Here is a 71,421-nt window from a genome sequence, read left to right as displayed (position 1 = left end):
GGATGGTGTTTTCAGACTAAACATTACTGACTCAGTTCCAGGTTGGATGGTGTTTTCAGACTAAACATTACTCACCCAGTTCCAGGTTGGATGGTGTTTTCAGACTAAACATTACTCACCCAGTTCCAGGTTGGATGGTGTTTTCAGACTAAACATTACTCACCCAGTTCCAGGTTGGATGGTGTTTTCAGACTAAACATTACTGACTCAGTTCCAGGTTGGATGGTGTTTTCAGACTAAACATTACTCACCCAGTTCCAGGTTGGATGGTGTTTTCAGACTAAACATTACTCACCCAGTTCCAGGTTGGATGGTGTTTTCAGACTAAACATTACTCACCCAGTTCCAGGTTGGATGGTGTTTTCAGACTAAACGTTACTCACTCAGTTCCAGGTTGGATGGTGTTTTCAGACTAAACATTACTCACTCAGAGCCAGGTTGGATGGTGTTTTCAGACTAAACATTACTCACCCAGTTCCAGGTTGGATGGTGTTTTCAGACTAAACATTACTCACCCAGTTCCAGGTTGGATGGTGTTTTCAGACTAAACGTTACTCACTCAGTTCCAGGTTGGATGGTGTTTTCAGACTAAACATTACTCACCCAGTTCCAGGTTGGATGGTGTTTTCAGACTAAACATTACTCACCCAGTTCCAGGTTGGATGGTGTTTTCAGACTAAACATTACTCACTCAGTTCCAGGTTGGATGGTGTTTTCAGACTAAACATTACTCACTCAGTTCCAGGTTGGATGGTGTTTTCAGACTAAACATTACTGACTCAGTTCCAGGTTGGATGGTGTTTTCAGACTAAACATTACTCACCCAGTTCCAGGTTGGATGGTGTTTTCAGACTAAACATTACTCACCCAGTTCCAGGTTGGATGGTGTTTTCAGACTAAACATTACTCACCCAGTTCCAGGTTGGATGGTGTTTTCAGACTAAACATTACTCACTCAGTTCCAGGTTGGATGGTGTTTTCAGACTAAACATTACTCACCCAGTTCCAGGTTGGATGGTGTTTTCAGACTAAACATTACTCACTCAGTTCCAGGTTGGATGGTGTTTTCAGACTAAACATTACTCACTCAGTTCCAGGTTGGATGGTGTTTTCAGACTAAACATTACTCACTCAGTTCCAGGTTGGATGGTGTTTTCAGACTAAACATTACTCACCCTGTTCCAGGTTGGATGGTGTTTTTAGACTAAACATTACTCACCCTGTTCCAGGTTGGATGGTGTTTTCAGACTAAACATTACTCACCCAGTTCCAGGTTGGATGGTGTTTTCAGACTAAACATTACTCACCCAGTTCCAGGTTGGATGGTGTTTTCAGACTAAACATTACTGACTCAGTTCCAGGTTGGATGGTGTTTTCAGACTAAACATTACTCACCCAGTTCCAGGTTGGATGGTGTTTTCAGACTAAACATTACTCACCCAGTTCCAGGTTGGATGGTGTTTTCAGACTAAACATTACTCACCCAGTTCCAGGTTGGATGGTGTTTTCAGACTAAACATTACTGACTCAGTTCCAGGTTGGATGGTGTTTTCAGACTAAACATTACTCACCCAGTTCCAGGTTGGATGGTGTTTTCAGACTAAACATTACTCACCCAGTTCCAGGTTGGATGGTGTTTTCAGACTAAACATTACTCACCCAGTTCCAGGTTGGATGGTGTTTTCAGACTAAACGTTACTCACTCAGTTCCAGGTTGGATGGTGTTTTCAGACTAAACATTACTCACTCAGAGCCAGGTTGGATGGTGTTTTCAGACTAAACATTACTCACCCAGTTCCAGGTTGGATGGTGTTTTCAGACTAAACATTACTCACCCAGTTCCAGGTTGGATGGTGTTTTCAGACTAAACGTTACTCACTCAGTTCCAGGTTGGATGGTGTTTTCAGACTAAACGTTACTCACCCAGTTCCAGGTTGGATGGTGTTTTCAGACTAAACATTACTCACTCAGTTCCAGGTTGGATGGTGTTTTCAGACTAAACATGACTCACTCAGTTCCAGGTTGGATGGTGTTTTCAGACTAAACATTACTCACCCTGTTCCAGGTTGGATGGTGTTTTCAGACTAAACATTACTCACTCAGTTCCAGGTTGGATGGTGTTTTCAGACTAAACATTACTCACCCAGTTCCAGGTTGGATGGTGTTTTCAGACTAAACATGACTCACTCAGTTCCAGGTTGGATGGTGTTTACAGACTAAACATTACTCACCCTGTTCCAGGTTGGATGGTGTTTTCAGACTAAACATGACTCACTCAGTTCCAGGTTGGATGGTGTTTTCAGACTAAACATTACTCACCCTGTTCCAGGTTGGATGGTGTTTTCAGACTAAACGTTACTCACCCTGTTCCAGGTTGGATGGTGTTTTCAGACTAAACGTTACTCACCCTGTTCCAGGTTGGATGGTGTTTTCAGACTAAACATTACTCACCCAGTTCCAGGTTGGATGGTGTTTTCAGACTAAACATTACTCACTCAGTTCCAGGTTGGATGGTGTTTTCAGACTAAACATTACTCACTCAGTTCCAGGTTGGATGGTGTTTTCAGACTAAACATTACTCACTCAGTTCCAGGTTGGATGGTGTTTTCAGACTAAACATTACTCACCCTGTTCCAGGTTGGATGGTGTTTTTAGACTAAACATTACTCACCCTGTTCCAGGTTGGATGGTGTTTTCAGACTAAACATTACTCACCCAGTTCCAGGTTGGATGGTGTTTTCAGACTAAACATTACTCACCCAGTTCCAGGTTGGATGGTGTTTTCAGACTAAACATTACTGACTCAGTTCCAGGTTGGATGGTGTTTTCAGACTAAACATTACTCACCCAGTTCCAGGTTGGATGGTGTTTTCAGACTAAACATTACTCACCCAGTTCCAGGTTGGATGGTGTTTTCAGACTAAACATTACTCACCCAGTTCCAGGTTGGATGGTGTTTTCAGACTAAACATTACTGACTCAGTTCCAGGTTGGATGGTGTTTTCAGACTAAACATTACTCACCCAGTTCCAGGTTGGATGGTGTTTTCAGACTAAACATTACTCACCCAGTTCCAGGTTGGATGGTGTTTTCAGACTAAACATTACTCACCCAGTTCCAGGTTGGATGGTGTTTTCAGACTAAACGTTACTCACTCAGTTCCAGGTTGGATGGTGTTTTCAGACTAAACATTACTCACTCAGAGCCAGGTTGGATGGTGTTTTCAGACTAAACATTACTCACCCAGTTCCAGGTTGGATGGTGTTTTCAGACTAAACATTACTCACCCAGTTCCAGGTTGGATGGTGTTTTCAGACTAAACGTTACTCACTCAGTTCCAGGTTGGATGGTGTTTTCAGACTAAACGTTACTCACCCAGTTCCAGGTTGGATGGTGTTTTCAGACTAAACATTACTCACTCAGTTCCAGGTTGGATGGTGTTTTCAGACTAAACATGACTCACTCAGTTCCAGGTTGGATGGTGTTTTCAGACTAAACATTACTCACCCTGTTCCAGGTTGGATGGTGTTTTCAGACTAAACGTTACTCACTCAGTTCCAGGTTGGATGGTGTTTTCAGACTAAACATTACTCACCCAGTTCCAGGTTGGATGGTGTTTTCAGACTAAACATGACTCACTCAGTTCCAGGTTGGATGGTGTTTTCAGACTAAACATTACTCACCCTGTTCCAGGTTGGATGGTGTTTTCAGACTAAACATGACTCACTCAGTTCCAGGTTGGATGGTGTTTTCAGACTAAACATTACTCACCCTGTTCCAGGTTGGATGGTGTTTTCAGACTAAACGTTACTCACCCTGTTCCAGGTTGGATGGTGTTTTCAGACTAAACGTTACTCACCCTGTTCCAGGTTGGATGGTGTTTTCAGACTAAATGTTACTCACCCAGTTCCAGGTTGGATGGTGTTTTCAGACTAAACGTTACTCACCCAGTTCCAGGTTGGATGGTGTTTTCAGACTAAACATTACTCACTCAGTTCCAGGTTGGATGGTGTTTTCAGACTAAACATTACTCACTCAGAGCCAGGTTGGATGGTGTTTTCAGACTAAACATTACTCACCCAGTTCCAGGTTGGATGGTGTTTTCAGACTAAACATTACTCACTCAGTTCCAGGTTGGATGGTGTTTTCAGACTAAACATTACTCACCCAGTTCCAGGTTGGATGGTGTTTTCAGACTAAACATTACTCACCCAGTTCCAGGTTGGATGGTGTTTTCAGACTAAACATTACCCACCCAGTTCCAGGTTGGATGGTGTTTTCAGACTAAACATTACTCACTCAGTTCCAGGTTGGATGGTGTTTTCAGACTAAACATTACTCACCCTGTTCCAGGTTGGATGGTGTTTTCAGACTAAACATTACTCACCCAGTTCCAGGTTGGATGGTGTTTTCAGACTAAACATTACTCACTCAGTTCCAGGTTGGATGGTGTTTTCAGACTAAACATTACTCACTCAGTTCCAGGTTGGATGGTGTTTTCAGACTAAACATTACTCACCCAGTTCCAGGTTGGATGGTGTTTTCAGACTAAACATTACTCACCCAGTTCCAGGTTGGATGGTGTTTTCAGACTAAACATTACTCACTCAGTTCCAGGTTGGATGGTGTTTTCAGACTAAACATTACTCACCCAGTTCCAGGTTGGATGGTGTTTTCAGACTAAACATTACTCACTCAGTTCCAGGTTGGATGGTGTTTTCAGACTAAACATTACTCACTCAGTTCCAGGTTGGATGGTGTTTTCAGACTAAACATTACTCACTCAGTTCCAGGTTGGATGGTGTTTTCAGACTAAACATTACTCACCCTGTTCCAGGTTGGATGGTGTTTTTAGACTAAACATTACTCACCCTGTTCCAGGTTGGATGGTGTTTTCAGACTAAACATTACTCACCCAGTTCCAGGTTGGATGGTGTTTTCAGACTAAACATTACTCACCCAGTTCCAGGTTGGATGGTGTTTTCAGACTAAACATTACTGACTCAGTTCCAGGTTGGATGGTGTTTTCAGACTAAACATTACTCACCCAGTTCCAGGTTGGATGGTGTTTTCAGACTAAACATTACTCACCCAGTTCCAGGTTGGATGGTGTTTTCAGACTAAACATTACTCACCCAGTTCCAGGTTTGATGGTGTTTTCAGACTAAACATTACTGACTCAGTTCCAGGTTGGATGGTGTTTTCAGACTAAACATTACTCACCCAGTTCCAGGTTGGATGGTGTTTTCAGACTAAACATTACTCACCCAGTTCCAGGTTGGATGGTGTTTTCAGACTAAACATTACTCACCCAGTTCCAGGTTGGATGGTGTTTTTCAGACTAAACGTTACTCACTCAGTTCCAGGTTGGATGGTGTTTTCAGACTAAACATTACTCACTCAGAGCCAGGTTGGATGGTGTTTTCAGACTAAACATTACTCACCCAGTTCCAGGTTGGATGGTGTTTTCAGACTAAACATTACTCACCCAGTTCCAGGTTGGATGGTGTTTTCAGACTAAACGTTACTCACTCAGTTCCAGGTTGGATGGTGTTTTCAGACTAAACGTTACTCACCCAGTTCCAGGTTGGATGGTGTTTTCAGACTAAACATTACTCACTCAGTTCCAGGTTGGATGGTGTTTTCAGACTAAACATGACTCACTCAGTTCCAGGTTGGATGGTGTTTTCAGACTAAACATTACTCACCCTGTTCCAGGTTGGATGGTGTTTTCAGACTAAACATTACTCACTCAGTTCCAGGTTGGATGGTGTTTTCAGACTAAACATTACTCACCCAGTTCCAGGTTGGATGGTGTTTTCAGACTAAACATGACTCACTCAGTTCCAGGTTGGATGGTGTTTTCAGACTAAACATTACTCACCCTGTTCCAGGTTGGATGGTGTTTTCAGACTAAACATGACTCACTCAGTTCCAGGTTGGATGGTGTTTTCAGACTAAACATTACTCACCCTGTTCCAGGTTGGATGGTGTTTTCAGACTAAACGTTACTCACCCTGTTCCAGGTTGGATGGTGTTTTCAGACTAAACGTTACTCACCCTGTTCCAGGTTGGATGGTGTTTTCAGACTAAACATTACTCACCCAGTTCCAGGTTGGATGGTGTTTTCAGACTAAACATTACTCACTCAGTTCCAGGTTGGATGGTGTTTTCAGACTAAACATTACTCACTCAGTTCCAGGTTGGATGGTGTTTTCAGACTAAACATTACTCACCCTGTTCCAGGTTGGATGGTGTTTTTAGACTAAACATTACTCACCCTGTTCCAGGTTGGATGGTGTTTTCAGACTAAACATTACTCACCCAGTTCCAGGTTGGATGGTGTTTTCAGACTAAACATTACTGACTCAGTTCCAGGTTGGATGGTGTTTTCAGACTAAACATTACTCACCCAGTTCCAGGTTGGATGGTGTTTTCAGACTAAACATTACTCACCCAGTTCCAGGTTGGATGGTGTTTTCAGACTAAACATTACTCACCCAGTTCCAGGTTGGATGGTGTTTTCAGACTAAACATTACTGACTCAGTTCCAGGTTGGATGGTGTTTTCAGACTAAACATTACTCACCCAGTTCCAGGTTGGATGGTGTTTTCAGACTAAACATTACTCACCCAGTTCCAGGTTGGATGGTGTTTTCAGACTAAACATTACTCACCCAGTTCCAGGTTGGATGGTGTTTTCAGACTAAACGTTACTCACTCAGTTCCAGGTTGGATGGTGTTTTCAGACTAAACATTACTCACTCAGAGCCAGGTTGGATGGTGTTTTCAGACTAAACATTACTCACCCAGTTCCAGGTTGGATGGTGTTTTCAGACTAAACATTACTCACCCAGTTCCAGGTTGGATGGTGTTTTCAGACTAAACGTTACTCACTCAGTTCCAGGTTGGATGGTGTTTTCAGACTAAACGTTACTCACCCAGTTCCAGGTTGGATGGTGTTTTCAGACTAAACATTACTCACTCAGTTCCAGGTTGGATGGTGTTTTCAGACTAAACATGACTCACTCAGTTCCAGGTTGGATGGTGTTTTCAGACTAAACATTACTCACCCTGTTCCAGGTTGGATGGTGTTTTCAGACTAAACATTACTCACTCAGTTCCAGGTTGGATGGTGTTTTCAGACTAAACATTACTCACCCAGTTCCAGGTTGGATGGTGTTTTCAGACTAAACATGACTCACTCAGTTCCAGGTTGGATGGTGTTTTCAGACTAAACATTACTCACCCTGTTCCAGGTTGGATGGTGTTTTCAGACTAAACATGACTCACTCAGTTCCAGGTTGGATGGTGTTTTCAGACTAAACATTACTCACCCTGTTCCAGGTTGGATGGTGTTTTCAGACTAAACGTTACTCACCCTGTTCCAGGTTGGATGGTGTTTTCAGACTAAACGTTACTCACCCTGTTCCAGGTTGGATGGTGTTTTCAGACTAAACATTACTCACCCAGTTCCAGGTTGGATGGTGTTTTCAGACTAAACGTTACTCACCCAGTTCCAGGTTGGATGGTGTTTTCAGACTAAACATTACTCACTCAGAGCCAGGTTGGATGGTGTTTTCAGACTAAACATTACTCACCCAGTTCCAGGTTGGATGGTGTTTTCAGACTAAACATTACTCACTCAGTTCCAGGTTGGATGGTGTTTTCAGACTAAACATTACTCACCCAGTTCCAGGTTGGATGGTGTTTTCAGACTAAACATTACTCACCCAGTTCCAGGTTGGATGGTGTTTTCAGACTAAACATTACTCACCCAGTTCCAGGTTGGATGGTGTTTTCAGACTAAACATTACTCACTCAGTTCCAGGTTGGATGGTGTTTTCAGACTAAACATTACTCACCCTGTTCCAGGTTGGATGGTGTTTTCAGACTAAACATTACTCACCCAGTTCCAGGTTGGATGGTGTTTTCAGACTAAACATTACTCACTCAGTTCCAGGTTGGATGGTGTTTTCAGACTAAACATTACTCACTCAGTTCCAGGTTGGATGGTGTTTTCAGACTAAACATTACTCACTCAGTTCCAGGTTGGATGGTGTTTTCAGACTAAACATTACTCACCCAGTTCCAGGTTGGATGGTGTTTTCAGACTAAACATTACTCACCCAGTTCCAGGTTGGATGGTGTTTTCAGACTAAACATTACTCACCCAGTTCCAGGTTGGATGGTGTTTTCAGACTAAACATTACTCACTCAGAGCCAGGTTGGATGGTGTTTTCAGACTAAACATTACTCACTCAGTTCCAGGTTGGATGGTGTTTTCAGACTAAACATTACTCACTCAGTTCCAGGTTGGATGGTGTTTTCAGACTAAACATTACTCACTCAGAGCCAGGTTGGATGGTGTTTTCAGACTAAACATTACTCACTCAGTTCCAGGTTGGATGGTGTTTTCAGGTTTCTTGTGCTTCTTTTGCTGGTCGTTGGTTTGCCAGAGCATTTGCTGTATAGACCTTGGGAATAATAATCTTTGGTAGTAGGAATCCTTCCAGGTAATTTTATCCAAAATCAGGTTGTAGGTTTGGAGTTTTGATTTGGAGTGAAGGTAATGTTGTTGTGGAGGGTAGTATCCAAATACAGGTATGAAAATGTACGAAAAAATATATGAAAAATGTATGCACTCACTAACTGTAAGTCGCTCTGGATAAGAGCGTCTGCTAAATGACTAAAATGTAAAAATAAATACAGGTGTGCCAAGCTTGTAGCGTCATACCCAAGAAGACTCGAGGCTGTAATTGCTATATATAGCGCTTTTAAGGTCATAACTGGATTTTTGAAGTATAGCATATGGATCAGCAGCTCAGACATCTTTATAAAAGCTAGATGTTATCCAGGCCCAAGCCCTAAGAATACGTTGTGGAGCGCTCAGGACCTCCCCGGTGGCAGCGATGCAGGTAGAGTTGGGAGAGATGCTGTTAAAGCTAAGAAGTCAACAGCTAGCCGTGACATATTGGGTAAATCTACAGGGACATCAGGTTACACATCCTACAAAAAAACAGGTGCTCCTAGAGTGCTGGGAACATACAAGCTTTGGGTGGATAGGCAACGGCATGGCTATAGAGACGGGGTTGTTTTGGGAGGGAGTTTAGCCTCTCTGTGGTTCTTCCTGCTATCCCATCTTGGTTTCTCCCTCAACCTGTGATAGATCTAGGGTTGCTTGAGAGGGTAAGAGATGTTGAGGAAGGAGTAGATTCAGTTGTAAGTGAACATTTAAGAACACAATACTATGCTTTCTTGAATATATTCCCAGATGGCTCTAAGGACCCTAAAACAGGGAGGACAGGTGCAGCTTTTAGTGTTCCTGAGTTTAAGGTGGCTAGGGACAAAAAGGGCAATGGATCATTTATCTGTTTACACAATGGAGTTGTTGGCCATCCTATTGGCTGCTGTGGGTGGAGGAGGTGAGGCCTGTAGAAGATCCAGGAAAAGGTGGAGACAGGAAGGTCCTCAGGCCGAGAGAGAAGGGAGTACAGTGTAATCACAAGGCTGAGACTGGGAAACACAAGCCTCAATAATACATTGAAATTGGTGGGGAAACATCTGACTGGGAGGTGTGATCATTGTCAGGAGGAGACGGAGACAGTGGAACATGTTCTATTTCAGAGGCAGAAATATTTGAGGGAAAGGGAGCGATTGTTATTCGATTTGAGGAGTAATGGGGTTGAAGAGTCAGGATTAAGTGAACTGCTGGGGAAATCTTCAGGGGATGTAGTATTTAATTATGTATTTTGTTTCCTTAGGGAGATGGGATTATTGGGTAGGATTTAGACCTTCACTGTCTCTGGTCCAAACTCAGGTCCAGTTGGTGGCGATAATGCACCTTAAAGTTGGTTGCCAACTGCCATATAAAATCCACAGAAGAAGGAGACGATGAAGACAACATGGATTGTCCATTAAGAGGGTGAATGGGCAAAACAAAATATTTAACTGCCTTTGAACAGGGTATGGAAGCCTCTCGAACATAATCCAGGTAGAATCAGGAATTCCCCAGGGCAACTGTCTAGGCACGTTACTTTTTTCAATCTTTACTAATGACATGCCACTGGCTTTGAGTAAAGCCAGTGTGTCTATGTATGCGGATGACTCAACACTATACACGTCAGCTACTACAGCGAGTGAAATGACTGCAACACTTAACAAAGAGCTGCAGTTAGTTTCAGAGTGGGTGGCAAGGAATAAGTTAGTCCTAAATATTTCAAAACTAAAAGCATTGTATTTGGGACAAATCATTCACTAAACCATAAACCTCAACTAAATCTTGTGATAAATAATGTGGAAATTGAGCAAGTTGAGGAGACTAAACTGCTTGGAGTGACCCTGGATTGTAAACTGTCATGGTCAAAACATATTGATACAACAGTAGCTAAGAAGGGGAGAAGTCTGTCCATAATAAAGCGCTGCTCTACCTTCTTAACAGCACTATCAACAAGGCAGGTCCTACAGGCCCTAGTTTTGTCGCACCTAGACTACTGTTCAGTCGTGTGGTCAGGTGCCACAAAAAGGACTTAGAAAAATTGCAATTGGCTCAGAACAGGGCAGCACGGCTGGCCCTTAAATGTAGACGGAGAGCTAACATTAATAATATGCATGTCAATCTCTCCTGGATCAAAGTGGAGGAGAGATTGACTTCATCACTACTTGTATTTGTTAGAGGTATTGACATGTTGAATGCACCGAGCTGTCTGTTTAAACTACTGGCAACAGCTCGGACACCCATGCATTCCCCATAAGACATGCCACCAGAGGTCTCTTCACAGTCCCCAAGTCCAGAACAGACTATGGGAGGCGCACAGTACTACATAGAGCCATGGCTACTCCATTCCACATCAAGTAACTCGTGCAAGCAGTAGAATCCGATTTTTAAAAACAGATAAAAATACACCTTATGGAACAGCGGGGACTGTGAAGAGACACACACAGACACACACATAGACATGATAAGACACGCACGCTACACACACATGGATGTTGTATTGTAAATATGTGGTGGTGGAGTGGTGGCCTCAGGGAACACACTGAATGTGTTGGGTAAGGTGTTATGAAATATAATGTCATGTAGTATTTTAAACTGTATGTAACTGTCTTATGTTGCTGGACCCCAGGAAGAGTAGCTGCTGCCTTGGCAGGAACTAATGGGGATCCATAATAAACCCCAGGAAGAGTAGCTGCTGCTTTGACAGGAACTAATGGGGATCCATAATAAACCCCAGGAAGAGTAGCTGCTGCCTTGGCAGGAACTAATGGGGATCCATAATAAACCCCAGGAAGAGTAGCTGCTGCCTTGGCAGGAACTAATGGGGATCCATAATAAACCCCAGGAAGAGTAGCTGCTGCCTCGGCAGGAACTAATGGGGATCCATAATAAACCCCAGGAAGAGTAGCTGCTGCCTTGGCAGGAACTAATTGGGATCCATAATAAACCCCAGGAAGAGTAGCTGCTGCCTTGGCAGGAACTAATGGGGATCCATAATAAACCCCAGGAAGAGTAGCTGCTGCCTTGGCAGGAACTAATTGGGATCCTAATAAACCCCAGGAAGAGTAGCTGCTGCCTTGGCAGGAACTAATGGGGATCCTAATAAACCCCAGGAAGAGTAGCTGCTGCCTTGGCAGGAACTAATGGGGATCCATAATAAACCCCCAGGAAGAGTAGCTGCTGCCTTGGCAGGAACTAATGGGGATCCATAATAAACCCCAGGAAGAGTAGCTGTTGCCTTGGCAGGAACTAATGGGGATCCATAATAAACCCCAGGAAGAGTAGCTGCTGCCTTGGCAGGAACTAATGGGGATCCATAATAAACCCCAGGAAGAGTAGCTGCTGCCTTGGCAGGAACTAATGGGGATCCATAATAAACCCCAGGAAGAGTAGCTGCTGCCTTGGCAGGAACTAATGGGGATCCATAATAAACCCCAGGAAGAGTAGCTGCTGCCTTGGCAGGAACTAAGGGGGATCCATAATAAACCCCAGGAAGAGTAGCTGCTGCCTTGGCAGGAACTAATGGGGATCCATAATAAACCCCAGGAAGAGTAGCTGCTGCCTTGGCAGGAACTAATGGGGATCCATAATAAACCCCAGGAAGAGTAGCTGCTGCCTTGGCAGGAACTAAGGGGGATCCATAATAAACCCCAGGAAGAGTAGCTGTTGCCTTGGCAGTGGAGAAGGTAGAAAGCTTCAGGTTCCACGGCGTACGCATCACTGACAATCTGAAATGGTCCACCCACACAGACAGTGTGGTGAAGAAGGCACAAAATTCTGCTTGGTCCCTAAGACCCTCAGAAACGTTTACAGACGCACAATTGAGAGCATCCTGTCGGCCTGTATCACCGCCTGGTACGGCAACTGCACCGCCCGCAACCACAGGACTCTCCAGAGGGTTGTACGGTCTGCCCAACGCATCACCGGGGGCACACTTCCTGCCTTCCAGGACACCTACAGCACCCGATGTCACAGGAAGGCCAAAAAGATCATCAAGGGCATCAAATTAAATAAAACTTTATTTGACACATGCACCGAATACAGCAATATATACCTTACCGTAAAATGCTTACTTACAAGCCCTTAACCAACAATGCAGTTCAAGAAAGAGCCACGGCCTGTTCACCCCGCTATCATCCAGAAGGCGAGGTCAGTACAGGTGCATCAAAGCTGGGACCGAGAGACTGAAAAACAGCTTCTATCTCAAGGCCTTCAGACTGTTAAATAGCCACCACTAGCCGGCCTCCACCCAGTTACTCAACCCTGCACCTTAGAGGCTGCTGCCCTATATACATAGACATGGAATCACTGGTCACTTTAATAATGGAACACTAGTCACTTTAATAATGTTTACATACTGCTTTACTCATTTCATATGTATATACTGTATTCTATTCTACTGTATATCTTTCTTAATTCCATTCTTTTACCTTTAGATGTGTGTGTATTGTTGTGAATTGTTAGATACTACTGCACTGTTGGAGCTAGGAACACAAGCATTTCGCTACACCCGCAACAACATCTGCTAAATATGTGTATGTGACCAATAGAATTTGATTTGATTTGATTTATTCACATTACTTTACTATAATCAAATATTTCAGTTGTCTAAATTACATGTTTAATTTGATGACTTTTTATTTTATTCCAAGTCATCATCTCCTCTATAGATCTGCTGCCTATGTTGTCTGAAAAAAAAATCACTATTTTAGTAGTTCAACGTAAATAAGGCCTATTTTATGACTGCTGAATAGCAGCTATCAATCACTGGTATTTTCAGGTAGAGATACAGTCCCTCGCAAAGCAACTGCTCTCTATCCCTCTTCTCTCCATCTCTGTCAACAAGGTCTCCATGTCTGCTCCACACAGACCGGACAAGTAAACGGGTGCGCAATGGATTATGGTCATTGTAGTTAATTACCACATTTTCTATACTAAACTATGTAGAATATTGGCCTTTTGGAAACTACAACTCCCATACTACATTGCACAGTTCGTGCTTGACCTGATTAATCTCTACAGAAACTGAGCATGGAGCTCACAGGAAGAAAGAAAAAAAAAACGACGTTGGTCAATTAGTTGTTTAAAAAAACTGTTGAGCAGGTTGACGTTTATTTTGATGAGCTGTGTTCCAAACAAAACAACTACAAGTGTGCTTGCTCTAGTTCCTCAACAGTTTATAGTTGAAGACTCTTCTTCGAGTCATAAAAGTGCATTGAAATGACTTAGGAACTGTGCACACTGGAGAGGTGTGTGGCCACTTGGGGACATCAGTTATGCCGCGTTAAAAACAACTGGGAACTCTGAAGAATTCGAGGTCAAATCATGACGTCAGGTCGGAAAGTCGGAGCCCTAGAAAGAGGCCCTAGTTCCTGAGTTGGAATTCCGAGTTGGATGACCGTTCAAAACGTATCTTCCCAGTCGGAGCTCATTTTCTTCCGTGCTCCCAGTTGTTTTGAACTCGGCAATAGATCCTCTCACTCAAACCCTATTCCTTTTGTTGTCTAATGTTGCACCCCAACTTTCCCATGAATATTCTCAGTGGCGATTTTTGCATGTAAATCTTGGTGGGGCAAACTCAACATTTAGATGCATGCCAGCAAAGCCACAAACAACACTAAACAATACATTAATTGCACTATAACGGTGACAAACGGTGCCCACAAACTGTTAGGGCCTCCATAAAGCTGTCCCAACAGCAGTCCCAACACCTTACCACCGCTACACCTGGCTATCAGCGGGGCCTTGTCTGGCAGAGAAACAGTTCATTCAGCCTCATTTACTGCATTTTAAAAGACATAGCTGAAATGGCTGACTTGCTTAAACAAATGTGGTTTCTACTGACAATTGGGATGTACAAACTATGGCATAAGGGGACGACAAGCGGTTAAGAGGCAATCCGTAATTTCGATGAAGACATTAATGAGCGAGCTAGGACGGACGTAAGTCAATATAACTATTTGTTCAGCACTTTTGAAATGTACAGCGACAGATTTCAGAACATGGGCCATTCTTACAGTGTTCTCCCTGTACACCAAGTCAGAACCCTAGGATAAATAAAGGGGGATTGTAAACAGACAATGAAAGCTCTTACAATATTCGATGATTACATTTCTCTAAAACAGGCTATAGGCTACATGTGCACCACCAAGTCAGAACAGTAGGCTAAGTTATGAGGGGGAAAGGGACCAAATGATTAGGGTGAGGCACATGGGCTACTAACAGCTTACTACACAACATACACTTAGTATTACTTTCTTAGCTACAGTATATATATCTCCCTGGCATATTACATCATTTATGCAGCAGCATACAATACATTTTTGGACTCACCTTGTTGTGCTGTGCTCACTTGAACAGGAAGGTGGCGTGGCGGTCCTACTGGTGGGCAAGTTTAGTCATTAAACTTTGTCATCAAAGTCTGGCATTCTGTGGATTTATGGGGCTTTCAAGACCACTGGGAACTCTGAAAAAAACAAGGTTGAATCATGACGTCAGTGATCTTCAGGTCGGAGCTCTAGAAAGAGGCCCGAGTTCCCGACTTGGAATTCCGAATTGGATGACCGTTCAAAATGTATTTTCCCAGTCTGAGCTAGTTTTATCAGAGTTCCCAGATGTCTTGAACTCACTGAAGTCTGAGATTTCCTAGTTCCGAGTTTCCAGTTGTTTTGAACGCGGCAGAAGTCATGCTGGATTGACAGCATGGCCAATGTATTCAACCTTTTCTGGCCCGTGGTGTTGCATGTGAATGTTTATCCTTTTAAGCTTGGAAAAGAGACCCTTAAACCCAGACTTGGACCAGACACCCTCTCCACTGAATAGTAGGCAGGGGAAGCAAAATAGTGATTGCTTTGCAACGCTTGCAGTTTGTACAGTGAGGGAAAAAAGTATTTGATCCCCTGCTGTTTTTGTATGTTTGCCCATTGACAAAGACATGATCAGTCTATAATTTTAATGGTAGGTTTATTTGAACAGTGAGAGACAGAATGACAACAAAAAAACGCATGTCAAAAATGTTATAAATTGATTTACATTTTAATGAGGGAAATAAGTATTTGACCCCTCTGCAAAACATTACTTAGTACTTGGTGGCAAAACCCTTGTTGGCAATCACAGAGGTCAGACGTTTCTTGTAGTTGGCCACCAGGTTTGCACACATCTCAGGAGGGATTTTGTCCCACTCCTCTTTGCAGATCTTCTCCAAGTCATTAAGGTTTCGAGCCTGACGTTTGGCAACTCGAACCTTCAGCTCCCTCCACAGATTTTCTATGGGATTAAGGTCTGGAGACTGGCTAGGCCACTCCAGGACCTTAATGTGCTTCTTCTTGAGCCACTCCTTTGTTGCCTTGGCCGTGTGTTTTGGGTCATTGTCATGCTGGAATACCCATCCACGACCCATTTTCCATGCCCTGGCTGAGGGAAGGTTCTCACCCAAGATTTGACGGTACATGGCCCCGTCCATCGTCCCTTTGATGCGGTGAAGTTGTCCTGTCCCCTTAGCAGAAAAACACCCCCAAAGCATAATGTTTCCACATCCATGTTTGATGGTGGGGATGGTGTTCTTGGGGTGATAGGCAGCATTCCTCCTCCTCCAAACACGGCGAGTTGAGTTGATGCAAGGAGGTCGATTTTGGTCTCATCCTCTGAATCATTCAGATGTTCATTGGCTAACTTCAGACGGGCCTGTATATGTGCTTTCTTGAGCAGGGGGACCTTGCGGGCGCTGCAGGATTTCAGTCCTTCACGGCGTAGTGTGTTACCAATTGTTTTCTTGGTGACTATGGTCCCAGCTGCTTTGAGATCATTGACAAGATCCTCCCGTGTAGTTCTGGGCTGATTCTTCACCGTTCTCATGATCATTGCAGCTCCACGAGGTGAGATCTTGCATGGAGCCCCAGGCCGAGGGAGATTGACAGTCTTTTGTGTTTCTTCCATTTGCGAATAATCGCACCAACTGTTGTCACCTTCTCACCAAGCTGCTTGGCGATGGTCTTGTAGCCCATTCTAGCCTTGTGTAGGTCTACAATCTTGTCCCTGACATCCTTGGAGAGCTCTTTGGTCTTGGCCATGGTGGAGAGTTTGGAATCTGATTGATTGATTGCTTCTGTGGACAGGTGTCTTTTATACAGGTAACAAACTGAGATTAGGAGCACTCCCTTTAAGAGTGTGCTCCTAATCTCAGCTCATTACCTGTATAAAAGACACCTGGGAGACAGAAATCTTTCTGATCTCCCTGTAGATTTTGTGGTGACATAGTGTCCCCATGAGTGACAGAACACTGAGCCAATCACGGCGCAACTAGAGAACATTACCAACCCCTACGCTCTGTATTTTCCGCTGGCTGCCCCACCACCACAGAAAGCACTGAGCTAGGCTGAAACACCTGCATTTTGGAGCTGCTTTACTCAAGAAAGCAAAAAAGAGACCATGTTTGTATGCGGCTTTATTCACTCAATATTTTATTTTTCATTGTTTGCAAACTGATATGTGACACGTATGAATGCCAAAATAACATGCAGAACAGGCAAACTAAATAAAGGGCTCCGCCCCACCTGCCGCAACTGCTCAAGGACAACACTGTATCCCCGCCATGTTGTTTACACATTCCAAAAACTGTCAATTATAAATCGCAATCTGGGACAGGTGGGCATCCTTTGAAAGAGTGTTCTATTGCCAACATGGCTATCTAAGTTACAAAATACGGTGTTAGGCTTTCACAAGACAAGCAGATTGTAATGTTGGAGCGCATAGAATAGAGTCAGGAGTTCATTCTGCGGCAATTTGTATTCACAATAAAACAAACATAGGCTCATTCCGTTCAGAACAACCCAGGGTATGACGCCATGTACATCAAGCATAGTGATCATTAACACTACCTGTATATATAGTTCTATGTTATGGAAATGTGAAAGGCACATTTGGATTAACGGGCGTTTGGCTTGCTTGTATGACATCAAAGCAGTATTTGTATAATCCTCAACGTCTCATCTTTGAGAACACATCAAGTCCTCTTTTATTTACAGCATTTCCCTCACTCAGACAACAAAACATTTGAGAAAGTTGCCCCATTAGGGAGGGATGGGGGCATCTTCTTGTCACGCGTGGTGCTCAACTTTATAACAGCTGTCAGTCCAAACCCATACAGAGCTGTGAAGCACAGAACCAGAGCTCTGACGTCATGTATAGCATGTTACTGTACAGAACCAGAGCTCTGACGTCATGTATAGCATGTTACTGTACAGAACCAGAGCTCTGACGTCATGTATAGCATGTTACTGTACAGAACCAGAGCTCTGACGTCATGTATAGCATGTTACTGTACAGAACCAGAGCTCTGACGTCATGTATAGCATGTTACTGTACAGAACCAGAGCTCTGACGTCATGTATAGCATGTTACTGTACAGAACCAGAGCTCTGACGTCATGTATAGCATGTTACTGTACAGAACCAGAGCTCTGACGTCATGTATAGCGTGTTACTGTACAGAACCAGAGCTCTGACGTCATGTATAGCATGTTACTGTACAGAACCAGAGCTCTGACGTCATGTATAGCGTGTTACTGTACAGAACCAGAGCTCTGACGTCATGTATAGCGTGTTACTGTACAGAACCAGAGCTCTGACGTCATGTATAGCGTGTTACTGTACAGACCCAGAGCTCTGACGTCATGTATAGCATGTTACTGTACAGAACCAGAGCTCTGACGTTCCAATTTTCCAAAAACTTTGTTAAAACCTTTTTTAAATACTGATAAGTCAGTTAAGAACAAATTCTTCTTCTTTACAATGACGCCCTTTAGGCGCTTATTAGTGTCCAAATCTGCAATTTTTAACCTGTGTAGTAGGGGTACGGAGACTAAAGGGGTACGGAGACTAAAGGGGTACGGAGACTAAAGGGGTACGGAGACTAAAGGGGTACGGAGACTAAAGGGGTACGAGTGGAAAGAGTTAATTGACTGTGATATTGTAACATGTATTAATAGAACATAGAGGAAACGTGCTGTTCAGAGACTAAAGGGACGTGACTGAAGGGACGTGACTAAAGGGACGTGACTGAAGGGACGTGACTGAAGGAATGTGACTAAAGGGACGTGACTAAAGGGCTACTAGGGGTACGAGTATATAGGGACGTGACTAAAGGGCTACTAGGGGTACGAGTATATAGGGACGTGACTAAAGGGCTACTAGGGGTACGAGTATATAGGGACGTGACTAAAGGGCTACTAGGGGTACGAGTATATAGGGACGTGACTAAAGGGCTACTAGGGGTACGAGTATATAGGGACGTGACTAAAGGGCTACTAGGGGTACGAGTATATAGGGATGTGACTAAAGGGCTACTAGGGGTACGAGTATATAGGGATGTGACTAAAGGGCTACTAGGGGTACGAGTATATAGGGACGTGACTAAAGGGCTACTAGGGGTACGAGTGGAAAGGGACGTGACTAAAGGGACGTGACTAAAGGGACGTGACTAAAGGGCTACTAGGGGTACGAGTATATAGGGACGTGACTAAAGGGCTACTAGGGGTACGAGTATATAGGGATGTGACTAAAGGGCTACTAGGGGTACGAGTATATAGGGACGTGACTAAAGGGCTACTAGGGAGTACGAGTATATAGGGACGTGACTAAAGGGCTACTAGGGGGTGCAGTATATAGGGACGTGACTAAAGGGCTACTAGGGGTATGAGTATATAGGGACGTGACTAAAGGGCTACGAGTATATAGGGACGTGACTAAAGGGCTACTAGGGGTACGAGTATATAGGGACGTGACTAAAGGGCTACTAGGGGTACGAGTATATAGGGACGTGACTAAAGGGCTACTAGGGGTACGAGTATATAGGGACGTGACTAAAGGGCTACTAGGGGTACGAGTATATAGGGACGTGACTAAAGGGCTACTAGGGGAATGCAGTATATAGGGACGTGACTAAAGGGCTACTAGGGGTACGAGTATATAGGGACGTGACTAAAGGGCTACTAGGGGTACAGTATATAGGGACGTGACTAAAGGGCTACTAGGGGTACGAGTATATAGGGACGTGACTAAAGGGCTACTAGGGGTACGAGTATATAGGGACGTGACTAAAAGGCTACTAGGGGTACGAGTATATAGGGACGTGACTAAAGGGCTACTAGAGGTACGAGTATATAGGGACGTGACTAAAGGGCCACTAGGGGTACGAGTGGAAAGGGATGTGACTAAAGGTACGTGACTAAAGGGATGTGACTAAAGGGACGTGACTAAAGGGACGTGACTAAAGGGACGTGACTAAAGGGATGTGACTAAAGGGGCGTGACTAAAGGGATGTGACTAAAGGGACGTGACTAAAGGGACGTGACTAAAGGGACGTGACTAAAGGGACGTGACTAAAGGGACGTGACTAAAGGGATGTGACTAAAGGGATGTGACTAAAGGGATGTGACTAAAGGGACGTGACTAAAGGGACGTGACTAAAGGGATGTGACTAAAGGGACGTGACTAAAGGGACGTGACTAAAGGGACGTGACTAAAGGGATGTGACTAAAGGGATGTGACTAAATGGATGTGATTAAAGGGATGTGACTAAAGGGACGTGACTAAAGGGACGTGACTAAAGGGACGTGACTAAAGGGATGTGACTGACTAGCATCCCATTGACAGCCCAACCTAAACCTACCCTTACCATAACCAAATGTTTACCAATTTGGAAATTCAACATCGGTTTGCTGGTCAGCCACATCCCCTAGTTTTCCCCTGAAATTCTAGGACATGTCTTTGGGTAAGTCTTCCTGTGCTGACGGGGCCTCAGCCAGCCCCAGTAGTTGTAGGAGCTCGAAGTAGGAGTAGACCCAGGCTCGGGAGATGTCCTGAGTCTGTCCCAGAGCCCCAGCCTCCATCAGCAGGCCTCGTCTGAACTGCAGCTGCTGCTCCAACACAGCCCTCTGCCTGTGGACGGGAGAGAGGGAGGAGGACGGGAGAGAGGGAGGAGGACGGGAGAGAGGGAGGAGGACGGGAGAGAGGGAGGAGGACGGGAGAGAGGGAGGAAGACGGGAGAGAGGAAGGAGGACGGGAGAGAGGGAGGAGGACGGGAGAGAGGGAGGAAGACGGGAGAGAGGGAGGAAGACGGGAGAGAGGGAGGAGGACGGGAGAGAGGGAGGAGGACGGGAGAGAGGGAGGAAGACGGGAGAGAGGGAGGAAGACGGGAGAGAGGGAGGAAGACGGGAGAGAGGGAGGAGGACGGGAGAGAGGGAGGAAGACGGGAGAGAGGGAGGAGGACGGGAGAGAGGGAGGAAGACGGGAGAGAGGGAGGAGGACGGGAGAGAGGGAGGAGGACGGGAGAGAGGGAGGAAGACGGGAGAGAGGGAGGAAGACGGGAGAGAGGGAGGAAGACGGGAGAGAGGGAGGAGGACGGGAGAGAGGGAGGAAGACGGGAGAGAGGGAGGAAGACGGGAGAGAGGGAGGAAGACGGGGAGAGAGGGAGGAGGACGGGAGAGAGGGAGGAAGACGGGAGAGAGGGAGGAAGACGGGAGAGAGGGAGGAGGACGGGAGAGAGGAAGACGGGAGAGAGGGAGGAAGACGGGAGAGAGGGAGGAGGACGGGAGAGAGGGAGGAAGACGGGAGAGAGGGAGGAGGACGGGAGAGAGGAAGAAGGGAGAGAGGGAGGAAGACGGGAGAGAGGGAGAAGGACGGGAGAGAGGGAGGAAGACGGGAGAGAGGGAGGAGGACGGGAGAGAGGGAGGAAGACGGGAGAGAGGGAGGAAGACGGGAGAGAGGGAGGAGGACGGGAGAGAGAGGAAGACGGAGAGAGGGAGGAAGACGGGAGAGAGGGAGGAGGACGGGAGAGAGGGAGGAAGACGGGAGAGAGGGAGGAGGACGGGAGAGAGGAAGACGGGAGAGAGGGAGGAAGACGGGAGAGAGGGAGGAGGACGGGAGAGAGGGAGGAAGATGGGAGAGAGGGAGGAGGACGGGAGAGAGGAAGACGGGAGAGAGGGAGGAAGACGGGAGAGAGGGAGGAGGACGGGAGAGAGGGAGGAAGACGGGAGAGAGGGAGGAGGACGGGAGAGAGGGAGGAGGACGGGAGAGAGGGAGGAAGACGGGAGAGAGGGAGGAGGATGGGAGAGAGGGAGGAAGATGGGAGAGAGGGAGGAAGACGGGAGAGAGGGAGGAAGAAAATAAAACGTTTCTAGGAGAGAATCTGAATTGCCTTGATTCATCGTCTCGCCTCCTTCTCGAAATCCATTGGATGAAAAGGAAATGCAATTGAGATTCTCCCCTAGAGTATTTGTGATTAGTCTTTTCCATCTTTTTATTTATTTTATTTAACCCTTATTTTACCAGGTAAGTTGACTGAGAACACATTCTCATTTACAGCAACGACCTGGGGAATAGTTACAGGGGAGAGGAGGGGGGATGAATGAGCCAATTGGAAGCTGAAGGTGATTAAGTGGCCATGATGGTATGAGGGCCAGATTGGGAATTTAGCCAGGACACCGGGGTTAACACCCCAACTCTTACGATAAGTGCCATGGGAACTTTAGTGACCACAGAGAGTCAGGACACCCGTTTAACGTCCCATCCGAAAGGCAGCACCCTACACAGTGCAATGTCCCCCATCACTGCCCTGGGACATTAGGATTGTTATTTTTTGGACCAGACGAAAGAGTGACTCCTACTCCTTATTTTATTTTTTAGAGAGACACAACTGAACTAAAACTTCAGTTTAAGAACAAAATGGAACTCAACAACATTTCGAGTAAATGGTTTCTGTTGCAAAACGTTTTGCAATCGGCGTAATGAATACACCCCTGTCCACTTCCTCTTAATGACACACCTTCATGATATGGACCTGTTATCCAGGCCACCACCCTAGACCCTGTTATCCAGGCCACCACCCTAGACCCTGTTATCCAGGCCACCACCCTAGACCCTGTTATCCAGGCCACCACCCTAGACCCTGTTATCCAGGCCACCACCCTAGACCCTGTTATCCAGGCCACCACCCTAGACCCTGTTATCCAGGCCACCACCCTAGACCCTGTTATCCAGGCCACCACCCTAGACCCTGTTATCCAGGCCACCACCCTAGACCCTGTTATCCAGGCCTGGCACCCTAGACAGCGACCATTGGCTTCTGTTTTCAGTAGTCTGGCTAACTGGTTTTGTAACACTGACTGTGGGCAATTCCACGATAACAGAATTATGTTGAGACTCAAAAACCATTGATTTCAAAGTTTAACAAACCATACAACTCTATGTACACAGACTACTTTGAACAATTAGCACAGAAAACTTCACACTGTGCAGATGCAAAGGTAAAATCTCCCTCTGTTTTTTATGCGACCACGTTTTCCAAAAACTCTGTTAAATATCTGCTCCGAATTAAGATTCAAAGATGTCTGCAGAAAGAATGTGGTGTCGGCTATGACATGACACCTTTAGTTTGAAAAAATGTGACGACGGGTAGACTAGCCCACCTTCTGGTATGTGTTCTCTAAGACCGCTTTTCCATCTGTTTGACCAGAAATCTAAGTTTAAAGCCATTCCTCATCGGCATTTCCATCTAAAAGGGTGTCAAATGAAAGCTACATTTTTCAACCATTTTCCATTCTGGTGAAACAGATGGAAAAGGGGTCTTAGACATCATCTACCAGAAAAAGTCTTAAAAGGTGTCAGAAATACACTAATGTTGACGTAAAGACCCCTGCCAACTAAATATCAACACTTAGATTTAGTTTTGGATAAATGATTTGCCTCGTGAAAGTTTAAGAAACGTTTCCTTGTGCCTTGTAATTCCGTTACCAAAACCCCACATATTTTTAAGATATTGTCTGATTTCTCTCTCTTCTGAGGAGGGAGGATAATGAACGTTCACAGAAGTACCAAGTGAAGGCAGACCCACCAGTTAGTTAGTGGTTTTACTGATATCAAGTTTGTTTATGAGTTAAGTGATTAAAACTCAATTCTGTTACCAAATCAGTAAAGGAATTACTTCAACTAAATTAGCTACGATGGGAAATCATAATAGTCACCAACCACAGTTGGGTCTCCTGTTACTGTCCTCCTTCCACTGGTATACTGTTATGTTCAGCTCATAGGGTCTCCTGCTACTGTCCTCCTTCCACTGGTATACTGTTATGTTCAGCTCATAGGGTCTCCTGCTACTGTCCTCCTTCCACTGGTATACTGTTATGTTCAGCTCATAGGGTCTCCTGCTACTGTCCTCCTTCCACTGGTATACTGTTATGTTCAGCTCTTAGGGTCTCCTGCTACTGTCCTCCTTCCACTGGTATACTGTTATGTTCAGCTCATAGGGTCTCCTGTTACTGTCCTCCTTCCACTGGTATACTGTTATGTTCAGCTCATAGGGTCTCCTGCTACTGTCCTCCCTTCCACTGGTATACTGTTATGTTCAGCTCATAGGGTCTCCTGTTACTGTCCTCCTTCCACTGGTATACTGTTATGTTCAGCTCATAGGGTCTCCTGCTACTGTCCTCCCTTCCACTGGTATACTGTTATGTTCAGCTCATAGGGTCTCCTGCTACTGTCCTCCTTCCACTGGTATACTGTTATGTTCAGCTCATAGGGTCTCCTGCTACTGTCCTCCTTCCACTGGTATACTGTTATGTTCAGCTCATAGGGTCTCCTGTTACTGTCCTCCTTCCACTGGTATACTGTTATGTTCAGCTCATAGGGTCTCCTGTTACTGTCCTCCTTCCACTGGTATACTGTTATGTTCAGCTCATAGGGTCTCCTGATACTGTCCTCCTTCCACTGGTATACTGTTATGTTCAGCTCATAGGGTCTCCTGCTACTGTCCTCCTTCCACTGGTATACTGTTATGTTCAGCTCATAGGGTCTCCTGCTACTGTCCTCCTTCCACTGGTATACTGTTATGTTCAGCTCATAGGGTCTCCTGCTACTGTCCTCCCTTCCACTGGTATACTGTTATGTTCAGCTCATACGGTCTCCTGATACTGTCCTCCTTCCACTGGTATACTGTTATGTTCAGCTCATAGGGTCTCCTGTTACTGTCCTCCTTCCACTGGTATACCAGTTAATGTCACCTCTCCCTCTCTCTCTCTCTCCAGTTAATGTCACCCCTCCCTCTCTCTCTCTCCAGTTAATGTCACCCTCTCTCTCTCTCTTCTCTCTCTCTCCAGTTAATGTCACCTCTCCCTCTCTCTCTCTCTCTTCTCTCTCTCTCCAGTTAATGTCACCCCTCCCTCTCCCTCTCTCTCTCTCCAGTTAATGTCACCTCTCCCTCTCTCTCTCTCTCTCTCCAGTTAATGTCACCTCTCCCTCTCTCTCTCTTCTCTCTCTCTCCAGTTAATGTCACCCCTCCCTCTCTCTCTCTCTCTCGCTCTCCAGTTAATGTCACCCTCTCTCACTCTCTTCTCTCTCTCTCCAGTTAATGTCACCTCTCCCTCTCTCTCTCTCTCTTCTCTCTCTCTCCAGTTAATGTCACCCCTCCCTCTCCCTCTCTCTCTCTCCAGTTAATGTCACCTCTCCCTCTCTCTCTTCTCTCTCTCTCCAGTTAATGTCACCCCTCCCTCTCTCTCTCTCTCTCTCTCTCTCTCCCAGTTAATGTCACCCTCTCTCACTCTCTTCTCTCTCTCTCTCAGTTAATGTCACCTCTCCCTCTCTCTCTCTTCTCTCCAGTTAATGTCACCCCTCCCTCTCTCTCTCTCTCTCTCTCTCTCTCTCTCCAGTTAATGTCACCCTCTCTCACTCTCTTCTCTCTCTCTCCAGTTAATGTCACCTCTCCCTCTCTCTCTCTTCTCTCTCTCTCCAGTTAATGTCACCCCTCCCTCTCTCTCTCTCTCTCTCTCTCCAGTTAATGTCACCTCTCCCTCTCTCTCTCTCTCTTCTCTCTCTCTCCAGTTAATGTCACCCTCTCCCTCTCCCTCTCTCTCTCTCTCCAGTTAATGTCACCTCTCCCTCTCTCTCTCTCTCTCTCTCTCTCAGTTAATGTCACCTCTCCCTCTCTCTCTCTCTCTCTCCAGTTAATGTCACCCCTCCCTCTCCCTCTCTCTCTCTCCAGTTAATGTCACCTCTCCCTCTCTCTCTCTCTCTCTCTCCAGTTAATGTCACCTCTCCCTCTCTCTCTCTCTCTCTCTCTCCAGTTAATGTCACCTCTCCCTCTCTCTTCTCTCTCTCTCCAGTTAATGTCACCTCTCCCTCTCTCTCTTCTCTCTCTCTCCAGTTAATGTCACCTCTCTCATTCTCTCTCTTCTCTCTCTCTCCAGTTAATGTCACCTCTCCCTCTCTCTCTTCTCTCTCTCTCCAGTTAATGTCACCTCCCTCTCTCTCTTCTCTCTCTCTCCAATTAATGTCACCTCTCCCTCTCTCTCTCTTCTCTCTCTCTCCAGTTAATGTCACCTCTCCCTCTCTCTCTCTCTTCTCTCTCTCTCCAGTTAATGTCACCCCTCTCTCTCTCTCTCTCTCTCTCTCTCTCAGTCACTCTCACTCTCTCTCTCTCTCTCTCTCTCTCTCTCACTCTCTCTCTCTCTCTCTCTCTCTCTCTCTCTCTCTCTCTCTCTCTCTCTCTCTCTCTCTCTCTCTCTCTCTCTCTCTCTCTCTCTCTCTCTCCAGTTAATGTCACCTCTCCCTCTCTCTCTTCTCTCTCTCTCCAGTTAATGTCACCCCTCCCTCTCCCTCTCTCTTCTCTCTCTCTCCAGTTAATGTCACCTCTCCCTCTCTCCCTCTCTCTCTCTCCAGTTAATGTCACCCCTCCCTCTCTCTCTTCTCTCTCTCTCCAGTTAATGTCACCCCTCCCTCTCTCTCTCTCTCTCTCTCTCTCTCTCTCTCTCTCTCTCCTCTCTCTAGTTAATGTCACCTCTCCCTCTCTCTCTCCAGTTAATGTCACCTCTCCCTCTCTCCCTCTCTCTCTCTCCAGTTAATGTCACCCCTCCCTCTCTCTCTTCTCTCTCTCTCCAGTTAATGTCACCTCTCCCTCTCTCCCTCTCTCTCTCTCCAGTTAATGTCACCTCTCCCTCTCTCTCTTCTCTCTCTCTCCAGTTAATGTCACCTCTCCCTCTCTCTCTCCAGTTAATGTCACCTCTCCCTCTCTCTCTTCTCTCTCTAGTTAATGTCACCCTTCCCTCTCCCTCTCTCTCTTCTCTCTCTCTCCAGTTAATGTCAAATCTCCCTCTCTCCCTCTCTCTCTCTCCAGTTAATGTCACCCCTCCCTCTCTCTCTTCTCTCTCTCTCCAGTTAATGTCACCCCTCCCTCTCTCTCTCTCTCTCTCTCTCTCTCTCTCTCTCTCTCTCTCTCTCTCTCTCTCTCTCTCACTCTCTCTCTCTCTCTCTCTCTCTCTCTCTCTCTCTCTCTCTCCAGTTAATGTCACCTCTCCCTCTCTCTCTCCAGTTAATGTCACCTCTCCCTCTCTCTCTCCAGTTAATGTCACCCCTCCCTCTCTCTCTTCTCTCTCTCTCCAGTTAATATCACCTCTCCCTCTCTCTCTCTCCAGTTAATGTCACCCCTCCCTCTCTCTCTTCTCTCTCTCTCCAGTTAATGTCACCCCCTCCCTCTCTCTCTCTCTCTCTCTCTCTCTCCAGTTAATGTCACCCCTCCCTCTCTCTCTCTCTCTCTCTCTCCAGTTAATGTCACCTCTCCCGCTCTCTCTTCTCTCTCTCTCCAGTTAATGTCACCTCTCCCTCTCCCTCTCCCTCTCTCTCTCTCCAGTTAATGTCACCCCTCCCTCTCTCCCTCTCTCTCTCTCTCCAGTTAATGTCACCCCTCTCTCCAGTTAATGTCACCCTCTCTCTCTCTCTCTCTCTCTCTCCAGTTAATGTCACCTCTCCCTCTCTCTCTCTCTCTTCTCTCTGTCTCCAGTTAATGTCACCCCTCCCTCTCTCTCTCTCTTTCTCTCCAGTTAATGTCACCTCTCCCTCTCTCTCTCTCTCCAGTTAATGTCACCTCTCCCTCTCTCTCTTCTCTCTCTCTCCAGTTAATGTCACCTCTCCCTCTCTCTCTTCTCTCTCTCTCCAGTTAATGTCACCTCCCTCTCTCTCTCTTCTCTCTCTCTCCAGTTAATGTCACCTCTCTCCCTCTCTCTCTCCAGTTAATGTCACCTCTCCCTCTCTCTCTTCTCTCTCTCTCTCCAGTTAATGTCACCTCTCCCTCTCCCTCTCTCTCTCTTCTCTCTCTCTCCAATTAATGTCACCTCTCCCTCTCTCTCTCCAGTTAATGTCACCTCTCCCTCTCTCTCTCTTCTCTCCCTCTCCAGTTAATGTCACCCCTCCCTCTCTCTCTCTTCTCTCTCTCTCCAGTTAATGTCACCTCTCCCGCTCTCTCTCTTCTCTCTCTCTCCAGTTCATGTCACCTCTCCCTCCCTCTCCCTCTCCAGTTAATGTCACCTCTCCCTCTCTCTCTTATCTCTCTCTCCAGTTAATGTCACCTCTCCCGCTCTCTCTCTTCTCTCTCTCTCCAGTTAATGTCACCTCTCCCGCTCTCTCTCTTCTCTCTCTCTCCAGTTCATGTCACCTCTCCCTCCCTCTCCCTCTCCAGTTCATGTCACCTCTCCCTCCCTCTCCCTCTCCAGTTAATGTCACCTCTCCCTCTCTCTCTTATCGCTCTCTCCAGTTAATGTCACCTCTCCCGCTCTCTCTTCTCTCTCTCTCTCCAGTTAATGTCACCTCTCCCGCTCTCTCTCTTCTCTCTCTCTCCAGTTCATGTCACCTCTCCCTCCCTCTCCCTCTCCAGTTCATGTCACCTCTCCCTCCCTCTCCCTCTCCAGTTAATGTCACCTCTCCCTCTCTCTCTTATCTCTCTCTCCAGTTAATGTCACCTCTCCCTCTCTCTCTTCTCTCTCTCTCCAGTTAATGTCACCTCTCCCTCTCTCTCTCTCTCTCTCTCTCTCTCTCTCTCTCTCTCTCTCTCTCTCCAGTTAATGTCACCTCTCCCTCTCTCTCTTCTCTCTCTCTCCAGTTAATGTCACCTCTCCCTCTCTCTCTCTCTCTCTCTCCAGTTAATGTCACCTCTCCCTCTCTCTCTCTCTCTCTCTCTCTCTCTCTCTCCAGTTAATGTCACCTCTCCCTCTCTCTCTCTCTCCAGTTAATGTCACCTCTCCCTCTCTCTCTTCTCTCTCTCTCCAGTTAATGTCACCTCTCTCTCTCTCTCTCTCTCTCTCTCTCTCTCTCTCTCTCTCTCTCTCTCTCTCTCTCTCTCTCTCTCTCTCTCTCTCTCTCTCTCTCTCTCTCTCTCTCTCTCTCTCTCTCTCTCTCTCCAGTTAATGTCACCTCTCTCTCTCCAGTTAATGTCACCTCTCCCTCTCTCCCTCTCTCTCTCTCCAGTTAATGTCACCCCTCCCTCTCTCTCTTCTCTCTCTCTCCAGTTAATGTCACCTCTCCCTCTCCCTCTCTCTCTCTCCAGTTAATGTCACCCCTCCCTCTCTCTCTTCTCTCTCTCTCCAGTTAATGTCACCTCTTACTGACACCAGCCATGACAGCTACCACCTACCCTCTTTCCATTTACTGTAACCAGCATCCTGAGCACCGACCGACACCGAGGTCCATGGATTCCGTTACCAGATGTAAATCCACTTCACCTACTGTAGTTCAGAACTAAAGGTGTCATGTCATAGCTGACACCCAATTCTTTCTGCAGACATGTTTGAATCTTAACTCGTAGCAGATATTTAAGAGTTTCTGGAAAACGTGGTCGCATAAAATACTGAGGGAGATTTTACCGTAATTCTGTTACCACATTTTGCATCTGCACAGTTCTTTCAGTAAATGCGTTTTTGTGAAATTTTCTGTGTAAATTGTTCAAAGTGATCCTTGTGCATAGAGTTGTATTGGTTTGTTAAACTTGTAAGTTTTGTTTGGCATTTAAAGTGAAAAATCTGAGTCAAAGAGTAATTATGTTACAGTGGAACTGCCCTCATTTTGAAGATGGAAAATGGTTAAAAATGTATCTATACCTTCGTTTAGCTTTCATTTGACACCCAATTTGACTGCTATGAACTTCACATGTTGATGCTCATGAGTCCTTTTTCATGGTAATGACACTTCAAATGACAGTGACCTACTGGCATGCAAATGTCCCTTCTACTGCAAAGGCTTGGAGATGGTAGCAACAATGAAGAGATTGAGATACCTGGCAAACAGTTCAGCTTGTAGTCGTGCCTCTTCTTTTGCCCGCTGCGTTGCCTCCGCAACTCTTCTCTTTCTCTCCTCCTCTGCCTTCCTCCTCTCCTCTTCCTCCTCCTTCTGTTTCTGCAGGTACTCTGTCTTCTCATGGTCCTCCATCGCTGCCAGCCTCCTTCTCTCCTCTTCTTTGCGCAACGCCTCCTCTAGTCGCTGCTGCTCCAACTCAGCTGTAGTAGAGTGGAGGGGACACCTAGTTAAATGCAGGTCTGTGTGTGTGTGTGTGTGTGTGTGTGTGTGTGTGTGTGTGTGTGTGTGTGTGTGTGTGTGTGTGTGTGTGTGTGTGTGTGTGTGTGTGTGTGTGTGTGTGTGTGTGTGTGTTTTTTTGATGTGTGTGGTGTGTGTGTGTGTGTGTGTGTCTGTGTGTGTTTGCAGGGCTGGCCCTAGCCTTTTGGGGGCCCTAAGAGAGATTTGGTTGGGGGGCCCCCTACCTCACGGCAAAAACGTTTTAGTGGCCCCCCTCTTGATGGCGGAGAGAACAAATGTACTTTTAAAGTTCATTTCCTGCTATTCTACACATTTTGCCATGGGACGAAGGGACATTTTTTCAATTCTATAACAAATTTCATGCAATTCTATTCATTTTGCCAATACTTATCCTGTGTTAATATGATATCTGAGTTAGTGACTAACAAAATCAATGGGGGCCCCCTGGAGGTCAGAGCCCCTGGAGGTCAGGCCCCTGGAGGTCAGAGCCCCTGGAGGTCAGAGCCCCTGGAGGTCAGAGCCCCTGGAGGTCAGGCCCCTGGAGGTCAGGCCCCTGGAGGTCAGGCCCCTGGAGGTCAGGCCCCTGGAGGTCAGAGCCCCTGGAGGTCAGAGCCCCTGGAGGTCAGAGCCCCTGGAGGTCAGGCCCCTGGGCACGTGCCCTGCGTACCCAGTCGGTATTCGGCCATGAAAAGTTTAGATAGCTGGCTAGACTAACTACCAGTTTAGATAGCTGGCTAGACTAACTACCAGTTTAGATAGCTGGCTAGACTAACTACCAGTTTAGATAGCTGGCTAGACTAACTACCAGTTTAGATAGCTGGCTAGACTAACTACCAGTTTAGATAGCTGGCTAGACTAACTACCAGTTTAGATAGCTGGCTAGACTAACTACCAGTTTAGATAGCTGGCTAGACTAACTACCAGTTTAGATAGCTGGCTAGACTAACTACCAGTTTAGATAGCTGGCTAGAGTACAGTGGGGAAAAAAAGTATTTAGTCAGCCACCAATTGTGCAAGTTCTCCCACATAAAAAGATGAGAGAGGCCTGTAATTTTCATCATAGGTACACGTCAACTATGACAGACAAATTGAGAAAAAAAATTCCAGAAAATCACATTGTAGGATTTTTAATGAATTTATTTGCAAATTATGATGGAAAATAAGTATTTGGTCACCTACAAACAAGCAAGATTTCTGGCTCTCACAGACCTGTAACTTCTTCTTTAAGAGGCTCCTCTGTCCTCCACTCGTTACCTGTATTAATGGCACCTGTTTGAACTTGTTATCAGTATAAAAGACACCTGTCCACAACCTCAAACAGTCACACTCCAAACTCCACTATGGCCAAGACCAAAGAGCTGTCAAAGGACACCAGAAACAAAATTGTAGACTTGCACCAGGCCGGGAAGACTGAATCTGCAATAGGTAAGCAGCTTGGTTTGAAGAAATCAACTGTGGGAGCAATTATTAGGAAATGGAATACATACAAGACCACTGATAATCTCCCTCGATCTGGGGCTCCACGCAAGATCTCACCCCGTGGGGTCAAAATGATCACAAGAACGGTGAGCAGAAATCCCAGAACCACACGGGGGGACCTAGTGAATGACCTGCAGAGAGCTGGGACCAAAGTAACAAAGCCTACCATCAGTAACACACTACGCCGCCAGGGACTCAAATCCTGAGTGTCCCCCTACTTAAGCCAGTACATGTCCAGGCCCGTCTGAAGTTTGCTAGAGTGCATTTGGATGATCCAGAAGAGGATTGGGAGAATGTCATATGGTCAGATGAAACCAAAATAGAACTTTTTGGTAAAAAGTCAACTTGTCGTGTTTGGAGGACAAAGAATGCTGAGTTGCATCCAAAGAACACCATACCTACTGTGAAGCATGGGGGTGGAAACATCATGCTTTGGGGCTGTTTTTCTGCAAAAGGACCAAGACGACTGATCTGTGTAAAGGAAAGAATGAATGGGGCCATGTATCGTGAGATTTTGAGTGAAAACCTCCTTCCATCAGCAAGGGCATTGAAGATGAAACGTGGCTGGGTCTTTCAGCATGACAATGATCCCAAACACACCGCCCGGGCAACGAAGGAGTAGCTTCGTAAGAAGCATTTCAAGGTGCTGGAGTGGCCTAGCCAGTCTCCAGATCTCAACCCCATAGAAAATCTTTGGATGGAGTTGAAAGTCTGTGTTACCCAGCGACAGCCCCAAAACATCACTGCTCTAGAGGAGATCTGCATGGAGGAATGGGCCAAAATACCAGCAACAGTGTGTGAAAACCTTGTGAAGACTTACAGAAAACGTTTGACCTGTGTCATTGCCAACAAAGGGTATATAACAAAGTATTGAGAAACTTTTGTTATTGACCAAATACTTATTTTCCACCATAATTTGCAAATAAATTCATAAAAAATCCTACAATGTGATTTTCTGGATTTTTTTTCCTCATTTTGTCTGTCATAGTTGACGTGTACCTATGATGAAAATTACAGGCCTCTCTCATCTTTTTAAGTGGGAGAACATGCACAATTGGTGGCTGACTAAATACTTTTTTTCCCCACTGTAACTACCAGTTTAGATAGCTGGCTAGACTAACTACCAATCTAAAACATGTTAGCTGACATGGCTAATTGAGTGACTGTCAGTGACTAACATAACAAGAGAAAAACTGCTGATGCAACAACCAAATTTCGAAATTGCACCTTGTGTATTCTCCTTTTCTTACTCTCAATAGTAAACTGACACCCCGACTGAATTCCTAAAAAACCCTAGCAACCGGGGGCACTAAGCAACCGCTCTGATGCTGGGGAAAGGCCCTGTTCACCTGCCTAGCAACCGGGGGCCCTAAGCAACCGCTCTGATGCCTGGGACAGGCCCTGTTCACCTGCCCTGCGTTCCTCCTCTTCCTGTCTGATCTTCTGGATCATCTCCAACTGGCTTCTCTTCTTCTCCTTTTTCCTCCACTCTCTCTCTTTCTCCGCCTGCTCCCTCCTTATCCTTTCAGTCTCCTTCTCCTCTAACCTTCGTCTCTCTTCCTCCTCAGACAGTCTCCTCAGCCTGCAGGAAGAGATCATTACTATACAAATATTTACATTTATATTTAAATAATTTAGCGACTTACAGTGCATTCGGAAAGTATTCAGACTCCTTCCCTTTTTCCACATTTTGTTACATTACAGCCTTATTCTAAAATTGATTAAATTATTCCCCCCCGCACAATACACCATAATGACAAAGTAAAAAAGGTTTTTAGAAGTTTTTGCAAATGTATTAAAAATAAAAAACAGAAATACCTTTTTTACATAAGTATTCAAACCCAATGTTATGACACTCGAAATTGAGCACAGGTGCATCCTGTTTCCATTGATCATCCTTGAGATGTTTCCACAACTTGATTGTGAGTCCACCTTTGGTAAATTCAATTGATTGGACATGATTGGGAAGGCACACACCTGTCTATATAAGGTCCCACAGTTCACAGTGCATGTCAGAGCAACAACCAAGCCATGAGGTTGAAGGAATTGTCTGTAGAGCTCCAAGACAGGATTGTGTCGAAGCATAGATCTGGGGAAGGGTACCACAAAATGTCTGCAGCATTGAAGGTCCCCAAGAACACAGTGGCCTCCATCATTCTTAAATGGAAGAAGTTTGGAACCACCAAGACTCTTCCTAGAGCTGGCCGCCCGGCCAAACTGAGCAATCGGCGGAGAAGGGCCTTGGCAGGGAGGTGACCAAGAACCAGATGGTCACTCTGACAGAGCTCCAGAGTTCCTCTGTGGAGATGGAAGAACCTTCCAGAAGGACAACCATCTCTGCAGCACTCCACCAATCAGGCCTTTATGGTAGAGTGGCCAGACAGAAGCCACTCCTCAGTAAAAGGCAAGACAGCCCGCTTGGAGTTTGCCAAAAGGCACCTAAAGGACTCTCAGACCATGAGAAACAAGATTCTCTGGTCTGATGAAACCAAGATTCAACTCTTTGGCCTGAATGCCAAGCGTCACGTCTGGAGGAAACCTGGCACCATCCCTATGGTGAAGCATGGTGGTGGCAGCATAATGCTGTGGGTATGTTTTGGCAGGGACTGGGAGACTAGTCAGGATCGAGGGAAAGATGAACGGAGCTAAGTACAGAGAGATCCTTGATGAAAACCTGCTCCAGAGCGCTCAGGACCTCAGACTGGGGTGAAGGTTCACCTTCCAACAGGACAATGACCCTAAGCACACAGCCAAGACAACGCAGGAGTGGATTCGGGACAAGTCTCTAAATGTCCTTGAGTGGCCCAGCCAGAGCCCGGACTTGAACCCGTGGAGCTTTGCAGCTCCTTCAGGGTTATCTTTGGTCTCTTTGTTGCCTCTCTGATCAATGCCCTCCTTGCCTGGTCCGTGAGCTTTGGTGGGCGGCCCTCTCTTGGCAGGTTTGTTGTGGTGCCATATTCTTTCCATTTTTTTTATAATGGATTTAATGGTGCTCCGTGGGATGTTCAAAGTTTCTGATCTTTTTTAATAACCCAACCCTGATCTGTACTTCTCCACAACTTTGTCCCTGACCTGTTTGGAGAGCTCCTTGGTCTTCATGGTGCCGCTTGCTTGGTGGTGCCCCTTGCTTAGTGGTGTTGCAGACTCTGGGGCCTTTCAGAACAGGTGTATATGTACTGAGATCATGTGACAGATCATGTGACACTTAGATTGCACACAGGTGGACTTTATTTAACTAATTATGTGACTTCTGAAGGTAATTGGTTGCACCAGATCTTATTTAGGGGCGTCATAGCAAAGGGGGTGAATATATATGCACGCACCACTTTTCCGTTATTTATTTTTTAGAATTTTTTTTCATTGACCAAGTGACCAGGAAAAGCTCTGGACCAAGTGACCAGGAGAATCTCTCAGTCCTAGAGCAAGTGACCAGGAAAAGATCTGGGTCCTAGAGCAAGTGACCAGGAAAAGCTCAGGGTCCTAGAGCAAGTGACCAGGAAAAGCTCTGGATCCTAGGATCCTAGCTCTGGGTCCTAGGACCTAGTGACCAGGAAATACATGAGTTCCATATTTGAGGTAATTCATAACATACCCACTAGAGGGCGGTGCTGAGGCCCCTTCCCAGCCCATATCAGGGAGTTAGACAGTCCTCCTACCTGAGTTCCTCAGCTCTCTGATTCTGCTCCTCTTCCAGCTCCAGCCTCATGCACTCCTCTCTCTCCTCCCGCTCCTGCTGCCGTCTCTTCTCCTCGTCTCTCTCCTTCCTCTTCCTCTCCACCTCTAGTCGGCGACGCTCTGCCTTCTCAGCCAACACTTTCTTCTGTTGCTCCTTACGGGCCGCTGCCTCTGCTCTGTTCTTGTCCTTATCATCCAACACACAGATCATGGATAATGTAGCGGATTCAAGGGTAGCACCGACCAGGACTCCAACCCATCAGTCCAACAATTTAACCGTTACGCCCAGAGGTCCGAGCCTCTGTAAGAAGTCGCTAGGTGTTGTACTGAGGTCACTAGCAATGCTGAGAAAGTGTTTGTCCGAAGTGGCGTCCTATTCCCTACATAGTGCACTACCCTAGGGGTCCTGGTCGAAAGTAGTGCACTATATACAGAATAAGGTGCCATTTGTAAAGTAGTGCACTATATAAACATTTACATTTACGTCATTTAGCAGACGCTCTTATCCAGAGCGACTTACAGTTAGTGAGTGCATACATTATTTTTATTTTTTAATACTGGCCCCCCGTGGGAATCGAACCCACAACCCTGGCGTTGCAAACGCCATGCTCTACCAACTGAGCTACATCCCTGCCGGCCATTCCCTCCCCTACCCTGGACGACGCTGGGCCAATTGTGCGCCGCCCCATGGGTCTCCCGGTCGCGGCCGGCTACGACAGAACCTGGATTCGAACCAGGATCTCTAGTGGCACAGCTAGCACTGCGATGCAGCGCCTTAGACCACTGCGCCACTATATAGGGGGTCAGGTGCCATTTGGGATGCAGCGTGTGTCCTCCATACTCACAGTATTGCTGCTGGCGTCAGACATGACCAGATTTAACAGTTGGTTTTCTGCTGTCATGACAACCGAGCAGGGTGACAGTTGGTCATGAGAGGAGCGTCGTGGTCCGCTGGGTAGAACCACCTCCTCACAGGAGTTAGATCTGTGAGAAATCTGACCTGACTGCCCATTGGACGAGGAGCTCCTAAAGAGAAAAGGGAATTCAGCTTGGAAGACAGTGGAAGTGGATAAAACTGCTTCCTGTTTACAGAGCTGTGATGGGATAAAACCAACCCACCTGTTTACAGAGCTGTGATGGGTTAAAACCAACCCACCTGTTTACAGAGCTGTGATGGGTTAAAACCAACCCACCTGTTTCCAGAGCTGTGATGGGATAAAACCAACCCACCTGTTTACAGAGCTGTGATGGGATAAAACCAACCCACCTGTTTCCAGAGCTGTGATGGGGTAAAACCAACCCACCTGTTTACAGAGCTGTGATGGGATAAAACCAACCCACCTGTTTACAGAGCTGTGATGGGATAAAACCAACCCACCTGTTTACAGAGCTGTGATGGGTTAAAACCAACCCACCTGTTTCCAGAGCTGTGATGGGTTAAAACCAACCCACCTGTTTACAGAGCTGTGATGGGATAAAACCAACCCACCTGTTTACAGAGCTGTGATGGAATAAAACCAACCCACCTGTTTACAGAGCTGTGATGGGGTAAAACCAACCCACCTGTTTACAGAGCTGTGATGGGTTAAAACCAACCCACCTGTTTACAGAGCTGTGATGGAATAAAACCAACCCACCTGTTTCCAGAGCTGTGATGGGATAAAACCAACCCACCTGTTTACAGAGCTGTGATGGAATAAAACCAACCCACCTGTTTCCAGAGCTGTGATGGGTTAAAACCAACCCACCTGTTTACAGAGCTGTGATGGGATAAAACCAACCCACCTGTTTACAGAGCTGTGATGGGATATAAACCAACCCACCTGTTTCCAGAGCTGTGATGGGTTAAAACCAACCCACCTGTTTCCAGAGCTGTGATGAGTTAAAACCAACCCACCTGTTTCCAGAGCTGCGATGGGGTAAAACCAACCCACCTGTTTCCAGAGCTGCGATGGGTTAAAACCAACCCACCTGTTTACAGAGCTGTGATGGGATAAAACCAACCCACCTGTTTACAGAGCTGTGATGGGATAAAACCAACCCACCTGTTTACAGAGCTGTGATGGGGTAAAACCAACCCACCTGTTTACAGAGCTGTGATGGGATAAAACCAACCCACCTGTTTACAGAGCTGTGATGGGATAAAACCAACCCACCTGTTTCCAGAGCTGCGATGGGATAAAACCAACCCACCTGTTTCCAGAGCTGCGATGGGGTAAAACCAACCCACCTGTTTCCAGAGCTGTGATGGGATAAAACCAACCCACCTGTTTACAGAGCTGTGATGGGATAAAACCAACCCACCTGTTTACAGAGCTGTGATGGGATAAAACCAACCCACCTGTTTACAGAGCTGTGATGGGATAAAACCAACCCACCTGTTTACAGAGCTGTGATGGGATAAAACCAACCCACCTGTTTACAGAGCTGTGATGGGTTAAAACCAACCCACCTGTTTCCAGAGCTGTGATGGGATAAAACCAACCCACCTGTTTACAGAGCTGTGATGGGATAAAACCAACCCACCTGTTTACAGAGCTGTGATGGGTTAAAACCAACCCACCTGTTTACAGAGCTGTGATGGGTTAAAACCAACCCACCTGTTTCCAGAGCTGTGATGGGTTAAAACTAACCCACCTGTTTACAGAGCTGTGATGGGATATAAACCAACCCACCTGTTTCCAGAGCTGTGATGGGATATAAACCAACCCACCTGTTTCCAGAGCTGTGATGGGTTAAAACCAACCCACCTGTTTCCAGAGCTGTGATGGGTTAAAACCAACCCACCTGTTTCCAGAGCTGTGATGGGTTAGAACCAACCCACCTGTTTCCAGAGCTGTGATGGGTTAGAACCAACCCACCTGTTTCCAGAGCTGTGATGGGTTAGAACCAACCCACCTGTTTCCAGAGCTGTGATGGGTTAGAACCAACCCACCTGTTTCCAGAGCTGTGATGGGATAAAACCAACCCACCTGTTTCCAGAGCTGTGATGGGATAAAACCAACCCACCTGTTTCCAGAGCTGTGATGGGGTCTAGGGGATTCCATATGGACACTATGTTCCTCTTCAACCATAGACTCAAAGTCATGTGTGTTGATGTTGAGTGCAGCACTATCGTCCACAGTGTCTCCATCAGGAGACGTCTCAGATGTGCCTTTCCTCTCTTTGGTCTTCTGCGTCCTCTCCACGTCCACATGGCCTTTAGGTTTTCCTATAAGACAGGGAGGGAATCAGTGGAGATGGGTCTCAAACACCATGGGGTGCATACCAAATATCACCCTATTCCCTATATAGTGCACTACTTTAGACCAGGACCTATAGGGAATAGGGTGCCATTTGGGACGTTAATCATATCAGATATCAGCTCCATTCAACAGGTCATCCTGACAGAGACAGAAACTCACCGACAACAAACTCAGCTTGATCTTTGACCCGGTCCTTTTTCTTCTTCCTCAAGACCCTCCCCTTCTCCTTGGGGAGGCCTTTCTGTTCCTGGCCCCTCCCCTCCTCCTTGGGGAGGCCTTTCTGTTCCTGGCCCCTCCCCTTCTCCTTGGAGAGGCCTTTCTGTTCCTGGCCCCTCCCCTTCTCCTTGGAGAGGCCTTTCTGTTCCTGGCCCCTCCCCTCCTGCCCTTCATTCACTTTCCTATTTTTCTGGAAAACAGGAATGACAACAATTAAGCTACACCTCGGGGTTTGTGCGGGACTGGGTGTTTATTGAACAACAGTATTATGTGTTGGATACATTAAGGCAGAGTCCCAAATGGCACCCTATTCCCTATATAGTGGGCTCTGGTCAAAAGTAGTGCGCTATGTAGGGAACTCAGTGCCACTTGGGACTCAGCCTAAGACCATAACGTACCATTGTCTGTACAGCAGGAGAGTCCTGTGATTCCACCTCTTTATTCAATGTATCCTCCAGCTTCTCTCTGCTGGTTTGTTCACCTGTTTCCTGTGTCTCTCCCTCCACCTGCTGTGGATTCTGTTCACCTACCATCACGTTTGTTTTCTTAGAAGGGCCTCCTTTCCTGCTAAAAAGAGAGAACCAGAATGAAAGGTAATGATCAATAAAGATGGAGATACTAGAGGCAGATGGGGTGAACAGGGGAGGGAGACTGAGGGAGGGAGAGAGCAGGGGAGACTGAGGGAGGGAGAGAGAGGGAGAGATGAGGTGGACGGGAGGGAGACTGAGGGAGGGAGAGAGCAGGGGAGACTGAGGGAGGGAGAGAGAGGGGAGACTGAGGAAGGGAGAGAGAGGGAGAGATGAGGTGGATGGGAGGGAGACTGAGGGAGGGAGAGGGAGGGAGAGATGGGGTGAACAGGGGAGGGAGCCTGAGGGAGGGAGAGAGCAGGGGAGACTGAGGAAGGGAGAGAGAGGGAGAGATGGGGTGAACAGGGGAGGGAGACTGAAGGAGGGAGAGAGAGGGAGAGATGGGGTCAACAGGGGAGGGAGACTGAGGGAGGGAGAGAGCAGGGGAGACTGAGGAAGGGAGAGAGAGGGAGAGATGGGGTGAACAGGGGAGGGAGACTGAAGGAGGGAGAGAGAGGGAGAGATGGGGTCAACAGGGGAGGGGGACTGAGGGAGGGAGAGAGCAGGGGAGACTGAGGAAGGGAGAGAGAGGGAGAGATGGGGTGAACAGGGGAGGGAGACTGAGGGAGGGAGAGAGCAGGGGAGACTGAGGAAGGGAGAGAGAGGGAGATATGGGGTGGACAGGGGAGGGAGAGAGAGAGCATTGGAGACTGAGGGAGGGAGAGAGAGGGAGATATGGGGTGGACAGGGGAGGGAGACTGAGGGAGGGAGAGAGAAGGGGAGACTGAGGGAGGGAGAGAGAGGGAGAGATGGGGTGGACAGGGGACTGGGAAGGAGAGAAGAGGGGGAGACTGTGGGAGCAAGACTGAGGGAGGGAGAGGAGAGGGAGACTAAGAGAGGGAGACTGAGGGGAGGGAGACTGAGGGAGGGGGAGAGAGGAGAGGGAGGCGAAGGTAGGGAGACTGAGGGAGGGAGAATAAGGGAGGGAGTCTGAGGGAGGGAGAGACTGAGGGAGGGGGAGTAGATCTGTCTTAGTCCCAAATGGGTCCTATGAGCCCTGGTCAACAGTAGTGCACTATCTAGGGAGTGGGAAGCAGTCTCTGTCTCTGTACATTCACTCACCCACTGGGGGGAAGGGCTCCGTCTGAGTGTTTGGGATTTCCCTTCTGAGAGACGGCCCATTCTGTAGAGTGGCCTGTGGGGGTGGGGTGTGAAGGTTTGTGGGGGTTGATGTTTTGGCTCTCTTCTTCTTCTGTGGTAAGTAGGGAGGATACCCCACTCATCGGTGGACCTGGCTGATCCCGATCCTGGCTCCTCTTCCTTGTTGTCGACTTCTCCTCAGCTTCCTCCCTCCTCACCTCCTTTCCTTCCCATGCCTCCTTCCCTTCCTCCTGTCTTGCTGCTACAAGCAGAGTTGAGGTGTATAGCTACTGGCCTATCAGAGTTGAGGTGTATAGGTACTGGCCTATCAGAGTTGAGGTGTATAGGTACTGGCCTATCAGAGTTGAGGTGTATAGCTACTGGCCTATCAGAGTTGAGGTGTATAGCTACTGGCCTATCAGAGTTGAGGTGTATAGCTACTGGCCTATCAGAGTTGAGGTGTATAGCTACTGGCCTATCAGAGTTGAGGTGTATAGCTACTGGCCTATCAGAGTTGAGGTGTATAGGTACTGGCCTATCAGAGTTGAGGTGTATAGGTACTGGCCTATCAGAGTTGAGGTGTATAGCTACTGGCCTATCAGAGTTGAGGTGTATAGGTACTGGCCTATCAGAGTTGAGGTGTATAGCTACTGGCCTATCAGAGTTGAGGTGTATAGCTACTGGCCTATCAGAAGGCTAATAGCTGCTGGTCTTTACCTGTCCTACTGCAGAGGTTGTAGCTGACAGCAGCCATGTCTTTATGTCTTCCTCCAGGTCTCTGAGTGTCTTGGTGCTGCTGGCCAGGGGAGGGACAGACCACAGGGTTAGACTAGACCAGGCTGTAGACCAGGCTATAGACCAGGCAATAGACCAGGCTATAGACCAGGCAATAGACCAGGCTATAGACCAGGCTATAGACCAGGCACTAGACCAGGCACTAGACCAGGCTATAGACCAGGCACTAGACCAGGCACTAGACCAGGCACTAGACCAGGCACTAGACCAGGCACTAGACCAGGCTATAGACCAGGCACTAGACCAGGCTATAGACCAGGCTATAGACCAGGCACTAGACCAGGCACTAGACCAGGCACTAGACCAGGCTATAGACCAGGCACTAGACCAGGCACTAGACCAGGCTATAGACCAGGCACTAGACCAGTCTATAGACCAGGCACTAGACCAGGCAATAGACCAGGCACTAGACCAGGCTATAGACCAGGCACTAGACCAGGCTATAGACCAGGCTATAGACCAGGCTATAGACCAGGCACTAGACCAGGCACTAGACCAGGCTATAGACCAGGCACTAGACCAGGCACTAGACCAGGCACTAGACCAGGCACTAGACCAGGCACTAGACCAGGCTATAGACCAGGCTATAGACCAGGCACTAGACCAGGCTATAGACCAGGCTATAGACCAGGCACTAGACCAGGCACTAGACCAGGCTATAGACCAGGCACTAGACCAGGCTATAGACCAGGCTATAGACCAGGCTATAGACCAGGCTATAGACCAGGCTATAGACCAGGCACTAGACCAGGCTATAGACCAGGCTATAGACCAGGCTATAGACCAGGCACTAGACCAGGCACTAGACCAGGCAATAGACCAGGCTATAGACCAGGCTAGGTGTTGTAGAGTAAATGTAATGTGTGGTGTTGCCCACCTGTTTAGTTCTGTTCCTGGAAGACTCAGGTCCCTGCTGGTCACCAGACAGGACAGTTTGTCCATCAGATGCCACTGCTTGGACTAATTCACATTGTTCCATGTTGGCTGGGGGTCCTTCAGGATCACTGGCCTCCCCTGGAACAAGAATGAAAAGCCATCAGAGATATAATTGATCCACTTTTATATATAGCTGTGGGTACGTAATGAAACCTAATCAAAACACCCACTACATACATTTACGTCATTTAGCAGACGCTCTTATCCAGAGCGACTTACAGTTAGTGAGTGCATACATTTTCATACTGGCCCCCAGTGGGAAACAAACCCACAACCCTGGCGTTGCAAGCGCCATGCTCTACCAACTGAGCTACATGGGACCCAGCCATCCCCTGTGTATTGAGACATGGTGATGGCTGGGTATGTCAATCTAAAACAACTGGAACCACCACTTCCATGTACAGTGGGGAAAAAAAGTATTTAGTCAGCCACCAATTGTGCAAGTTCTCCCACTTAAAAAGATGAGAGAGGCCTGTCATTTTCATAATAGGTACACATCAACTATGACAGACAAATTGAGAAATAAAAATCCAGAAAATCACATTGTAGGATTTTTAATGAATTTATTTGCAAATTATGGTGGAAAATAAGTATTTGGTCACCTACAAACAAGCAAGATTTCTGGCTCTCACAGACCTGTAACTTCTTCTTTAAGAGGCTCCTCTGTCCTCCACTCGTTACCTGTATTAATGGCACCTGTTTGAACTTGTTATCAGTATAAAAGACACCTGTCCACAACCTCAAACAGTCACACTCCAAACTCCACTATGGTCAAGACCAAAGAGCTGTCAAAGGACACCAGAAACAAAATTGTAGACCTGCACCAGGCTGGGAAGACTGCATCTGCAATAGGTAAGCAGCTTGGTTTGAAGAAATCAACTGTGGGAGCAATTATTAGGAAATGGAAGACATACAAGACCACTGATAATCTCCCTCGATCTTGGGCTCCACGCAAGATCTCACCCCGTGGGGTCAAAATGATCACAAGAACGGTGAGCAAAAATCCCAGAACCACACGGGGGGACCTAGTGAGGGGATCAATAAACACATCAACTGACTCGAAATAATAAAACGAGAAATTCAAATGACCCAATCCACCCTGTCGTTTTACAAGCTATAAATTATATACCTCAGTAACAGCTCAACATTTAATTTGGGAAGTATTTCATGTTACTTGTGTCAAGTCTTGAAATCAGACATAAACAAATGTATGCGTCATATATAATTAGGCCTCTCCATCATTTTGTATGAAATTGCGCAAACTCCAAAGATATTGCAGTGCGTGTCGGGAAGCCTGCTGCAACCTTGCTGACTTGATCAAAGTGGCTATCTGAGGGTCTAATTAGCCCCTACACCCTCGATAATTTTCACTCCTTCAGCTTTGGGACACTTGTGCAAATGGAGGGGCGAGGGGGGGTTGGGATTCAGCCAAGATCACGTTTTATTTTTATTATTTTTTATTTAACCTTTATTTAACCAGGTAAGCCAGTTGAGAACAAGTTCTCATTTACAACTGCGACCTGGCCAAGATAAAGCAAAGCAGTGCGATAAAAACAACACAGAGTTACATATGGGGTAAAAAAAACAAAGTCAAAAATACAATAGAAAATATATATACAGTGTGTGCAAATGTAGCAAGTTATGGAGGTAAGGCAATAAATAGGCTATAGTGCAAAATAATTACAATAGTATTAACACTGGAATGCTAGATGTGCAAGAGATTATGTGCAAATAGAGATACTGGGGTGCAAAAGAGCAAAATAAATAACAATATAGGGATGAGGTAGTTGGGTGGGCTAATTTCAGATGGGCTGTGTACAGGTGCAGTGATCGGTAAGGTGCTCTGACAACTGATGCTTAAAGTTAGTGAGGGAGATAAGAGTCTCCAGCTTCAGAGATTTTTGCAATTCGTTCCAGTCATTGGCAGCAGAGAACTGGAAGGAATGGCGGTCAAAGGAGGTGTTGGCTTTGGGAATGACCAGTGAGATATACCTGCTGGAGCGCAGACTACGTGTGGGTGCTGCTATGGTGATCAATGAGCTAAGATAAGGCGGGGATTTGCCTAGCAGTGATTTATAGATGGCCTGGAGCCAGTGGGTTTGACGACGAACATGTAGTGAGGACCAGCCAACAAGAGCGTACAGGTCACAGTGGTGGGTAGTGTATGGGGCTTTGGAGACAAAACGGATGGCACTGTGATAGACTACATCCAGTTTGCTGAGTAGAGTGTTGGAGGCTATTTTGTAAATTTGTAAATGACATCGCCGAAGTGAAGGATCGTTAGGATAGTCAGTTTTACGAGGGCATGTTTGGCAGCATGAGTGAAGGAGGCTTTGTTGCGAAATAGGAAGCCGATTCTAGATTTAACTTTGGATTGGAGATTCTTTATGTGAGTCTGGAAGGAGAGTTTACAGTCTAACCAGTCTAACCAGACACCTAGGTATTTGTAGTTGTCCACATACTCTAGGTCAGACCCGTCGAGAGTAGTGATTCTAGTCGGGTGGGTGGGTGCCAGCAGCGTTCGATTGAAAAGCATACATTTAGTTTTACTAGTGTTTAAGAGCAGTTGGAGGCTACTGAAGGAGTGTTGTATGGCATTGAAGCTCGTTTGGCGGTTTGTTAACACAGTGTCCAATGAAGGGCCAGATGTATACAAAATGGTGTCGTCTGCGTAGAGGTGGATCTGAGAGTCACCAGCAGCAAGAGCGACATCATTGATATACACGGAGAAAAGTGTCGGCCCAAGAATTGAACCCTGTGGCACCCCCATAGAGACTGCCATAGGTCCAGACAACAGGCCCTCCGATTTGACACACTGAACTCTATCTGAGAAGTAGTTGGTGAACCAGGCGAGGCAGTCATTAGAGAAACCAAGGCTATTTAGTCTGCCAATAAGAATGCGGTGGTTGACAGAGTCGAAAGCCTTGGCCAGGTCGATGAAAACGGCTGCACAGTACTGTCTATTATCAATCGCGGTTATAATATCATTTAGGACCTTGAGCGTGGCTGAAGTGCACCCATGACCAGCTCGGAAACCGGATTGCATAGCGGAGAAGGTACGGTGGTATTCGAAATGGTCGGTGATCTGTTTGTTAACTTGGCTTTCAAATACTTTCGAAAGGCAGGGCAGGATGGATATAGGTCTATAACAGTTTGGATCTAGAGCGTCACCCCCTTTGAAGAGGGGGATGACCGCGGCAGCTTTCCAATCTCTGGGGATCTCAGACGTTATGAAAGAGAGGTTGAACAGACTAGTAATAGGGGTTGCGACAATTTCGGCGGCTAGTTTTAGAAAGAAAGGGTCCAGATTGTCTAGCCCAGCTGATTTGTAGGGGTCCAGATTTTGCAGCTCTTTCAGAACATCAGCTGTCTGAATTTGTGTGAAGGAGAAGCGGGGGGGGGGGCATGGGCAAGTTGCAGCGGAGGGTGCAGAGTTGGTGGCCGGGGTAGTGGTAGCCAGATGGAAAGCATGGCCAGCCGTAGCAAAATGCTTGTTGAAATTCTCGATTATTGTAGATTTATCGGTGGTGATAGTGTTTCCTAGCCTCAGTGCAGTGGGCAACTGGGAGGAGGTGCTCTTATTCTCCATGGACTTTACAGTGTCCCAAAACTTTTTGGAGTTAGTGCTACAGGATGCAAATTTCTGTTTGAAAAAGTTAGCCTTTGCTTTCCTGACTGCTTGTGTATATTGGTTCCTAACTTCCCTGAAAAGTTGCATATCGCGGGGGCTATTTGATGCTAATGCAGTACGCCACAGGATGTTTTTGTGCTGGTCAAGGGCAGTCATGTCTGAGGAGAACCAGGGGCTATATCGGTTCTTAGTTCTGTATTTTTTTGAATGGGGCATGTTTATTTAAGATTGAGAGGAATTACTTTTAAGGAACAACCAGGCATCCTCTACTGACGGAATGAGATCTATATCCATCCAGGATACCTGGGCCAGGTCAATTAGGAAGGCCTGCTCGCTAAAGTGTTTTAGGGAGCGTTTGACAGTGATGAGGGGTGGTCGTTTGACCGCGGACCCGTTATGGACGCAGGCAATAAGGCAGTGATCGCTGAGATCCTGGTTGAAGACAGCTGAGGTGTATTTAGAGGGTATGTTAGTCAGGATGATATCTATGAGGGTACCCATGTTTACGGATTTAGGGTTGTACCTGGTAGGTTCGTTGATTATTTGCGTGAGATTGAGGGCATCTAGTTTGGATTGTAGGATGGCCGGGGTATTAAGCATATCCCAATTTAGGTCACCAAGCAGTACGAACTCTGGGGATAAATGGGGGGCAATCAATTCACATATGGTGTCCAGGGCACAGCTGGGAGCTGAGGGGGGTCTGTAGCAAGCGGCAACAGTGAGAGACTTATTTCTGGAAAGGTGGATTTTTAGAAGTAGAAGCTCAAACTGTTTGGGCACAGACCTGGATAGTATGATAGAGCTCTGCAGGCTATCTCTACAGTAGATTGCAACTCCACCCCCCTTTGGCAGTTCTATCTAGACGGAAAATGTTATAGTTGGGGATGGAAATTTCAGAATTTTTGGTGGCCTTCCTGAGCCAGGATTCAGACACTGCTAGAACATCAGGGTTGGCGGAGTGTGCTAACGCAGTGAATAACTCAAACTTAGGAAGTAGACTTCTGATATTTACGTGCAAGAAACCAAGACTTTTGCGATTACAGAAGTCAGCAAATGATAGCGCCTGGGGAGTAGGAGTGATACTGAGGGCTGCAGGGCCTGGGTTAGCCTCTACATCACCAGAGGAACAGAGGAGGACTAGAATAAGGATACGGCTAAAGGCTTTAAGAACTGGTCTTCTAGTGCGTTGGGTACATAGAATAAAGGGGGCAGATTTCCGGGCGTTGTAGAAAAAATTCAGGCCATTATGTACAGACAAGGATATGGAAGGATATGAGTAAAGTGGAGGTAAACCTAAGCGTTGGGTAACAATGAAAGATATAGCATCACTGGAGGCACCAATTGAGTTGGTCTCCGCGTGTATGGGGGGTGGGACAAAGGAGCTATCTAAAGCAGGTTTAGCTGGGCTGGGGGATCTACAGTGAAATAGTACAATTAGAAATAACCGAAACAACAATAAGCTAACCATGTTTGGGCTGAGGCTAAACATAAACAGGATGTAGTACCGTAAAAAGGAACAGTCCAGCAGACATCAGCTGTATAGCTGAGTTATCATAAGGTCCGGTGAACAGCAATAGGATAGTTCGGAGGCTGCTAAAGCACTAGCGAGTAAGAGGCCACGGCTAGCGTGTGCTAGCGGGCCGGGGCTAGCAGATGGAATCTTCGTGGTCGACGTCGTAACCACATCAGACGATTTCGTCGGCAGACCAGTCGTGTAGGATCGGCGGGGCTCCGTGTCAACACTAGGTGGTCTCGTCCGGTTGACAGAGAGGTAGATAGCCGGGAGATGGGCCTAGCTCAGGATGATTAGCCAGACCACAGCGTCCATTTTGTTGCAGCTAGCTGGTAGCGATGAATCCGGAGTTAAAGGTCCAGTGATTCAGTGATTCCGGCAGAAAAACTGATATGTTCTGGGTCGATAACGCGCTGTGCAGACTGGCCGAATAATAGTCCAGACTAGAGCTGGCTGGTGAGTGGTGCAGGCCACGGACAATGGTGAAAAACCGCTAACGGTAGCTGATAGCAAGTAGCTAGTTAGCTGGCTACTCCCGTCCGGTACGGGAGTAGCCAATAGGGCGGCAGGTGGCTTAGTGGTTAAGAGCGTTGTGCCAGTAACCGAAAGGTCGCTGGTTCTAATCTCCGAGGTGAAAAATCTGTCGATGTGCCCTTGAGCAAGGCACTTAACCCTAATTGCTCCTGTAAGTCGCTCTGGATAAGAGCGTCTGCTAAATAATGTAAATGTAAATGAATGAATGGGGTGAGTGGAACTGACACCCGCGGCAACTCAAAGCAACAGTATACCAACAACACATCAGTGTTCCAGTGTGTCCTACTGTTTAAGCACAATAGGCTCTGGAACAGTATATGTTAACTCTCATTGAGTTCCTGGATGTCAGAACAGGTCTTAACAGTGTCTCTACCCCAGGCTGATAGGGACACCAGGAGTGCACCCTATTCCCTATATAGTGCACTACGTTTGACCAGAGTGCCTGGCACTCTTTTCCCTATAGAGTGCACTGCAAAAGTAGGGAATGGGGTGCCATTTGGGACACAACCCAGGAGACTTCACTAATTCTATTGTACTCTGCTTATGGGTCTCAGAGCAACCCTCTGGTTACGCACCAGCGGCCTGGGTCTCAGGAGAGTTCAGCTGCTGCACTTTGGAGGAAGTTCCTAGTCAGTTGTACAACTGAACGCATTCAACCCTTCTGTATCAGAGAGGTGCGGGGGGGACTTCCTTAATCAACCTCCATGTCATCAGCCCCCGGTTGTTGGGGGTTAATTGCCTTCCTCAAGGGCAGAATGACAGATTTCCACCTTGCTGGCTCGAGGATTCGAACCAGCGACCTTTCGGTTACTGGCCCAACGCTCTTAACCACTAGGCTACCTGCCGCCAACGATGTTCCATATAGTTGGGGAAATGTGTTCAAAGAAATCTCTAAGATAAACCTCTGGCTCTGCTCTAAAGGAAATGTGTTCACAAACCTCTGCTCAGAGTCAGTCGAGCGTACCTCCTACCTCCTACCGCCTACCTCCTACCTCCTACCTCCTACCTCCTATCCCCAAACATCCCTCCCCCTCACCCCAGCAGCACCATGTCCCCCTCACCCCAGCAGTGCCATGTCTCCCTCACCCTTCCTTTACAACAGGCTGCATGTCTCCCTCACCCTTCCTTTCCAACAGGCTGCATGTCTCCCTCCATTACCCCTCTCTCTCTCCCTCACCCTTCCTTTCCAACAGGCTGCATGTCTCCCTCCATTACCCCTCTCTCTCTGCCTCACCCTTCCTTTACAACAGGCTGCATGTCTCCCTCACCCTTCCTTTCCAACAGGCTGCATGTCTCCCTCCATTACCCCTCTCTCTCTGCCTCACCCTTCCTTTCCAACAGGCTGCATGTCTCCCATTACCCCTCTCTCTCTGCCTCACCCTTTCTTTCCAACAGGCTGCATGTCTCCCTCCATAACCCCTCTCTCTCTGCCTCACCCTTCCTTTCCAACAGGCTGCATGTCTCCCTCCATTACCCCTCTCTCTCTGCCTCACCCTTCCTTTCCAAAAGGCTGCATGTCTCCCTCCATTACCCCTCTCTCTCTGCCTCACCCTTCCTTTCCAACAGGCTGCATGTCTCCCTCCATAACCCCTCTCTCTCTGCCTCACCCTTCCTTTCCAACAGGCTGCATGTCTCCCTCCATAACCCCTCTCTCTCTGCCTCACCCTTCCTTTCCAACAGGCTGCATGTCTCCCATTACCCCTCTCTCTCTGCCTCACCCTTCCTTTCCAACAGGCTGCATGTCTCCCTCACCCTTCCTTTCCAACAGGCTGCATGTCTCCCTCCATTACCCCTCTCTCTCTCCCTCACCCTTCCTTTCCAACAGGCTGCATGTCTCCCTCCATTACCCCTCTCTCTCTCCCTCACCCTTCCTTTCCAACAGGCTGCATGTCTCCCTCCATTACCCCTCTCTCTCTCCCTCACCCTTCCTTTCCAACAGGCTGCATGTCTCCCTCCATTACCCCTCTCTCTCTCCCTCACCCTTCCTTTCCAACAGGCTGCATGTCTCCCATTACCCCTCTCTCTCTGCCTCACCCTTCCTTTCCAACAGGCTGCATGTCTCCCTCACCCTTCCTTTCCAACAGGCTGCATGTCTCCCTCCATTACCCCTCTCTCTCTGCCTCACCCTTCCTTTCCAACAGGCTGCATGTCTCCCTCCATTACCCCTCTCTCTCTGCCTCACCCTTCCTTTCCAACAGGCTGCATGTCTCCCTCACCCTTCCTTTCCAACAGGCAGCATGTCTCCCTCCATTACCCCTCTCTCTCTGCCTCACCCTTCCTTTCCAACAGGCTGCATGTCTCCCTCCATAACCCCTCTCTCTCTGCCTCACCCTTCCTTTCCAACAGGCTGCATGTCTCCCTCCATTACCCCTCTCTCTCTGCCTCACCCTTCCTTTCCAACAGGCAGCATGTCTCCCTCCATTACCCCTCTCTCTCACCCGGCACTGACCTGTAGCTTTATGCTCTGTTGGCATCAGTAGGATCCAGGGAAGCTTCCTCTCTGAGGCTAGGACCTGGAGAGCTGTATGGGTGTAGAGGGCATAGTGAAGTTGTTGTAGTGTAGAGGGCATAGTGAAGGTGTTGTAGTGTAGAGGGCATAGTGAAGGTGTTGTAGTGTAGAGGGCATAGTGAGGGCATAGTGAAGGTGTTGTAGTGTAGAGGGCATAGTGAAGTTGTTGTAGTGTAGAGGGCATAGTGAAGGTGTTGTATTGTAGAGGGCATAGTGAAGGTGTTTTAGTGTAGAGGGCATAGTGAAGGTGTTGTAGTGTAGAGGGCATAGTGAAGGTGTTGTAGTGTAGAGGGCATAGTGAAGGTGTTGTAGTGTAGAGGGCATCGTGAAGGTGTTGTAGTGTAGAGGGCATAGTGAAGGTCTTGTAGTGTAGAGGGCATAGTGAAGGTGTTGTAGTGTAGAGGGCATAGTGAAGGTGTTGTAGTGTAGAGGGCATAGTGAAGGTGTTGTAGTGTAGAGGGCATAGTGAAGGTGTTGTAGTGTAGAGGGCATAGTGAGGGCATAGTGAAGGTGTTGTAGTGTAGAGGGCATAGTGAGGGCATAGTGAAGGTGTTGTAGTGTAGAGGGCATAGTGAAGGTGTTGTAGTGTAGAGGGCATAGTGAAGGTGTTGTAGTCTAGAGGGCATAGTGAAGGTGTTGTAGTGTAGAGGGCATAGTGAAGGTGTTGTAGTGTAGAGGGCATAGTGAAGGTGTTGTAGTCTAGAGGGCATAGTGAGGGCATAGTGAAGGTGTTGTAGTGTAGAGGGCATAGTGAAGGTGTTGTAGTGTAGAGGGCATAGTGAAGGTGTTGTAGTCTAGAGGGCATAGTGAAGGTGTTGTAGTGTAGAGGGCATAGTGAAGGTGTTGTAGTCTAGAGGGCATAGTGAAGGTGTTGTAGTGTAGAGGGCATAGTGAAGGTGTTGTAGTCTAGAGGGCATAGTGAAGGTGTTGTAGTGTAGAGGGCATAGTGAAGGTGTTGTAGTGTAGAGGGCATAGTGAAGGTGTTGTAGTCTAGAGGGCATAGTGAAGGTGTTGTAGTCTAGAGGGCATAATGAAGTTGTTTTACGTATGAGTGAGCTTACAATGGCATTCAATACTAACATGGTTAATCTGTTTAATTTGGAAGCAAACAAATATAATGATTTACTATGTAAATGTTAAGTCTAAACATTAGCTGAGACTAATTGAAATGGAAACCCCACAACAGTGCTGGATGCATCCAACCCCCACTAACCTCCCTGTCATTGGCCTGATGACCCCAGTGCCCCTGCATAGTTAATAACCCCACAGACATACCATGGTCTGGTGTGACCTGGTCCAGGACAGAGGCTAGGGCAGGCTGGTCCTCAGTGGCAGCCATATTGGTAGGGTCCAACAGGGACATTTGTATAACCTCACCATCAGGACCCAAGATCAAGGTGCCCAGGGATCTGCCTGTCTGCTGCTGCCACTCTGAAAACACACAGAGGCTGCGTCTGAAATAATAATATAATATGCCATTTAGCAGACACTTTTATCCAAAGCGACGTACAGTCATGCGTGCAAATTTTTTTTTTGTGTATGGGTGGTCCCAGGGATCGAACCCACTACCCTGGCGTTACAAGCGCCGTGCTCTACCAGCTGAGCTGAAATGGCACCCTATTCAATACTTTTGACCAGAATATGGTGCCAATGGGCCCTGGTCAAAAGTAGTGCACCATATAGGGAATAGGGTGCCTTTTGGAACACACTCAAACGTTGGTTTACCTAACTGAGCATCTAGAATGGCCTTATCAACATACCAGAGATCTACTGAACACAGAGTCCTGTGATATGGGCATCTTACCCCTGAGCTCCAGGGGTAGGCTTCCTCTGACCATGGCCCTCCCAGGATCGGAGGGGTCCCAGGGGGCATGGACGTCAGATCTGTCTTTGTAGATGGCCATGGAGCTCTGTTTGCCTGGGCCTCTCAGCCGACCAGCCAGGGGGGCAAATACAGCCAGGGGGACAGCATGCTCTGGAGGAGGAATGGAAGTATCAGAATAGTGAAAGAAAGATGGATCCCTGCACACTGTTGAATGCTCCTGCAGTTTTATTGAGTGCAACGTTTTTACCTGAAGGTCATAGTGAAGCCTTATGGTATGCCACAGAACAGAGCCCTATACTACATAGCTGGTGCCACAGAACAGAGCCCTATACTACATAGCTGGTGCCACAGAACAGAGCCCTATACTACATAGCTGGTGCCACAGAACAGAACTCTATACTACATAGCTGGTGCCACAGAACAGAGCTCTATACTACATAGCTGGTGCCACAGAACAGAGCCCTATACTACATAGCTGGTGCCACAGAACAGAGCCCTATACTACATAGCTGGTGCCACAGAACAGAGCCCTATACTACATAGCTGGTGCCACAGAACAGAACTCTATACTACATAGCTGGTGCCACAGAACAGAGCTCTATACTACATAGCTGGTGCCACAGAACAGAGCCCTATACTACATAGCTGGTGCCACAGAACAGAGCCCTATACTACATAGCTGGTGCCACAGAACAGAGCCCTATACTACATAGCTGGTGCCACAGAACAGAGCCCTATACTACATAGCTGGTGCCACAGAACAGAGCCCTATACTACATAGCTGGTGCCACAGAACAGAGCCCTATACTACATAGCTGGTGCCACAGAACAGAGCCCTATACTACATAGCTGGTGCCACAGAACAGAGCTCTATACTACATAGCTGGTTTAAGGAGTTAGTCAGGTAACTTTGGTCAACGCTGAGTTCAACTCAGGATAACCGGTACCATGAAAGTGGCTCATCTTTTAGCCAGGTACATTTCTATGGCAACGAATCCTTCAGAACTAACCTGCTCCGGGGAAGGCTAACTCAGGGCTAACTCCATTCGTGCTGAATTAAGTATACGAGTCGCGAGCTGAGGACCAATGAAATCAGATTTCTTCCCTCTCGCAAAGATTGTGACATCATCCCCTTCATTTGAGGAAGACAATTGATTCAATATTTTATTAATCAAATGTTTTTTTTGTGTTATTATTATAATTATTTCTATCACATTAAACATTTAGTAACGACAGAATGCGTTTGAAACTTCACACACAATAAAATAAGAGGTAAAGATTACTTCACCAGGCTTTGCCTAGCCTGGATACCAGTCTGTATCTGGGTAAATTACTTTCCATAGCCTGGATGCCAGTCTGTTTCTAGGTAATTGACTTACCCTAGCTTGTTAGCCAGTTTGATTCTGGATAAATGACTCTCCCTAGACTGGATTCCAGTCTGTTTCTGTTTAACTGACTTTCCCTAGCCTGGATTCCAGTCTGTTTCTGGGTAAATTTCTTTACCAGGCTCTCCCTAGCCTGGATGCCAGTCTACTTTTGTGTAACTCACCTTCCCTAGCCTGGATAACAGTCTGTTTCTGGGTAACTGACTTTCCCTAGCGCGTTGTCGGGTGAGGTCGTCGGGTAAGCTTGGCTTTATACATAGTTTGGGCTTTGTCGAGTAAAGCTTAAACTATGTATTTAGATTGTAGTTAGGTATTGTAGGTAGTTATCGTGGGTTGTTGTATGTAATTATTGTACGTTAGTATTGTATTCGGCTGAGCCCGGTGTAGCACGAAGCTAGCTGGCTAACCCACTACCTAGCGCGTAGCTACTGGCAACTATTAGCAATGGTATAGTTGTTTCACGCCTGAGAGTGCCTGTAATTACGCCAGCTGGCTGCCTACAATAATTACATACAATAATGCCTACCATTCAGCTGTTTTCTAACCTCATTGTCTGAACCGTTAACGTTAGGTAGCAAGTGGCTACTGTGCTTGAAATTTAGCTAGCTTGTTGCTACCTGGATAGCAACTAGTAAACAATAGCTGGAACGACCTGGCGAACAGACGCGAACTGGCTGAGTCAATTCAGTGGCTAGCTTTGCACTTGGCTAGCTAACAGTAGCTGCTAGGGGTAAGTCATGACCTACATTTGTGTTTTGTTTTTACATATTGGTAGCCAGAGTCGTTCAAGGGAATTCGGGACATGGGTGACTAGTTAACGTTAGCTTGGCTCTCTCTGTGTGTTCGTGCCGTGAAAGGAGGGGTTTCTTCTTTGTCTGAAAGCAATGGCTAGCTAGTATGCTAACTATTCTAGCTAACTAACTGGCTGAATAAGTTGACGACGGACTCGCTCAAGCGGTCTAACACACAACGTTAGACACGGACACGAACGATCTGCTTGGCGTGTTGATACACTTGCCTCCTGAGTGGCGCAGTGGTCTAAGGCAATCCAGGCTCTGTCGCAGCCGGCCGCGACCAGGAGTCTCATGGGCGGCGCACAATTGGCCCAGCGTCGTCCAGGGTAGGGGAGGGAATGGCCGGCAGGGATGTAGCTCAAAAAAATAAATATGTATTCACTAAAACTGTAAGTCGCTCTGGATAAGAGCGTCTGCTAAATGACTAAAATGTAAATGTAATGTAAAATGGTGGTTTGTTGTGGCCGAGTATTGGTGCTAAACCGTGTTGTTGGAGTCCGGCATGCTAGCTGGCTGTGGCGTCTTATGACTAGGTGCCCTGGATGATTTTCACGGAAGAATACTGTACCTAGTTAGCTAGCTGAATAAACTAAGTTAGTCTATTCCTAGAAAACATTGAACCGCTGTAGTTTACAACAATTATAGTTTCTGAGGTGGAAGTTGGGTGAGTTATATTTGGGTGTTGTGGTGAGGGAGGCCTCGCTCTCTCCTTTCCCAGATGTTTAGTTCATTTCATTCCGATCTCCTTTGCATTATTGTAGCCATTTTCTGCAGCCTGTCAACTATGCCTCTGCCTATCCCTGTTCTCTCCTCTCCGCACAGGCTATACAAACGCCTCACACCGCGTGGCTGCTGCCTCTCTAACCTAGTGGTCCCTGCACGCACCACCCACGTGGAGTTCCAGGTCTCAGGCAGCCTCTGGAACTGCCGTTCTGCTGCAACAAGGCAGAGTGCATCTCAGCCTATGCTACCCTCCAGTCCCTCGACTTCTTGGCGCTGACGGAAACATGGATTACCACTGAAAACACTGCTACTCCTACTGCTCTCTCCTCATCTGACCATGTGTTCTCGCATACCCTGAGAGCATCTGGTCAGCGGGGTGGTGGCACAGGAATCCTCATCTCTCCCAAATGGACATTCTCTATTTTTCCCCTGACCCATCTGTCTATCTCCTCATTTGAATTCCATGCTGTCACAATCACTAGCCCATTTAAGCTTAATATCCTTGTCATCTATCGCCCTCCAGGTTCCCTTGGAGAGTTCATCAATGAGCTTGACGCCTTGATAAGTTCCTTTCCTGAGGATGGCTCACCCCTCACAGTTCTGGGGGACTTCAACCTCCCTACGTCTACCTTTGACTCATTTCTCTCTGCCTCCTTCTTTCCACTCCTCTCCTCTTTTGACCTCACCCTCTCACCATCCCCCCCTACTCACAAGGCAGGCAATACGCTTGACCTCATCTTTACTAGATGCTGTTCTTCTACTAATCTCACTGCAACTCCCCTCCATGTCTCCAACCACTACTTTGTATCCTTTTCTCTCTCGCTCTCCTCCAACACTACTCACTCTGCCCCTACTCAGATGGTAATGCGCCGTCGCAACCTTCGCTCTCTCTCTCCCGCTACTCTCTCCTCTTCCATCCTATAATCTCTTCCCTCTGCTCAATCCTTCTCCCTCCAATCTCCTGATTCTGCCTCCTCAACCCTCCTCTCCTCCCTTTCTGCATCATTTGACTCTCTATGTCCCCTATCCTCCCGGCCGGCTCGGTCCTCCCCTCCAGCTCCGTGGCTTGATGACTCATTGCGAGCTCACAGAACAGGGCTCCGGGCAGCCGAGCGGAAATGGAAGAAAACTAGATCATCATCTTTTCACTCCCTCCTCTCTACATTTTCTTCATCTGTTTCTGCTGCTAAGGCCACTTTCTACCACTCTAAATTCCAAGCATCTGCCTCTAACCCTAGGAAGCTCTTTGCCACCTTCTCTTCCCTGCTGACCCTCCCCCTCTCTGTGGATGACTTCGTCAACCATTTTGAAAAGAAGGTTGACGACATCCGATCCTCGTTTGTTAAGTCAAATGACACTGCTGGTCCTGCTCACACTGCCCTACCCTATGCTTTGACTTATTTCTCCCCTCTCTCTCCAGATAAAATCTTGCGACTTGTGATGGCCGGCCGCCCAACAACCTGCCCGCTTGACCCTATCCCCTCCTCTCTTCTCCAGACCATCTCCGGTGACCTTCTCCCTTACCTCACCTCGCTGATCAACTCATCCTTGACCGCGGGCTATGTCCCTTCCGTCTTCAAGAGAGCGAGAGTTGCACCCCTTCTCAAAAAACCAACACTCAATCCCTCTGATGTCAACAACTACAGACCAGTATCCCTTCTTTCTTTTCTCTTCAAAACTATTGAGCGTGCAGTCTTTAGCCAACTCTCTTGCTATCTCTCTCAGAATGACCTTCTTGATCCAAACCAGTCAGGTTTCAAGACTGGTCATTCAAATGAGACTGCTCTTCTCTGTGTCACGGAGGCTCTCCGCACTGCTAAAGCTAACTCTCTCTCCTCTGCTCTTATCCTTCTAGACCTGTCTGCTGCCTTTGATACTGTGAACCATCAGATCCTCCTCTCCACCCTCTCCGAGCTGGGCATCTCCGGCGCGGCTCACTCTTGGATTGTGTCCTACCTGACCGGTCGCTCCTACCAAGTGGCGTGGCGAGAAGCTGTCTCCGCACCACGTGCTCTCACCACTGGTGTCCCCCAGGGCTCAGTTCTAGGCCCTCTCCTATTCTCACTATACACCAAGTCACTTGGCTCTGTCATATCCTCACATGGCCTCTCCTATCATTGCTACGCAGACGACACACAACTAATCTTCTCCTTTCCCCCTTCTGATAACCAGGTGGCGAATCGCATCTCTGCATGTCTGGCAGACATATCAGTATGGATGACAGATCACCACCTCAAGCTGAACCTTGGCAAGACGGAGCTGCTCTTCCATCACGGTTGACAACTCCGTTGTGTCCTCCTCCCAGAGTGCGAAGAGCCTTGGCGTGACCCTGGACAACACCCTGCCGTTCTCCGCTAACATCAAGGCGGTGACCCGATCCTGTAGGTTCATGTTCTACAACATTCGGAGAGTACGACCCTGCCTTACACAGGAAGCGGCACAGGTCCTAATCCAGGCACTCGTCATCTCCCGTCTGGATTACTGCAACTCGCTGTTGGCTGGGCTCCCTGCCTGTGCCATTAAACCCCTACAACTCATCCAGAATGCTGCAGCCCGTCTGGTGTTCAACCTTCCCAAGTTCTCTCACGTCACCCCGCTCCTCCGCACACAACACTGGCTTCCAGTTGAAGCTCGCATCTGCTACAAGACCATGGTGCTTGCCTATGGAGCTGTGAGGGGAACGGCACCTCCGTACCTTCAGGCTCTGATCAGTCCCTACACCCAAACGAGGGCATTGCGTTCATCCACCTCTGGCCTGCTGGCTCCCCTACCTCTGCTGAAGCACAGTTCCCGCTCAGCCCAGTCAAAACTGTTCGCTGCCCTGGCACCCCAATGGTGGAACAAGCTCCCTCACGACGCCAGGACAGCGGAGTCACTCACCACCTTCCGGAGACATTTGAAACCCCACCTCTTTAAGGAACACCTGGGATAGGATAAAGTAATCCTTCTAACACCCCCCTTACCCCACCAAAAAAAAAAAAATTGTAAAGTAGTTATCCCACTGGCTATAAGGTGAATGCACCAATTTGTAAGTCGCTCTGGACAAGCGCGTCTGCTAAATGACGTAAATGTAAATGTATGCTTGTCTGCTTCTGGGTCACTGACTTTCCCTGGGCTGATTGCCAGTCTGTTTCTGGGTAACTTCCTTCATCAGGCTTTCCCTAGCCTGGATTCCAGTCTGTTTCTGTTTAACTGACTCTCACTTCCTTGGATACCAGTCTGTTTCTGGGTAAAGGACTTTCCCTAGCCTGGATTCCAGTCTTTCGCTAGCCAGTTTGCCAGTCTGTTTCTGGGTGACTTCCTTCATCAGGCTTTCCCTAGCCTGGTAACAGTCTGTTTCTGGGTAAAGGGCTTTCCCTAGCCTGGATTCCAGTCTGTTTCTGATAACTGACTCTCACTTCCTTGGATACCAGTCTGCTTCTGGGTCACTGACTTTCCCTAGCCTGGATACCAGTCTGTGTTTTGTGAAACTGACTTTCCCTAGACTGGATGCCAGTCTGTGTTTTGTGAAACTGACTTTCCCTAGACTGGATGCCAGTCTGTTTCTGGCTAACTGACTTTCCCTAGACTGGATCAAATCAAATCAAATTGTATTGGCCACATGCGCCGAATACAACAGGTTTAGACATTACAGTGAAATGCTTACTTACAGCCCTTAACCAAGCCTGTTTGCCAGTCTGTTTCTGGATAAATGACTTCCCTAGCCTGGATGCCAGTCTGTTTCTCTGTAACTTCCTTCACCTGACTTTCCATAGCCTGGATTCCAGTCTGTTTCTCTGTAACTTCCTTCACCTGACTTTCCATAGCCTGGATTCCAGTCTGTTTCTCTGTAACTTCCTTCACCTGACTTTCCATAGCCTGGATTCCAGTCTGTTTCTCTGTAACTTCCTTCACCTGACTTTCCATAGCCTGGATTCCAGTCTGTTTCTCTGTAACTTCCTTCACCTGACTTTCCATAGCCTGGATTCCAGTCTGTTTCTCTGTAACTTCCTTCACCTGACTTTCCATAGCCTGGATTCCAGTCTGTTTCTCTGTGACTTCCTTCACCTGACTTTCCATAGCCTGGATTCCAGTCTGTTTCTCTGTAACTTCCTTCACCTGACTTTCCATAGCCTGGATTCCAGTCTGTTTCTCTGTAACTTCCTTCACCTGACTTTCCATAGCCTGGATTCCAGTCTGTTTCTCTGTAACTTCCTTCACCTGACTTTCCATAGCCTGGATTCCAGTCTGTTTCTCTGTAACTTCCTTCACCTGACTTTCCATAGCCTGGATTCCAGTCTGTTTCTCTGTAACTTCCTTCACCTGACTCTCCCTAGCCTGGATGCCAGTCTGTTTCTGGTTAACTGACTTTCTGTAGCCTGGATGCCAGTATGTTTCTGGGTAACTTACTTCATTAGTCTTACTCTAGCCTGGATACCAGTCTGTTTCTGCTCTCTTACCAATTTACCAACTCCATTTAGTTTCTTAAGGAATTGCCATACCAACTCAATGCTTGGTTTGACAATGACAGCAATGGAGTTGGCAAGAGCACAAACAGATCTGGGACCAGGCTTTCCCCTCAGCCCAATCACCAGTACATAGTAAATCTCCCTATCTGGGGATTTGAGCAGAAATCCATCTGCCATTGGAATCTGAAACATTCTTTCCATTTCATCTCAGGTGATCTGAATACCTTCCCCAGGCTCAAGTAGGGAGAGACCGTCCTGCTCAGGCCCTGTCTGCTTAGAGCCTTTCTCAGGGAGACCCCTTCCTCTTCCTCCTCCTCCTCCTCCTCCTCCTCCCCCTCTTCTAGTGCTCTCTCTTTTGTGTATCATCTCTCCACAGTCAGGCTCCCCTCTGTCCTCCTCTGATTGCTTGTGGTGGACACCAACTGAGAGACACAGAAGAGACCGACAAGACAATAGGATGAAGATCGTTAGTGTAAAATATAATGTGTTTTCAATGACTTACGTAGTTAAATAATACAATAAATAAGAATGTCCTAGTAGGTATTAGTCAGCATGTTAAACATTAATACACAGGGGAAATAAAGATACCTGTCTGCATCTCCTCCTCTTCTATATGGGGTAGCAGCACTGACAGCAACAGCCTCCTGGGTCCTGGCTTCTCTGGATGGGCTTGGGGCTCTAGGTGGGTCTGGGTCAACCTCTCTGGCTGGGTCTGGGCTGGACCCTCTGAGCTGACGTAAGCCTCATGTATGAGTGGCAGGAACTGCTCTGAGTCTCTCCTCCCCCCCAGCCCACCTGGACTCCTTGGTTTCTGCCATATAAGGATTTAGAATTACTATGTTGTAATTCTATGAAGCTCAAAGCTGGTGTCATTAGAACGCCTTACTTACCCTCCCACCACTGTCCCTCTCCGGGTCCACACTGACCAGTGAGCCAGAAAAAACGGGAGGGAAATGAAATCTGGAGACGCTGGGGTCTGAGGATGTGTTGTCCTTCGCACTGCCTTGTTTCACTGACCAAAGAAACAAAACAAGTTGGAATTTGACTCTGTGATACACATGCACACTCACAATCATTCTTAATTCTTCACAACTGAACTGAAGAATGTGAAGGAAGGTGAATATATGAAGGAAGGTGAACTCACGTTTCCGTCCCTGCTGGGCCCCACCCAGGTAACCACCATAGTAGTTGATGTGTGATAGCTGGCTGCTTCTCCAGGAGGAATCTACTGAAGCCGTCTTCAGACTGCAGGGTCTCTCTCCTCTCTGTAGAGGCCAGGGTCTCTCTCCTCTCTGTAGAGGCCAGGGTCTCTCTCCTCTCTGTAGAGGCCAGGGTCTCTCTCCTCTCTGTAGAGGCCAGGGTCTCTCTCCTCTCTGTAGAGGCCAGGGTCTCTCTCCTCTCTGTAGAGGCCAGGGTCTCTCTCCTCCAACATCCTCACAGTCTTTCACACTAAATCGTTATAATTTATTCAACTTCTGTAGCGCTTTTCATAACAGAAAGAAATCTCAAAGCAATATGTCATGCAAACGTGCAATATATCATGAGTAGCCAAGCTATAGCTAACTATACTGAACAAAATTATAAACGCAACAAAGTGTAAAGTGTTGGTCCCATTTTTCATGAGCTGAAATAAAAGATCCCAGAAATGTTCCACATGCACAAAAAGCTTATTTCTCTAAAATTTTGTGCACAAATTTGTTTACATCTCTGTTATTGAGCATTTCTCCAGGGCCAAGATAATCCATCCATCTAACAGGCATGGCATATCAAGAAGCTGATTAAACAGCATGATCATTACACAGGTGGACCTTGTGCTGTGGGCAATAAAAGGCCATGTCCAACAGAGCTGTTGCCAGGGATTTTAATGTTCATTTCTCTACCATAAGCCGCCTACAACGTCATTTGAAAGAATTTGGCAGTACATCCTACCGTCATCACAACCGCAGACCACGTGTAACCACGCCAGCCCAGGACCTCCACATCCGGCTTTTTCACCTGCGGGATTGTCTGAGGAGGGGTAGGTGGGGGGGGTGCTGAGGAGTATTTCTGTCTGTAATAAAGCCCTTTTGTGGGGAAAAACGTATTCTGATTTGTATTTGTATTTATTATAGATCCCCATTAGTTCCTGCCAAGGCAGCAGCTACTCTTCCTGGGGTTTATTATGGATCCCCATTAGTTCCTGCCAAGGCAGCAGCTACTCTTCCTGTGGTTTATTATGGATCCCCATTAGTTCCTGTCAAAGCAGCAGCTACTCTTCCTGGGGTTTATTATGGATCCCCATTAGTTCCTGCCAAGGCAGCAGCTACTCTTCCTGGGGTTTATTATGGATCCCCATTAGTTCCTGTCAAAGCAGCAGCTACTCTTCCTGGGGTTTATTAGGGATCCCCATTAGTTCCTGCCAAGGCAGCAGCTACTCTTCCTGGGGTTTATTATGGATCCCCATTAGTTCCTGCCAAAGCAGCAGCTACTCTTCCTGGGGTTTATTATGGATCCCCATTAGTTCCTGCCAAGGCAGCAGCTACTCTTCCTGGGGTTTATTATGGATCCCCATTAGTTCCTGCCAAGGCAGCAGCTACTCTTCCTGGGGTTTATTAGGGATCCCCATTAGTTCCTCCCAAGGCAGCAGCTACTCTTCCTGGGGTTTATTAGGGATCCCCATTAGTTCCTGCCAAGGCAGCAGCTACTCTTCCTGGGGTTTATTAGGGATCCCCATTAGTTCCTGCCAAGGCAGCAGCTACTCTTCCTGGGGTTTATTAGGGATCCCCATTAGTTCCTGCCAAGGCAGCAGCTACTCTTCCTGGGGTTTATTAGGGATCCCCATTAGTTCCTGCCAAGGCAGCAGCTACTCTTCCTGGGGTTTATTAGGGATCGCCATTAGTTCCTGCCAAGGCAGCAGCTACTCTTCCTGGGGTTTATTAGGGATCCCCATTAGTTCCTGCCAAGGCAGCAGCTACTCTTCCTGGGGTTTATTAGGGATCCCCATTAGTTCCTGCCAAGGCAGCAGCTACTCTTCCTGGGGTTTATTAGGGATCCCCATTAGTTCCTGCCAAGGCAGCAGCTACTCTTCCTGGGGTTTATTATGGATCCCCATTAGTTCCTGCCAAGGCAGCAGCTACTCTTCCTGGGGTTTATTAGGGATCCCCATTAGTTCCTGCCAAGGCAGCAGCTACTCTTCCTGGGGTTTATTATGGATCCCCATTAGTTCCTGCCAAGGCAGCAGCTACTCTTCCTGGGGTTTATTAGGGATCCCCCTTAGTTCCTGCCAAGGCAGCAGCTACTCTTCCTGGGGTTTATTATGGATCTCCATTAGTTCCTGCCAAGGCAGCAGCTACTCTCCCTGGGGTTTATTATGGATCCCCATTAGTTCCTGCTAAGGCAGCAGCTACTCTTCCTGGGGTTTATTATGGATCCCCATTAGTTCCTGCCAAAGCAGCAGCTACTCTTCCTGGTGTTTATTATGGATCCCCATTAGTTCCTGCCAAGGCAGCAGCTACTCTTCCTGGGGTTTATTATGGATCCCCATTAGTTCCTGCCAAGGCAGCAGCTACTCTCCCTGGGGTTTATTATGGATCCCCATTAGTTCCTGCCAAGGCAGCAGCTACTCTTCCTTGGGTCCAAACACATTAAGGCACTTGCATTACACATAAAACCAAAGATAAAACAGGACATCATAGAACACTGTCACACCTCCAAATATCCACACCACAAAATGTATAATACCACTATACAACAATATTACAATGTGCGTGTGTGTAGAGTGTGCGTGTGCTTGTGGGGTATGCATGGGTGTCCGAGCTGTGTGCTAGTAGTTTAAACAGACAGCTCGGTACATTCAGCTTGTCAAAACCTCTTACAAAAACAAGTAATGATAAAGTCAATCTTTCCTCCACTTTAAGTCCCTTTTTGTGGCACCTGACCACACGACTGAACAGTAGTCCAGGTGCGACAAAACTAGGGCCTGTAGGACCTGCCTTGTTGATAGTGCTGTTAAGAAGGTTGAGCAGCGCTTTATTATGGACAGACTTCTCCCCATCTTAGCTACTGTTGTATCAACATGTTTTGACCATGACAGTTTACAATCCAGGGTTACTCCAAACAGTTTAGTCACCTCAACTTGCTAAATGTCCTCACTATTCATTGCAAGACTTAGTTGAGGTTTAGGGTTTAGTGAATGTGTCCCAAATACAATGCTTTAAGTTTTTGAAATATTTAGGACTAACTTCTTCCTTGCCACCCATTCTGAAACAAACGGCAGCCCTTTGTTAAGTGTTGCAGTCATTTCAGTCGCTGTAGTAGCTGACGTGTATAGTGTTGAGTCATCCGCATACATAGACACACTGGCTTTACTCAAAGACAGTGGCATGTTGTTAGTAAAGATTTAAAAAAGTAATGGGCCTAGACAGCTGCTCTGGGGAATTCCTGATTCTACCTGGATTATGTTGGAGAGGCTTCCATTAAAGAACACCCTCTGTGTTCTGTTAGACAGGTAACTCTTTATCCACAATATAGCAGGGAGTGTAAAGCCATAACACATACGTTTTTCCAGCAGCAGACGATGATTGATAATGTCAAAAGCCGCACTGAAGTCTAACAAAACAGCCACCACAATATTTTTATCATCAATTTCTCTCAGCCAATCATCAGTCATTTGTGTAAGTGCTGTGTTTGTTGAATGTCTTTTCCTATAAGCGTGCTGAAAGTCTGTTGTCAATTTGTTTACAGTAAAATAGCATTGTATCTGTTCAAACACAATTTTTTCAAAAAGTTTACTAAGGGTTGGTAACAGGTTGATTGGTTGGCTATTTGAGCCAGTAAAGGGGACTTTACTATTCTTAGGTAGCGGAATGACTTTTGCTTCCCTTCAGGCCTGAGGGCACACACTTTCTAGTAGGCGTAAATTGAAGATATGGCAAATAGGAGTGGCAATATCATCCGCTATTATCCTCAGTAATTTTACATAGACAACAACAAATAATTTCACTTCTTCCATACATACTTTACGGAATTCAAAATTACAATGCTTGTCTTTCATAATTTGATCAGTTGTACTTGGATGTATAGTGTCAGCGTTTGTTGCTGGCATGTCATGCCTAAGTTTGCTAATCTTGCCAATGAAAAAATCATCAAAGTAGTTGGCAATATCAGTGGGTTTTGTGATGAATGAGCCATCTGATTCAAGAAATGATGGAGCTGAGTTTGCCTTTTTGCCCAAAATATCATTTAAAGTGCTCCAAAGCTTTTTACTATCATTCTTTATGTCATTTATCTTTGTTTCATAGTGTAGTTTCTTCTTCTTTTTATTCAGTTTAGTCACATGATTTCTCAATTTGCAGTACGTTTGCCAATCGGTTGTGCAGCCAAATTATTTGCCATTCCTTTTGCCTCATCCAACAACATAAGAATCATTCATTACATCTTCAACATAGGAATCACTACAAAACGTATTGTATGACCTCTTATACACTATATTAGGCCCAGCCTTTGGAATTTAGGTTTTCCTAGATCTGGCTACTATATTGTGATCACTACGTCCAATGGATCTGGATACTGCTTTAAAGCACATTTCTGTAGCATTAGTAAAGATGTGATCAATACGTGTTGATGATTTAATTCCTGTGCTGTTTGTAACTATCCTGGTAGGTTGACTGATAACCTAACCAGGTTGCAGGCACTGGTTACAGTTTTAAGCTTTCTCTTGAGTGGGCAGCCTGATGAAAGCCTGCCAATATTTAAATCATCCAGCAAATATACCTCTCTGTTGATATCAAATACATTTGGTTCTCCACCTTTGACATTTCTGTCTTTTCTGTAGATCTTATAACCATGTATAGCAACCATTGTATCATCAAAGGTATTACAGTGGGGGGGAAAAGTATTTAGTCAGCCACCAATTGTGCAAGTTCTCCCACTTAAAAAGATGAGAGAGGCCTGTAATTTTCATCATAGGTACACGTCAACTAGAACAGACAAAATGAGAAAAAAAATCCAGAAAATCACATTGTAGGATTTTTAATGAATTTATTTGCAAATTATGGTGGAAAATAAGTATTTGGTCAATAACAAAAGTTTCTCAATACTTTGTTATATACCCTTTGTTGGCAATGACACAGGTCAAACGTTCTCTGTAAGTCTTCACAAGGTTTTCACACACTGTTGCTGGTATTTTGGCCCATTCCTCCATGCAGATCTCCTCTAGAGCAGTGATGTTTTGGGGCTGTCGCTGGGCAACACGGACTTTCAACTCCCTCCAAAGATTTTCTATGGGGTTGAGATCTGGAGACTGGCTAGGCCACTCCAGGACCTTGAAATGCTTCTTACGAAGCCACTCCTTCGTTGCCCGGGCGGTGTGTTTGGGATCCTTGTCATGCTGAAAGACCCAGCCACGTTTCATCTTCAATGCCCTTGCTGATGGAAGGAGGTTTTCACTCAAAATCTCACGATACATGGCCCCATTCATTCTTTCCTTTACACGGATCAGTCGTCCTGGTCCCTTTGCAGAAAAACAGCCCCAAAGCATGATGTTTCCACCCCCATGCTTCACAGTAGGTATGGTGTTCTTTGGATGCAACTCAGCATTCTTTGTCCTTCAAACACGACGAGTTGAGTTTTTACCAAAAAGTTCTATTTTGGTTTCATCTGACCATATGACATTCTCCCAATCCTCTTCTGGATCATCCAAATGCACTCTAGCAAACTTCAGACGGGCCTGGACATGTATTGGCTTAAGCAGGGGGACACGTCTGGCACTGCAGGATTTGAGTCCCTGGCGGCGTAGTGTGTTATTGATGGTAGGCTTTGTTACTTTGGTCCCAGCTCTCTGCAGGTCATTCACTAGGTCCCCCGTGTGGTTCTGGGATTTTTGCTCACCGTTCTTGTGATCATTTTGACCCCACGGGGTGAGATCTTGCGTGGAGCCCCAGATCGAGGGAGATTATCAGTGGTCTTGTATGTCTTCCATTTCCTAATAATTGCTCCCACAGTTGATTTCTTCAAACCAAGCTGCTTACCTATTGCAGATTCAGTCTTCCCAGCCTGGTGCAGGTCTACAATTTTGTTTCTGGTGTCCTTTGACAGCTCATTGGTCTTGGCCATAGTGGAGTTTGGAGTGTGACAGTTTGAGGTTGTGGACAGGTGTCTTTTATACTGATAACAAGTTCAAACAGGTGCCATTAATACAGGTAACGAGTGGAGGACAGAGGAGCCTCTTAAAGAAGAAGTTACAGGTCTGTGAGAGCCAGAAATCTTGCTTGTTTGTAGGTGACCAAATACTTATTTTCCACCATAATTTGCAAATAAATTCATTAAAAATCCTACAATGTGATTTTCTGGAATTTTTTTTCTTAATTTGTCTGTCATAGTTGACGTGTACCTATGATGAAAATTACAGGCCTCTCTCATCTTTTTAAGTGGGAGAACTTGCACAATTGGTGGCTGACTAAATACTTTTTTCCCCCACTGTATCTAAGTGAGTTTCAGAGATTGTCAGAATATGAATATCATCTGTTACTAGCAAATTATTGATTTCATGAACCTTGTTTCTTAAGCTACATATGTTAACGTGGGCCATTTTTAGCACTTTTCTGGAATGCTTGATTGTTTTTATTGCTTTACTGGGAAGCTTAGCAGCAGTAGATGTGCTCATGTTATTTATATTAGTGCAGGGTGAGCTGCACACAGTGGACTTCCTACTAGGGGCACACCGTCTCAGTGCTAACAGTATAACTCTGCTTCATAGGCACATTAATACTGCATTCAGTAGCTGTGGGATCAGCAGAGGCATTCAGGGCAGTAAGAGTGACATACAGTAAATTAGGTTACTTACATTGTGTCTTCCAATGCCCCTGGGATAATGTACATTTGCTGAAGTATTATGACAACTCAGCGACACAATGGTAGGGATTAACTGAGTTAGGCTTGGGTCATTGATAAGTCATTGTCTCAACGCAGCCTCATAATGCTGTGAAAGGACCCAGGAACCCAAATGATTTGGGTGGATCCCATCCTCCTTTTAAAACGAGCTTTGCTTCCAGAAGGTATCAGAATTGTCAATAAACGTTATACCCACAGAGCTACAATAGTCTTGTAGCCAGTTATGGAGGGCTAAAAGTCTGCTGAAACGTTCAATGCCATGACTTAGGGAAGGCAGAGGGACAGATATTGTGGGGCGTTTGTTGGTGTCAAGCAGTGACCCAATCAGTTCTTTAAAATCCATCTTCAGTTGTTCTGAGCTGCTGCCCTTCATAATGTCATTGAATCCCATTTCCTGATACAGGTTTAAAATGTTTGGGAGCAGCTTATTGATGTCCTGTACTCGTGCTCCTGGATACCACAACGTTTTTGGTCCAGGGACTGAGACATTTCTCACCATTGAACTGCCCAAAACAACGGCCAGAGAAGGGAATTGATAAATCCTCCCATTCCCATTCCCACCCCTCACACAATTCGTTGAATCTTTCACGGGCCAATGAGAAGCAGGATAGCGTACGCCCGCTGCTCCCGGCGATAGGTCCAGACCTCCCACAGCAGGCTGTGCCCCGTCAGATCCAGACAGAGGGAAAGGAGCCGAACTCGACGACGAAGCCGCTGCTGGAGTCAGTGTAGTTGGAGTCAGCACCACCGTCCCAGACACAGGCAGTCCCAGACACAGGCAGTCCCAGACACAGGCAGTCCCAGACACAGGCAGTCCCAGACACAGGCAGTCCCAGACACAGGCAGTCCCAGACACAGGCAGTCCCAGTCCCAGACACAGGCAGTCCCAGTCCCAGACACAGGCAGTCCCAGACACAGGCAGTCCCAGACACAGGCAGTCCCAGACACAGATAGTCCCAGACACAGGCAGTCCCAGACACAGGCAGTCCCAGACACAGGCAGTCCCAGACACAGGCAGTCCCAGTCCCAGACACAGGCAGTCCCAGACACAGGCAGTCCCAGACACAGGCAGTCCCAGACACAGGCAGTCCCAGACACAGGCAGTGCCAGACACAGGCAGTCCCAGACACAGGCAGTCCCAGACACAGGCAGTCCCAGACACAGGCAGTCCCAGTCCCAGCCACAGGCAGTCCCAGACACAGGCAGTCACAGACACAGGCAGTCCCAGACACAGGCAGTCCCAGACACAGGCAGTCACAGACACAGGCAGTCCCAGACACAGGCAGTCCCAGACACAGGCAGTCCCAATCAATCAATCAATCAATTTTATTTTATATAGCCCTTCTTACATCAGCTAATATCTCGAAGTGCTGTACAGAAACCCAGCCTAAAACCCCAAACAGCTAATAATGCAGGTGTAGAAGCACGGTGGCTAGGAAAAACTCCCTAGAAAGGCAAAACCTAGGAAGAAACCTAGAGAGGAACCAGGCTATGAGGGGTGGCCAGTCCTCTTCTGGCTGTGCCGGGTGGAGATTATAACAGAACCATGCCAAGATGTTCAAAAATGTTCATAAGTGACAAGCATGGTCAAATAATAATCAGGAATAAATCTCAGTTGGCTTTTCATAGCCGATCATTAGAGTTTAAAACAGCAGGTCTGGGACAGGTAGGGGTTCCATAACCGCAGGCAGAACAGTTTAAACTGGAATAGCAGCAAGGCCAGGCGGACTGGGGACAGCAAGGAGTCACCACGGCCGGTAGTCCCGACGTATGGTCCCAGACACAGGCAGTCCCAGTGATGAAGGAGCAGGTAGATCAGGCTCCAGTGCAGTGAAGCTATTCCTTATGTCAATCTGCTCCGAACATCTCGCAGTCACTCCAGTCCGCTTAGCAGCATGCCGCTGCCTTCGGTTTCCACGACTTGTGACATGGGACCAGCACTGATTGGAACAATCCTCTTGCTGTTCTCCGTCTACTTCACTACAGGAAGGAGGAGGAGAAGCAGATGGAGACGACTTCCTTGGCAGGCAAGTTCCAGGTAGAACAGGCCATTCAGATTGGGACAGATGACAAGGCGGGGAAACACCCATCGGGCCCGAGCAGCATCCAGCCATAGGAGTTGAGAACGAGAAAGTTCCAATTTGCGTTTTCCCCATAAGTTTGCGCAGAATTGAGATTTGTTTGTTAAGCATAGTGTTAGATTAATTTGTATTTTAAGAATAATGACTAAAGGATTTCACCCCAAATACAGTATAAATGTGTGAACGGTGTTAAAGTTATAATGTAGTGGCAACCCACTAACAGAGGGGGGCGGGACTAAACATTCCAGGGTGAAGGGGACTGAGAAAACTGGTTAAAAAAAGCCTCCTGAAGGTGGGCGGAGCAAAGTGCCTTTGTGTGTCAAGAGGTATAAAACAGGAGTGTATGGGTTTTGGCGCCAGAGCTCTGCATGAATAAAAATACAGATCATTCTTGCTGGTTGTGGACCTTGAATCATTTATGATTAAAACCAGAGCCTTACAACCTCTGGTAATGATTCAAGCTTAGGTTGAATTAGAGATAGAAATTCTCATGACACAAAGCCACCTCCTTCCTGTAATCCTCCGCATTGGAACTCCGGATTGTCAATATTGTCCCTGACAAGAGCATAATAAACACAGCTTCTACAGCGCTGGAAACGTTCGTTAGCTATTCCAGGCGAAGTGAGCTCTATTGCAACCTGGTTAGCTAGCCTTCTACAGCGCTGGAAACGTTCGTTAGCTATTCCAGGCGAAGTGAGCTCTATTGCAACCTAGCCACCTAGCTAGCTGGTTAGTTGGTAGCAGGTGTTGACACAAACGCTTATGAACATAATTAAATAAAACAAAGTAGAACAAAGTAAAACTTTGGAAACAGAAGCCACAGGTCAAGGCGCAGGAGGTATTAGAGTTTGTGACAGGAAATTACGTGGACAGGAAATGTGAGAGCACTGTGATTAGCTGGGCCTGGCTCCCCAGTTGGAGGACCTGGCTCCCCAGTGTGTGCACCCCTGCCCAGTCATGTGAAATCCATAGGTCCTAATGAATTTATTTCAATTGACTGATTTCCTTCTATGAACTGTAACTCAGTAAAAATATTTTGAAATTGTTGCATGTTGCGGTTATATTTTTGTTCAGTATAAGTCAACCAATAGAAGCCAAGTGTTTGAGTGCATGCATCCTTCAAAGATCTAGAGCACGTGTCAAACTCATTCCACGGAGGGCCGAGTGTCTGCGGGTTTTCGCTACTCCCTTGTACTTGATTGATGATAAAAGGTCACTAATTAGTAAGGAACTCCCCTCACCTGGGTGTCTAGGGCTTAATTGAAATGAAAAACCAAAAAACCAAAAACCCGCAGACACTAAGCCCTCCGTGGGACGAGTTTGACCCCCCTGAGAGATACCTGTCATCAGGGTGTATTACCACGGGCCTCCCAATTTTCTGGAATATACAATAAAGATGATCAGTTATGTTGAAATTGTTGAGACTAGTCCAGGGGGTTTACTAGTACATCAAGCTGCCTCACGCTACAGAAACAGGAGACAGGCTCCTGCCCTATGGGCCGTTCTGGCTAGGACAAGGCTTACTTATAGTGAAACCAAATGCCTTTGACAAAATGGTACATCGACAAAATGGACAATTAGTTTTTGTTATCACCTGTCCATGAGGTGGATCTCCAGGGAGGTGTTTGGTACTCTCTACCCGCCAAAGAGGCTCTGTCTCTGGGATGGGACTCATCTGAACCCTGGGTGTCTCAACCATGACTTCAAACTTCACACGCCTCAGTAGCCTAGCCTCCTGCTCCTCCAAACCTGTTAGAGACAACAACAATAACAATAACAACAACAACAACAACAATAACAATAACAACAAACAAACAACAAGATCATTTAAATGTTGACCTGCTGCTCTTGATGGATGACATTACATGACAGAATCAATGAATGCTACTATTGATGGATAACAGTTCAATAGAATTACCATTGATCTACTCTGACATGTTTTATTTAACCTTTATTTAACCAGGTAAGCCAGTTGAGAACAAGTTCTCATTTACAACTGCGACCTGGCCAAGATAAAGCAAAGCAGTGCGATAAAAACAACAACACAGAGTTACATATGGGGTAAAAAAACATAAAGTCAAAAAATACAACAGAAAATATATATACAGTGTGTGCAAATGTAGTAAGTTATGGAGGTAAGGCAATAAATAGGCCATAGTGCAAAATAATTACAATTAGTATTAACACTGGAATGCTAGATGTGCAAGAGATTAT

General features: G+C 46.8%; 1 protein-coding gene and 2 long non-coding RNA genes across 5 annotated transcripts; 1 reads left to right on the top strand and 2 right to left on the bottom strand.

The window, feature by feature from the left end:
• Positions 1-19,638: 19,638 nt before the first annotated feature.
• LOC121560084 (trichohyalin-like) lies at positions 19,639-59,560 on the bottom strand. The gene is made up of 15 exons (XM_041873132.2): positions 59,482-59,560; positions 51,887-52,057; positions 51,358-51,513; positions 50,023-50,094; positions 41,837-41,973; positions 40,882-40,957; positions 40,147-40,426; positions 38,857-39,025; positions 38,402-38,648; positions 38,007-38,208; positions 35,843-36,023; positions 34,979-35,184; positions 32,732-32,904; positions 29,587-29,806; positions 19,639-20,432 (listed from the first exon to the last, which is right to left on the bottom strand). The coding sequence occupies exons 2-15, from the start codon at positions 51,984-51,986 to the stop codon at positions 20,249-20,251; spliced, it is 2,403 nt and encodes an 800-aa protein (XP_041729066.1). The 5' UTR covers positions 51,987-52,057; positions 59,482-59,560; the 3' UTR covers positions 19,639-20,248.
• LOC121560085 lies at positions 50,316-51,089 on the top strand. 3 transcript variants are annotated; one of them, XR_005998877.1, is made up of 3 exons: positions 50,316-50,441; positions 50,632-50,771; positions 50,811-51,089. It is a non-coding gene; the product is annotated as an uncharacterized LOC121560085 (long non-coding RNA). The 3 variants fall into 3 exon arrangements; XR_005998878.1 differs by having other exon boundaries at positions 50,316-50,592; positions 50,632-50,743; XR_005998876.1 differs by having other exon boundaries at positions 50,316-50,592.
• A 1,069-nt stretch (positions 59,561-60,629) lies between the features above and the next one.
• On the bottom strand, positions 60,630-70,929 carry LOC121560082. Its single transcript, XR_005998875.1, has 3 exons — positions 70,802-70,929; positions 70,548-70,585; positions 60,630-60,706 (listed from the first exon to the last, which is right to left on the bottom strand). It is a non-coding gene; the product is annotated as an uncharacterized LOC121560082 (long non-coding RNA).
• Positions 70,930-71,421: the final 492 nt, after the last annotated feature.

Source organism: Coregonus clupeaformis, chromosome 23, assembly GCF_020615455.1.
Source record: "Coregonus clupeaformis isolate EN_2021a chromosome 23, ASM2061545v1, whole genome shotgun sequence".
Classification (NCBI taxonomy): Eukaryota; Metazoa; Chordata; class Actinopteri; order Salmoniformes; family Salmonidae; genus Coregonus; species Coregonus clupeaformis.
This window is presented reverse-complemented; position numbering and strand designations above follow the sequence as displayed.

Bases quoted from the DNA above. Each gene is read 5' to 3' on its own strand.
- LOC121560084 (XM_041873132.2), bottom strand. From the start codon at position 51,986: ATGGCCATCTACAAAGACAGATCTGACGTCCATGCCCCCTGGGACCCC. The intron at 50,095-51,357 runs GTATGTCTGTGG...ACACCCATACAG, and splicing joins CCAGGTCACACCAGACCATG to CTCTCCAGGTCCTAGCCTCA. The intron at 38,209-38,401 runs GTGAGTTTCTGT...CCTGTCTTATAG, and splicing joins TCAAGCTGAGTTTGTTGTCG to GAAAACCTAAAGGCCATGTG.